General features: G+C 36.5%; 1 protein-coding gene across 1 annotated transcript; it reads right to left on the bottom strand.

Moving 5' to 3' along the window:
• Nucleotides 1-13,813: 13,813 nt before the first annotated feature.
• Nucleotides 13,814-22,956, bottom strand: LOC143579650 (soluble starch synthase 1, chloroplastic/amyloplastic-like). Its single transcript, XM_077062898.1, has 15 exons — nucleotides 22,725-22,956; nucleotides 21,780-22,138; nucleotides 21,127-21,204; nucleotides 20,433-20,557; nucleotides 20,246-20,327; nucleotides 19,518-19,691; nucleotides 19,316-19,397; nucleotides 19,053-19,144; nucleotides 18,164-18,226; nucleotides 17,997-18,086; nucleotides 17,786-17,910; nucleotides 17,067-17,175; nucleotides 16,929-16,984; nucleotides 16,796-16,835; nucleotides 13,814-14,104 (listed from the first exon to the last, which is right to left on the bottom strand). The coding sequence occupies exons 1-15, from the start codon at nucleotides 22,954-22,956 to the stop codon at nucleotides 13,946-13,948; spliced, it is 1,866 nt and encodes a 621-aa protein (XP_076919013.1). The 3' UTR covers nucleotides 13,814-13,945.
• Nucleotides 22,957-65,555: the final 42,599 nt, after the last annotated feature.

Raw genomic sequence — 65,555 nt, 5'->3', positions numbered from 1 at the left:
TACAGATAAACAACCCGTTTATCTTATTGACTTAGTGTAAAAGGTTTAACGTATTCACTTGTGATTGTCTGTTCTGAATGATGTGGTGATCTCGCTTGAAAACCTTTTTGAATGAATGACGCTTAAATTATAATAAATAGGTTTACATAAATACCCGAGTCGTCTCTTGATCCAGCTATAGACCTTTAGTCTGGTTTTGATAGCTTTAAACCTTGATTGATCATTTGTTTGAATAGAATATTTAGACTTGCGGTCGTTCTATTTATTTGCCACTCATGTGCTGAGTTTCTTCTTCATGAAGAAACATCTATGACAGGTTTCTTCTTCAAGAACAAAATGTAAGTTGACTATAACTTTTGTATGTAAAAATCTTATGTTTCTAAATCATGAAGAAACAAAATTTTGACTATACTCATTGCATATAAAACTTTATGTTTCTTAATTGTGAAGAAAATATATTTGATTATATCCTCTTGTATATAAATTTATATATTTCTTAATCATAAAGAAACATTATTTTGAACTATAACCTTTGTCTACAAAACTTTATGTTTCTTAATAATAAAGAAACGTCTATTTTTGTAAACCTTTATATATAAAAAACTTAAATATATTTATAAACTTTCCAAGGTTTAGGCTATACCCTCGACTAGTATTTAAGCCATGAGTTGAAATATCTTAAGCATAACTCTTACCTTAAAAAGGGTATAATGCTTAAGGACGAACGAGCAGTATTTCGACTATACGTAGGGTGTCGGGGTATGAAACGTCGAAACTCTGGAGTGACGTCAGGGCTCCAACTCGGTGGCACGAACTTTGAGAAAGTGAAAGTGGTTTGGTGTTTTGGATGCCAAAATTGAGGAGTCTATGTTCATTATTTATATCCATCCCCGTTCAGACCATCAATCACCTCCATGTGACATGTGTCTTTCTTGTGATGTGTCATTTTATTTGGTGTTGACATGTGTCATTACATGATGACATGTGTCATTTCATAGTGATGAGTCATATACATGTGTCGCTTCCATATATCTTTAGCAAAATGACTAGCTGGTCCCTCAACTTCCTAAATTGACAAAATTGGTTCGGATATTTTCAGGATGCTACATCTTCCCCACATTGGGAATATCGTACTTGAGATTCGTTATCTTGGTTGTGAATATTTCACGTGTATAAATTTGAAGTTCTAGTTGTTAACCCTACATCTTTAAATGAAATAGTTAGTCAATAGTTTTAGAATATTATAAGTAATTGTAAATTGCTAAGTGTAACATCTCGGCTTTAAGCGGAGTACGCCCGGGTGTAACGTACAGATCACTTATAAGCTCGTAACGCTATTAAAGTGACATTAACTATATTTATTTCATTTCATAGCATAGCAAGTACACAAATTGTTCATAAGAGTAAAAGGAACAATAAACACTTCATCAAATCACAAATAAGTTCTTTATTTAAATAACCTAAGGTATACTAATGATCTTCATCCTTAGCACTTCATCGTATCAACCTGCAGCACATTTAAAATAATATATTTTGTCAACAACACATGTTGGTGAGTTTTCATAAGTTTTTGCGTATACATATATATGTAAAAACTCGTGATTCAACGATCGTCATGCAATAAATATTCAAGCGTAAAGTAAATAAAATCAAATAGTGTCGTCCTCCCGTTCATTTAGCCGAAGCCGTTGAAGTCGGGGAAATGAGAACCACCTTACGTAAACAACTGAAGTCGTAACGTTAGACGGCGCGGGTACGTCCCGTCGGACCCTTCCACTATGTGTATGCGTTTGCGTAACTTCCACCAATAAAACAATAAACACGTTGCAAACAAGTTCACGTATAATCCTAAACAATATGAACGAATAATATTAACATGTACGATATAAGTGAATCAGTTTGTAAACAAGCGCATAACTAACGAAAGAAAAACTTGTGACGTGCTACACCCCAAAACATTATAAAGCGTTAAAAATGGGGTTATGAAGAACTCACCTTTGAAATAGATGATAAATGAGAAACGAAAACCGAAAGAAACCGAAAGTGCATTTAAAGAACTTGAAGCGATTGAACCTCTCGAACTATAAATAAAAATAAATACGAAAATTTAAAGACTAACTAATGGGATTATACCGGTTAATTATTTCGTTTTAAAGATGTCGCGTTATATATTTTATTATCTTAAGGCGTGGATTATTCTAATACTATTCTAAGACTTAACGGGAAGTTTAATGGTTTTATATTATTTAATATTATAACTTCAATACTAATATGAGAGTTATGGCAATTTCTAGGCACGGATTTGAAATAGAATTTTACTTTGAATAATTATAACTATGCTATTGAATTAAAGTTAGCGAATTTAAAAGTTAACGGATTAAGATTAACGATCTAAGATTTAACGAAACATAATCTAACGAATTATGGTTTAACGAATGACAATGAATCAAAAGTTTATTGAACTTTAAAGATAATGAATTAGATGCAACGGAATTTATAAACTTAATTTTAACGATTTAACTAATTTTAAAGTTAACAAAGTAATGAAAGATAAATTAGTTTCAATGGTTTAACGAACGTGATAGTTGGGTTTTATTTGAAAATGATAATTTGTATTTATAAAAATTTTATTTGATTAAAAAAATGATTTTTAATTGATTTATTATAATTTTTAATGATTTAATTTGGTTTATAAAGAATAAAAAAAATGGTTTAAAAACAAACAAAAAAATTATGCACTGACCCGGGTCTGCTATGCATAACACTTGTGGCTTAACCAATTGAACCAAACTGATTTACTGTTTATAGAATAGAAAGGAAAATATATATACAACATTACAATGTTCATCTTGTTCCTACTAAGAACCCTAGATTTACAATCCGTTCTATATTCATCAAAATTAAGTTGGGGGTTTTGTTAATCACTGAAAACCTAAGAAAAACCATATAATACTTACTTGGCGAAAATATTTTCAAGTTTTAGGGAGTGTTTTAGGTGGAGTTTTTGATTGAGACAAGTTTAAACAATGATTAGGGACCTATTTATAGTTCTAATTAGAGCGTTAATCGTTTAAAGCTAGTTAATGTAATTTACCATATAATCCGGTTGTTTCCGGGATTCTTTCGCTTGTTACAGGCCATTAGACGAGCTAATATTGTTAATTAGAGGGTTGTCGTTATGGTCAAAGTGTGTTACGAGTCAATTATGGTGTTAAAAAGCATGATTAGTGGTTTAAAGGGGCTGGCCGGAAAACAATTGCGGTTGCCAGATTCCGGTGACCGGAAAAACGGAAAAGAAAGTTTAGGACGACTGGGTGGGTTATATTATAATAATATAATTTAATTTAAAGTTACACTTAAAGTCCTTCAATTATCAAGTTGTTTAAAGAAAGAATTTAAACTATATTTACAAATTTAATCCTTGAACTTTGTGAAATGTATATAAACGAAGTAATAAGTTATAATCCTTGATATTTCTCGTATTATACCCGAATCGTTTAAACATTTAAAACCCTACATTCCGGGTTTCATTAATTGAACAAAAGCAGTATGAAACTAACGAACAATAATCTTTTAATCGTAAGGAATATTATATAATAATAAATGATGATACATCGGAACGAAACTTTAGAATATAATAATATTTATATATATTCTTTATAAAAAATCCGAAAATTCAAAACGGGTTGAGTTTTCGGGTTTGAAAAATAACGAATGTTACACTAAGCATAGTGACTAGTTGTGTTTAACTATTTACTTTACGTTATGTGTTCTAAACATTTTTTGGTGTTAACTAGATTGTATCTTGATTTCAGTATATCGAATCCTTTCAATTTATTCACCCTGATAATTTTTTTGGATACTCATACTGGAGTTATGTTTATTCTATGCTCCATGATCTTGGTAGACTTTAGCGTAAAGGTGCACAAAAAACCCGAACTCGGAACCGGACCCGAAAAATATACCCGGAATCGGTTTTTTTATACCCGGGTTTTTAATACTCGAACCCGTACCCGACCCTACAGGGTATGGATAGGGTATGCATTTTAGTACCAAAACCCGTACCCGAAACCAGGCCCGATTTAAACCCGGTAATACCCGAAACCCGGAACCGATTACATACCCGAAAACGGGTTTTTCCAATACCTGAAACCGGGTTTTTCAAATACCCGAAATTACCTAAAAAATACCCAAAAATACCCCTAAAAATTGTAACTCCTTAAAAAAATCCAATCTATACCGGAAAAAAACACAAAAAACCCAAAAAATATGGTTTTTACAATACCCAAAATAGGTTATTCAAATACCTGGTTTTAGAATACCCAGTTCCATACCCGATCCGTACCCGGTGCATAGGGTATGGTTTTTAGAAACAATACCCGGACCCGAACTCGACCCGGGTATTACCAATACCTGATTATTCAATACCAGGTCTTACCCGAACACGGTTCCATACCCGAACCCAGGTATTTGAAAAACCCGATTTGTGCACCTCTACTTTAGCGGATTCCTCCTGTCCCTTTTCATCAGTTACTTCTTTTGAACTCTCTAAATTCGTATAACTGATTTCTTTGAAAAATACATGCTGTTATGTTTAGTTTAATTCATCCTTTTCTTTATCTTCATTTATCTGAAGTTTCTGGACTATATTAAACGTACAGTCTCTTGTATTCTGAATATTTTTTAGAATTTTGATTTAACTCTCTTTGATGAATATAAGCATTCTTGTGTAAAGACACGATCTGTATGATAATATCTTTCTTTATATACATTAGGTATTTAACTACCCTTTTAGCGTTTACAAAACTTCTCGTTTAAAAACGGTTTGCAAGAGTTAATTAAACTATTAGTTATTGTCTTTGAGTCTTGGACATTCTTTTGACATACTCTTTTCTGCTTCTTTTCTTGATTGTAGATGCTTCTTGTGTGTTTAACATAAATCTCTAGCATTTCCTTTTTTAGCATCGCTTCCACTTGTGTTTCTTGTTATATTTTGCGTTTTTAGACATTTTGTGCTGAAATGTTCTTATTCTCCATGACTGAAACATACAACTATTTTTCTTCTGCAATCATCTTCTGAATGACCGAATTTCTTACAGAATGGATATGTGACCAACGGATTTTTTTTTTTTGGGAATGTTGATTGGTCTTAAACATTTCCCATGATGTCTTCTGCCATCATTTTGGAAGATTGGTCTTGTGAATTTGAATGATCCTTCTTCCTTGTCTTTTTACTTTCTTTGTTTGTTTTTCCTCAGTTTTTTCTTTGTTTCCTTTGCCAATCTTTTCTTATTTCTTGGTTTCTGATAAGACCATTCATGAGATAACCGACCAATTCCATGGCTGAATCAACAGTTTGAGGCAAATAAGACCTCACCATGTCTTTAATCTCCCTTGGTAAACCCCAAATATAGTGGGTTACTTTGTTGGATTCGGGTGTTACCAAATGTGGTACTAATCTACAATACACTTGGAACCTGGTATTGTAGTTCTTGAGATTTATGCCATCCACCTTATGGTTAAAAAACTTGGTTTGAATAAGATTGGTTTCGTGTACTGGGAAACTTTTGTAATACAAATTCTTTGAATGCTTCCCATTTTAGTTGAAACAAGGTGTCTCTACCCTTTGACATAATTAGGCTGTTCCACCACTTTAAGACTTCCCCTTTAAATTTATGAGATGAGTACTGAATCTTTTGAATCTCAGTACATTGCCGTAGAAATATTAATAGATCTATTGGGGTGACGCCCCGTCACTTTCCTGTAACTGTGGGTAAAGTTGTGACGAATATTTTGAATATGGTATGTTTCGTGTTATTGGTTTATATTCAAATACGTGTCATATTTCTTGCAAATCTATGACTAATACTATTGTATTGATAAATAAAATGTAAGATTTATTACAGTGAAAGTTGGTATATAATTTATACCAAAATGAATTGAAAAATATCTATAACGAGAACTCACCAACCATGTGTTGACCTGATTTTAAATGTGTTTTTTAGGTAAAGGAAAGGGTGTGGGAAAAATCGGGTGACTTCATTGTACACTCGAAAATGTTGGACAACGTTTTGTGGTGTTAAATAAACATGTACTTGGTACTTGAAACTATGTCTTTTTTTAAATTATAATAAATGTCCAACAATTTGTGTGATTTGTTGTGTTTTGAATACGTTTCGGCTAAACGGTATCTGTCACCACCCAAACCGAACTAATTAAGTCTTCCGCTGTTAAGTTAAGATTTTTGGGGTGTGACCTTATAGCGAGCATCTAACTCCATGAGTGACTCTAATTCCTTGCTATATGTGCTAAACTTGATTCCCTAAAATGCGGGTGGAAAATACGTCAGCGATATGCTGGTGAATCTTTGACTCTAAAAACGTTTAACAAATCTTTAAAAGACAAGATAGTTTTCTTGAACAAACTCAGCAGGAACGTCTCTAATTCCTAGGATTTGTACCACTTGCCATACACACACAATTCAAGGGTTCTCCGGGAACTGATGCCCATTAGAGAACTGGTTATGAGTGCTTGTTCAGTTATGTTTAGATCTAGACACATGTGTACTCCGTCTGAGTTGCTTTTATTTTCTATCTTGTATGTTAGAGATCACATAATCTCTTATAAACATCTGACTTACTTTTTAAGATAATGTGACATTCGTCAATTTTTGTTATTTATATTCGTTAAATCGACTCGTTTTTTCGTTTCGATGTATTCTTGTTTATCGTTCATCATTAATATAATATTCACGATGATTTAAGGTTATCGATCGTTCGTTTTCTATTCATTATGATCAATTAACGAAACTCCGAGGTTTAAAGTTTTAAAAGTTTAAACAATTTGCAAACTATATGGGTATAATATGAAAAATATCCAAGTTTTATAACTTCTTTTTCATTTTTGACACATTTCAAAGTTCAAGGAGTGATTGGTAAATATATTTTAACTTTTGCTTTTAAAACAGAAATGAAATTTTAGGAGCCATTTGTGTAACTTAGTTTAAAATATATTAATATAATTAAACCCCCCCTCCCCCGGGTCGTTTTTCCGGCAACGCCGCCGCCGACCCAAAGAAATTCCGTCCACCCTTAAAACCTATTAAAATCCGCATTAAAATTTGATTAAAAGCTCGTAACACCTTCAGACCCTAACGACAAACACTAATCATCATCAATAACATGTATTAACAACTAATAATGGGTAATTAAAACCCGGAACTACCGAATTAATACAAAAATTCCAATAATGAACATTTAATCCTATATGCTCCAATTGAACCTATATAAAGAACTCGGGTTCGAACCCGGGTAAGGCCGTTTTTGTTGTATTATTTTTTAAAAATCAATTTTCTTTTATTATACTAATCAAAATATTGTTAAATTATAATAAATTAGATAAAAATAATTTTAAGTTAAATAAAATTTATTATAAATTAAATTTTACCAATTTTCATTTAAAAACTAACTTTGTATATTCGTTTCACGACAACCGTTAATATTATATTATTTTATTTTCCATTTAGTTAATATTTTTAATACGCTAAAGTAATTGTTTTCGGGATACAGATTATACCGATAAAATCCATGCTTCGTAAATAATATAGCTCCCATATTAATGATAAACTATTATATAAATAATATTAAAATAATAATAAAAAGTAAAATTACCGTTAAGGCTTAAAATAATATTATAATATAAAATTCCCATAGAATAAGAAAATATATATTAAAATAATGCATAATCTCTAAAACTAAATTAGTTAACCTATATAATTCCGTAGTTAGTTTTTAATTTTGTATTTTTAATTATAGTTCGTGAGGTTCGATCGCTTCGATTTCTTTAACGCTCTTTCAGCTTTTGTTTCTATTTAATCTTCAATTTCAAATGTGAGTTTCTCACACCCCCTTTTAACACTTTTACACACTTTGGGGTGGCATATATATCATTCCAAAACAATTGCTTAGGTATACGTATATTCAAACTACAATTCACATCATGGACTTGTGTGTTACTTGCTCATATTTTACTTGTCGAGGTACCCTCAATAAGTATGATTATACGCCCCATTTTGCACTCAGGACCATTTTTTAAGAGTGGAAAATGGACTCATTATCCGATTACGTTAGTTGTTACCAACTGGAAAGGACCTTGCTTGCTCGATTATTACACATGTCACATGGAATTGTATGGTTTTATTAGAGCACTGGGGGTGGTCCGTTATACACGGCCATCACCCGTGATGGCATCACAAACACCGCCGCCGGTCCTCCCATCACGCGTGATGGGGGGCCAGCCGTGATGGCCATCACGCATTCAAATCCAATGTTAACGTTAATGTGACCGTTGAGGAGATAAAAAAAACCTTAATTAACCTATATAAATATAATCAAATCCATTTTCAAATCCAAATCAAATCCAACTCAAATCTAACTTAAATCCTCTACTACAAACAACATTCTAACATCACACAAATGGAGGGTTCAAAGAAACGTGGCTCGGGTTCAAAGAAAACCCAATCCCGACCAAAGGTTCGACAAAATCTTGGCGAGCCGGCGAGATTCCGATTACAAGATGAACCCGACGCAACCCAACCATTCCAGCAACAACCTTTTCAACCACAACCTTTTCAACCACAACCGTTCCAAAACCAACCATTTCAATCTCAAACATTTAATTCACCGTTTTCATCGACACCGTATCAAAACCAACCGTTTATTCCACCTTTTTCTAGCCAAATATTTCAAAATAATCCTTTTGAAACGTTTCAATCTCAACCGTCACAAACGTCCGTCGATCCTTTAGAGGATAACAATGTTATACATCAATTTGCACGTGCTTTTCGTGATGAAGACGACGATGTGGATGAAGATGAACCCGCGGAGGAGCCCGCGGAGGAGGATGCCATCGTCCGTAGACCTTGGTCGTCCGTGGAGAAGGTCGCCTTGACCAAGGCTTATTTACACGCCTCCGAAACAAAAAAACACGAAAACCAACAAAAACGAGAGTTGTTATGGAGACGTGTTATTGCACATTTCGAAAAACTTCCCGGTGCAACCGATCGAAACATGGATAAAATGACTTCTAAGTGGGGAGATTTGAATAGAAAAATGTCAAAATTTAATGTTTGCTACATCCAATTGGTAATTATTTTTTTTAAATTTATTATTTAATTTTTTTTTATAATTTATTACTTTATTTTACAATTTTGATATATATATATATATATATTTTTATATAATATATTACTTTATTTTTACAATTTTGATATATATATATATATATATATATATATATATTGAAATGTTTTGTAGAGCCGAGATCCACAAAGCGGAGCGAGCGAGGCGACTATCATAAAGAACGCATTGAGCAATTATATCAAGATTTTCCGATATAAATCTTTTCCCCACTTGGATGCGTGGGAGATTGCGAGACACCACCCGAAGTGGGAACCGGTTCCCGTGGTCGACATGGACGGACCGACGGCTCCAAGGAAAAAAGGATATTCTTCAAAAAGATCAAAAACTTCCGATTCCGGGAACTACACAACGTCTATCGACGGCTTGTCAAGCCACACGCCGAACATGAACTTGAACGATCAACCCCGAGACGATCCCGACGAAGACACACCCACACCACACCCACATGCCTGCATCGCAAGAAAAGTGGGGAATCGTCAAGATTAGGAAAGGAAACGGTGGCCGAGGACTTCAACGAATACAAGTCGGCTAAGTTGGCGGAAATGGTCGAGACGAAGGAGCGAAAGCAACTAGCTCTTGCTTCAAAATTAAAACGTGACGAAGCGTATATCAACTATTTGAATGAAAACCAAAAAAATGCCGATTTAACATTCATCGTACAACCGCACGAACATCTTAACGAACCCTTTAGATTGATCCTACTTCAACGCAAACGCGAGCTATGCGAGAAATGGGGTTGGGAAGCGCCGTAGGTTTTTTTTTGTCGATTTTTTAAATTTATTTATCTTTGTAATATTTATTTAATCTTGTTTTATTTTTTATTTAATTTAACCTTGTTTTAGTATTTATTGTAAAAAAAATAATAATAAAAAAAAATTCCATCACACCACCACCCCCACCAAAATTCCATCACTAGTGATGGAAAGTGGTGGGGTGAGGTGGCATACCGTGATTGGTGGGAGCAAGTGATGGTTTTTAAACCACCCCCACCCCCTTATTATATAAACAAACCTTGTGTGAACTCACAAACTATTTGTTTAGTTGACTTATATTTTATATATATGCTACAGAAACAATCATTAGAGGATGATGCATTGGAGAAAACACTAGTACTTAGGCTATATTAATAAATGGACAAGTTGTTTAGTTTTTCTTATAATAAAATGTATTCCTTTGTTTACAAACTTGTGTACTTGATAGTTAAATTAATTAATGATAATATTGTCACATGTGTTTTGTGAAAACTGTACGTCACACTCAGGCGTTTCCGCTTTAAGCCGGGGTGTTACAAATAAACAACCTGTTTATCTTATTGACTTGCTGTAAAAGGTTTAACGTATTCATTTGTGATTGTCTATCCTGAATGATGTGGTGATCTCGTTTGAAAACCTTTTTGAATGAATGATGCTTAACTTATAATAAAATAGGTTTACATAAATACCCAGATCATCTCTTGATTCGGCTACAGGCCTTTAGTCTGGTTTTAATAGCTTTAAACCTTAATAGATCATTTGTTTGAATAGTATATTTAGACCTGCGGTCTTTCTATTTATTTATCACTCATGTGCTGAGTTTCTTCTTCATGAAGAAACATTTATGACAGGTTTCTTTTTCAAGAAGAAACATAAGTTGACTATAATTTTTGTATGTAAAAAATCTTATGTTTCTAAATTATGAAAAAACAATATTTTCACTATACCCCTTGCATATAAAACTTTATACTTTTTAATCGTGAAGAAATTATATTTTGACTATATTCTCTTGTATATAAATTTCTATATTTCTTAATCATAAAGAAACATTATTTTGAACTATAACCTTTGTATACAAAACTTTATTTTTCCTAATAATAAAGAAACGTCTATTTTTGTAAACCTTTATGTATTAAAAGCTTAAATATATTTATAAACTTTCCAAGGTTTAGGCTTTACCCTCGACTAGGATCTAAGACATGAGTCGAAATATCTTACACATAACTCTTACCTTAAAATGGGTATAACGCTTAAGGACAAACGAGCAGTACTTCGACTATACGTAGGGTGTCGGGGTATGAAACGTCGAAACTCTGGAGTGACGTCAGGGCTCCAACTCGGTGGCACGAACTTCGAGAAAGTGAAAGTGGTTTGGTGTTTTGGATGCCAAAATTGAGGAGCCCATGTTCATATTTATAGCCATTCCCGGTCAGACCATCAATCACCACCATGTGGTATGTGTCTTTCTTGTGACGAGTCATTTTATTTGGTGTTAACATGTGTCATTACATGTTGACATATGTCACTCCATGGTGCCATGTGTCATTTCATGGTGACATGTGTCATCTCAAAGTGATGAGTCATAGGCCATGTGTTACTTCCATATATTTTTAGCTAAATGACTTGCTGGTCCTCAACTTCCTAAATTAACAAAATTGGTATAAATATTTTCAGAATGTTACAAGTCATATATAAATTAATAGAGATCAATTATACGTCTCACTAAGAGGATATTTAGGGAATTTTTAGGATTAAAATAAGAAATTCCAAACCACCCCTTATTACCCTTGCAGCATCTCATTAGTCGAGTAGTGATCAACTTTACAGTATCCCCATAATATTTTTAAGATCATCTCTCACAGATGATGAGTATGAATATTCTATTTGAAACTCAACCACATCCCCTCTCAACCAGAAATCAGTGTTAGCCTAAGAATATTACAATTAGTCTTCTAAACACCTCTTATCTTACATCTCTATGAACTCTCTCAATGGAAGGCATTTTAGAGCTTGGGTCCTTTAGAATCTGATGATAACAAGAAGCTTTTATTCTTACAAGGGGATCAAAGCAAAATGTGGGTCGATCCCACATGTTGTCTGTACTATGCTTTGTGCATGATTCTTGTTCCCCAAGTCATTAGGAATGGTCATTGCACAGTTTAACAGTAATATCGCATTGCAAAGTTTAACAGTAATATCGACTGTGAAGTTGCTAAAATAGTGTTTTGATAAAATTCTCAACGATCAATCCATAGCTTTATCTTGCTATCGACCGTGTAGCTCTTGTTCACCTTTTGTAAGTGACTGACTATTAGTCTCGTTTACTGACATAAGGAGGGGAGCAAAAGATATGATCATATGACCATCTTAATTTACATGACATTCAACTTATATGATCTAGTTTATTTCATCAAAGTATATAATTAGTACTAGTCCATGTATGTTATGCTTCATTTCAGGGTAATTTTATGTTAATAATTTGTACATAGTTTTCTCATTTGATTACCAACTAATCATGTTAGTTAGTCAAGAGATGAGATCTTATGATTCTAATTAGATAATTTTAAATTGGATAACATTCGTTACTAGAGTATTCATGTAACAAAATGTACAAGTGTAAATATGTAAAATACATACAAATAACAAGATGTAAAGGTGTAAATAGGTAACATACATATGGAATATAATTATGCATTTCGACAACCTGAGATGATGGAGACTAGATATCTTTTTTTTTTTTTTACATTTATATTTTTGAATATTATTTATATCTAAAAAAATTTTAAAAAATGGATGAAAAAAGGTGATGAGTATGAGTATCTCTACTCGAGTGGTAAGGAGTAAAGAATGATCCGATACTGAGTGATAAATACATCCAATACTGAGTGATAAATATATAGGATGAAATAGCTACGTACACATTAGATGCTATATTACTCTCTAGATTTCATTTAACTTAATTCATCTCTTGTTGATCTGGCCTTAGGTATACACATTAAATGAGAGGGTTCTTACTTTTTGTGTGAACTAGTAGAAACACTTGGTGACTTACAACTTCTTCTAACTCTCTACGTGAAATGTATAGTTACGGTGCACGACATGGTCACATGAAGAAGTGGGGCAAAGCTAGTATGGTGGGGGATTGGCGGAAACACTGGCATGCGTGCCTTGGCACCGTACAAAAGACGTGAAATGATCACAAATGCGACTTAGGCTGATGTTAAGGTGCAAGGAAGAAAATCCTTCACAAAAAACCAACCAGTTGCAACATCTTGAGAAACCATAAAATTCTAACCATTTGATTTGAAACTACATTGTTTGTAAGTGCTATAAAAATTTTCAACCATGACAAATTTTTATTCAAGGCAAGACGTTTGAGAAGCGATTACACGTGTCATATGTCATGTGATTGTTGGCATCAAATGCCATGTAGTAATTTGGGTATGATCTATGTCAAACGAACACATATGTATGTAGATGGCAATGACGACAGAGGTAGAGGGTGGTGGTGGTGACACAATGACGACGGGTGGTGCTTGCGCAGGCCCATTTGCATCCAATTTAAGTTAGCAAGTTTTATAATACCAACCTAGATTGACCCATTATATAATTTTCATACGCCAATATTTACCATGTGTATAATTTGTGTAGACACAAATTAACTAAAGAATTCTCAAAATGATTTGTATATTTTTTACAGACCAAAATGAACACACTCAAGATGTCAAGTCATAAAAAATTAAGAATATAAATAGATCTTCAATATGTAAGAAAACTCTGCATATTCCTCAAAAAGAATATTAAACTTAAATTTATATCACACACTCAAGATATGTCTACTTACTTGAGTAGCTTGCATTCCAATAGCCTGTGGGTCCCACCCACCCACCCAACCAGCTAGCTCCAAATGGCAGTATAGATCCTTGTAGTTTGACCAACTGCCACTGTTTCTTGAAAGCCCACCCATGTGTGGTTTGGATAGGCTGAAGTCAATTAGGTAACATAAGGAGGATCAATGAAAGCCCATTTGAAAACTTGTTCATACTGAACTGCAGCATTATCCCATGAGTAATCCCTTTCCATTCCTCTTTTCATCAAACCTAACCAAGAACTCTTGTGCTTCCTGTATGTCTTTATAGCAACCCGTAGCGCCTGCAACATCCACCATATTATATTTATTTGCTTCATGTATTATGGATGGTAGATAGTTACCACCAATGTGTGTGTGTCTCTATATATATATATATATATGTGATCAAGATCATTTCAGATTCTCCAAATAATTTAATTTAAGAACTTTAAAAACTCCTAACCACCAATCTTTTTATTATTTATATATCTATTTAAATTTATCTTAGGAAGTTTTGCCATTTGTTAGGGTAAAGGGGGTGCTTGGAGACGTACCCAAAATTCCGTATTGCAACCAACCAATCATCTAAAGACACCTCAATTTTACCTGAATGAACCCAAAAGCACCCAAAATGATTGTGGCAGTATTCCGAAACTACCCAAAGTACCCGAATGCACTTTTTCAACACACAATTATTCATCTTCGGCTTTAATTTCGGGTACGCATACCTAGTTTCCTTAACCGAATGGGTTTGCCAAATGGTTTGCGGCGCTTTTGGAGAAGTACCCATTCACCCTTATGTGTAGTTTTATGATTTCATATATGTAGATTGGTTATTACACATATGTAATCTTGTGTTTACATATGTAATCACAAATCAAAACAATAATATTAAATATATAAAACAAATAAATAATATGATTGCTTGTTAGGACTTAGGAGTTCTTGAAATTCTTAAATTTTTTGAAGTTCTGAAGAGATTCAAACCCTATATATATATATATATATATATATATATATATATATAGGCTAAGTATAAAATGAAAACCCACTTGAGTTGTGAAAACTCTAAAAACTCATTCTCAACCACATGTTTTTAATTAATGTTTAAATCTTGTGGTCCACAATTAAGGTGAATAAAAAATGTAAATATAAATATAACTTTTTCTCTCTCCTGAAAACATATATAAAAATTAGTAAAAAAATGTTAAAAAATAGCAAAACAATTTTTTTTATGTTTCGATGTTTTGTATTAAATGTTACAACATATATTACATATAACAAAAAAGAAAAAAAAAAACGATGTTACATAGGGTTTTCGCGGGTTTTCACAACTCAAGTGGGTTTTCATTTTAACCTTACCCTATATATATATATATATATGGGTGGGATCTAGTGAAAAAAACTTCTCTTAAAGAGAAAACTTGAAAACTCCTAAAAACTCATAAAAAACTAACTTTTTTTTAAATTTTTTTTCGAAGTTTTTTTTCCATTATTCTTATATGTTGTTATTGGTTCCAAAAAAAAAAAGAAAACCCTTGTCGGTAACCTTGTTGGTGTAGTGCGCATGCGTAATAGTGTGCATTGCATACATGCAAAAGTGTTTGTATTGCATAGAATACAACACTATTGCACATATTTGATACACACTATTGTATATATGCAATATAAGACTAATACACTCATCGAATACACATTAGTACGTATGTGTAATACAACATTAACGCACATGTGCACCACATCGACTTTTATTTTATTAATAATTTTTTTCCATATAATACAACACTACTACACAAATATTGAATATATGCAATTAAACACTATTAAACTCAAAAATACATAGTAATACACATGTGTAATACAACGGTATCGCACAGTAATACGTATGTGCATTACAGCGGGTTTTTTTTTTAATTTTTTTCGAGCAAAGGGTAAGAAAATATAAGAATAATGGCAAAAACAGAAATTTGAAAATATTTTTTTTATTTTTAATTAAAAATAATTCTTTAGGAGTTTTTAAGTTTTCTCTCTAAAGATGATTTTTCTCTTGATCCTCTCCCTATATATATATATATATATATATATGTATAAGATATGTTAATTAAAATTGCAAAAAACTATTATCTATAATAATAATCTGAATAAAACAATTTAAGAAGTTATTCGTGGTAAGAAAAATTTCATGCAAATTTCAACTTGTTTCACTCGGTCCCTTTTAGCTAAATCTACTTTAACTTTACCTATTCAACTCTCTTGTGATAAAACACAACCCAAAACGACCCATCCATTGCCACCGCCAGTTAGTCTTGTAAACGAGCCGAACGTGCATGAACCGTTCAGCGAAAGGTTTGTTTGTTGAAATAAACGAACAAACATGAACAACAAATTTTGTTCACTTAAATAAACGAATGGACATGAACACAGGTTTTGTTCATTTATATTCGTGAACATCCGTTTATGTTCGTCTGTTTATGTTCATTGACGTTCGTTCATTTATGTTTGTTCGTTTAAATACATAGGTAGGTATATTTATAAGAATAGAAACATAAAAGAGGCCTCTTTAAACTATAGATATATACTTGGTTATCTTTTATTGAAAAATAATAATCATCGTGATCATCCACTGGAGTTTGTATTAGTGAATGAATATGTTTGGTCAATGCTGTTCATTTGTGTTCGTTTATGTTTGTTTAATTATCCGTTTAAGTTTGTTTGCTTGTGTTTGTTTACGTTCATGAACTGTTAGCTTAAGTTTTAAACGAACGAACATGAACGAACACAAACATGCGCATTTTGTTAATGACCGAACATGAACAAAAGCATTTGATCGATTATATGCTCGTGTTCGGTTAAAGTTAAATGAACAAACACGAGCACGCCCTCGTTTATGTTCATTTGGTTCGTTTATAGGCATATAATCGATCATAAACGAGGGCATATAATCGATCTTAAAAAGACACCTAGAATATTATTTGGAGTTAAATATAACTTACATCTAACATGCTTTCTCTTGTCAAAGGTTTGAACGCCCACCTGTTAAACAAAAACACAAATTAATGTGGCATTATTCAGTTTCATATTAACATGTTTTATACTAATATTTAGCTGTTTTGACTGAATACATACCCGGTACCTTCACCTTTTCCTTCATCTGCAAATGGATTAAAAGTCTTCACAGTGTCCTATATACAATCAACCAATACTCAGTCATGATCTTTAAAAAACAATCTAAGACAGTACTAAATAATTTTAATTTTAACTCACTCCAAGTCCACCGGTTCCATGTACCACTGGTACGGTTCCATATCTCATTGCATACAACTGATTTAAACCACACGGCTCAAATCTTGAGGGCATTAGCAAAATATCACATCTGTACATCGAGTAAAGTTAGCGTATGAGCAACTTTATCCTCATTGTTAACTATAGTTATTAGTGTTATTATTAGGGTCTATTAGTATGTGGCCCACAGGCCCAAGTGAGATTTATCTAGGGTCTCTAGGTTTGTAAGCGAACCACACAAACACGAACGGGGCTTGCTCACGTTCGTATGCTTAACTTTAACTGGATAAGTGATCGAACACGCACAACTAAACGAACAGGGTTTTCTTGTTTGTGTTAATTAAGAAAATGAGCGTGTTTGTGTCCGTTTGTTAAGAGTATGAACGAGCGGTTGATGTACATAAACGAACACAAACAAACGAATGCAACTGAAAACAGATGAACAAACGTAACCGAGCGAACACCAATTATAAGTAAATGTGAACATCAATTTGTTGAGCCTAAAAAAATCGAATTTTATAAAACTTGTGTTCATGTTCGTTCATTTATTAGATAAATGAACTTCCCGCCGAATGCTTCACTGAACTTTCGGTTCTTTAAAGGGTTTCTGGTTTCTTTCTTGTATATATTAATTCCAGTCTCTTTTACACTAACGAATGCTTTTCTTATATTAATTTTTAACATAAACGAGTGTAACGGACCCTGCGGTTATTCGGTGTGATATGGGAACGTTGAATCCGACCCAGCCACGAAATTTATCTTTAAACGTTGCTTCGGTGACTCTCATCCAGTCTTCATATTGTTTTTCTCCCGATCCAAGCATTATCTGTAACAATTAATCTTTAATAACTGGAGGGTTTCATATATGGTTTAATTTTTAACTAGATGTTGCTTGTTAAGCAAGTTACTTACAAATTGAACATCATCTTGTAACAAATCTGGCGTTCCCGATAGAATAATATCGATACCTTTCTGGTAGTCCAATCTCCCAATAAACCCTATCTGTTAAGAATATTAATTTCAGTTATTTATGTTTTATTATCTTCGAATTCAAAATGGGTACATATAATATATCTTACCAATGGAACATCGGGTCGAACGGGTAGACCTAATTCCCTTTGAAGAGCAATCTTGCATTCAATCTGCATATCATATACTTATGAATGGCTAGATTCAGGTTAAACTATTTCTTTACTGGTTCAAACGAGCAAAATTTTTAACGGGTCAAATGGGTCGTCGAAATTTAACCAAAGTGTTCCTAGTGCATATAACCTTCAGCCTTCAAATCATTTTAATAAACAAATTATATTTTAGTTAGATGATATTAATGTATATCATTATTGGCCATTTGACATGCTAATTATTCACCAAAAAATTAAACCTTTCAGACAATAAGTGTTTTGGGTCACCCGGCTACCTCAGCATTTTAGCTCGTTATGATAAAACGAGCTAAGCCGAGCTGATCCCGGTTATCTTAACAAGCTGGCTCGGTTTAGTGTTCTAGGCCAACATGTTTGGTTGGGCTTGGGCGCAGCTCGTTTATCTTAAGGAGCTGAAACCTTCAGCTCGACACATGGCACATCGAATAAACTCGGTTATTCAAGAAAATAATAATTTTATACTTTTACACACAATTTGCATATACTAGCATTCGGGCTTAAGTTTAAACGAAACGAGCCAATGAGCCAGCTAAACGAGCCTAACAAGCGAGCCAACGAGTCGAGCTTACCTTGGCTCGGGCTCGGATGATTTAAAAATGAGCCAATTTTGAGCAGCCACGAGCTGCGAGATTTTTGAAAAACCCTAGACTGGACCTGTTTCAACGGCACCTAAAACTAACCCTTTTAACCTGAACCCGTTTTAACCCATTACTGAAACCGCCCAGAGCATTTTACCACATACTCTATTTCCATGTGGTTATTTCCACAACAGAAAAAAAAAAAAAAAGAAAAGAAGAAAAATTACAACCTTCCCTGAAAGGTCATCCAAAGAGTAATGAGAAGGGATATGCTCATCTAAAGATGGATTCCATTCATTTACATCAATGCCATTTGTAATCCCTGAGTGACATATAGTAAAATGATTGTAACCAAGCAATTTAAACAAGAAAAGGATCAATATTATTGGGCCTCAAAGTTGAACCCTAACTTAAACAAGAAATTTATACACATTTTTTACACCATACATAAAATAACATGTAAATTATTATATACGGACTGCAAATTACATACCGTTTAAAACAGCTTTTCGACTACCGAGAAGCTCGTCTAGACCGTTTCCTCCTTCTGGCGTTGTGATTTCCCAAGAATAGCCCTGATATAATAATCAAACACGTAAAAAGTAGAATTACAGTTACTTTTGTAAGTAGAAAACTTCAAAACTGTGAGAATCACAAAGTTTTATGGAAGAGGGTAGTTTAGTCTTTTTGATTACCTGGCTAACAGTTAGTATCCGGTCAGCAGTGACAATTGCACCCTTTAGAATATTAACAGCTTCACCGGTGTCAAGAGCATGAGTTCTTGCCCATGTAGGAAATATCCACCCCAAAGCTCCATACCACTCCGGGGGCAATCCAAAATTGCTGTAAGTTGAAGCAGGCTCAACACCCTGCAATATTTACAAAGTTAAAACAAGATGCAAATAAAACACTTATAGGTGATTAAAATTCAAGATATATCACATTTATAGATTTTTATGAGTTAATCGTAAATATGCAATCGACAAATTTCTTATTGGTATATTTTTTATGTCTTTCTAATTGTGTGTTTCTGTTTTTTTGTCTTTCTAATTTTTATGCATCTACTAAAAAACTCAATAATCAAAAAGAGTAACAATGAATTCAAAATCAATTGATAATGAGTTGAATATTTAACTAAACCAGATCTAACACCTTAATAGAGGTGTTCGTAAACCACTGAAACTGACCGAACTGCTTAAACCTAAGCAAATCGGCCGGTTCACCTTTATTATTAATTTTTTTTATGTATCATATATTCATGAATCAACTTTATACAGTTACTACAAACCACATTAGTTTTGGAGAAATGGGCAAAAGGGTAATAGACACCAATTATTGACTTTTTTCTTGTTACAACATTCTTTTAATCATAAATAACTTTTTCATGTACCATTATTTATACAATTACACCATAAAATTATACCTGGTGTGCAAGATTGTGTATGACAACAATACTCCTAGCATCCTTATAAACTCCATACGGACGATACTTTGCTGCCAATAGCCTAAACCATAATACACATGTTAGACTGCACGTATTGCAAAATGATCAACAAAACCGGCGAATTATATTATATCATTATACAAAGTTTAGTGAGTTAGTGGCATACACTGGAATGAGACCCGCATGCCAGTCATTGGCAAGGAACAAACAATTTTGACCATATGTAAACCCTCCCAAAGGAAGCACTAAAGGAGCCTCACATGCTGCATGAGAAAGTAAGGTGAACCGAAACTGCTCCAAAACGAAAAGAGCGTTATTATTTATTAAATAAAACTAGGATAGAGCCCGTGTGATACACGGGTGGTTAAAAAAAATATAACAAAAAAGTTAAATTTAATAATATACATAATAACATACCTTATGGATTAATAAGATATACATAATGACAAACAAAATTTTACAATTCATAAATCTCTAAAAACCTCTTTAATACAACATTGGATAGTGATCTATGTGATTAGGAGAAATGTTAAGATCATTATATTTAAACATATTCAAAGGTTAACTTGTAACATACTATTATGATATTTAACGAAATTGTATATATATTCATTCTATAACTTATTTATTGGAATTTCCAAATAGAGCATAATTGTTTGGCTTGATAAAATAGGAAACTACTCACATGGCATCTACGTGCCATCCTATGTGGAGACCCTAGAATGATGCCATGTGGAAAAATCATCTTGCTTTAATAGTATAGTTAGATTAGATTAGATAGATAGTTAGATATATTAGATAACTTAGATTAGATTAGATTAGATATTTAAGTAAATAAACTATTATTTCCTTATTAGTACCTGGTTATCACCAAATGCACCATAGGTGTCACCGTATGGATTTCCAGGTCGGTGGAAAGACGGGTGGTCCACAAACACCTGAAAATACCATATTAAATTTCTATAAGATTGTAAAATGTTACAAAATCAAGGGTCAAAACAGTACATTTTGAAAATCTGACAGTATGACTCGCTAAAATATTCGTCTTTGTCTGAGTTTCATAATAATAAGTTAATAACCAATATATTAAATTGAATTTTAAATGTATCAGTTTTATTGAAAATAATTATTTCTAACAACAAGAATATTAAACTAATTACAATGAAGATGCATGAGTCCAAAGTATTAAATATTTAAATGCTTACAACCTCTCATGAATTGTTTAATCCCAAATTAATATATTATTGTTTTGATTGTACAAATATGTACCATATTATATCCTTTAATTATTAATAAAAATAAAAGAAAATGTAAAAAAATTGTTGGCATGTCAACCAGCCCGACCCATGTTGACCAATAAATTCTTAATCATGTTAAAAAAAATAACAAAAACAAAAAAAAGCCTCAAAATTGACAGTGTTTTGACCATTTTGCGCCCCCCCCCCCCCCAAAATATTGTCTATTCTAGCACAAAATAGGGACTAACATTTAACAACTTAAGTAACCTTCTTACCCAATCAACACCGGCTCTATACTCGTGAAAAAACGCCACCTCATGTACGCCTCCAGAACAAGACACCTTAATTCTACAATCAAGGTCAACCGCACCTGCAAACTTCTTATCCGTGGGTCCACCAGTCAAATATCTAGGTGTAACAACCATTACTCGATGCCCACGCGCTGCAAGTGCAATTGGCAAAGAGCCACAAACGTCTCCTAACCCTCCGGTTTTGGAGTATGGTGACGCTTCAGAAGTACCAAAAACAATGTTGTAGGTCACTTTTGTAGGTCTTTTGTCTGCCAACTCATCATCCACAGTCAGTTCTTTATCATTAGATATGATATCAGGAGAGTTGCTAACTTTGGTGCCACCTGGATTTCAAGCATCAACTCTAAATAATAAATTACACCTAGATAGTTTTGTAAAGGAAGTTCTTGTTTAATACATAATTTGCAATCATGTTTAGCTCGTTTGTAAATGAGCCAAGCCGATCCTGATCCAAGGTCGGCTCGGCTCAAGGCTTCCTCGTTAGCTGATATGTTGGCCCGCTTAAATTTAAAGCCATCTAGCATACTTTAGTTGAAAAAAAAATAAAAAAAACATATCGAAATTCTCTTGATATTGGAAATTATCATTTGGTTTGTTTAAGCCGAAATTTTAATATATATCAATGATCAATTGTAGAGTTTATAAATCCTCATTCTCATTATGCCACAAATACTAATTTTAGTTCAGACACACCAAAAATGTGCAAAAAAATACAAAATTCAGAACCGGCTCGATATAGCTTCAATCTAACTTAAATTACAAAACTTTATTAAAACTGAGATCATCTTAACATCAGATATCCAATCTCCAAACACATTTCCATTTAAACAACATGATCTTAGATTAAACCATTAAAAGAATCTAACTTTACACTCAAAATCGGACCGCTTTACATAATGAAAACCATACCCGATTGAGGAATGAAATGAAAGCCAGAATCATCTTTCTCAGCACCCAATAAGACGCTATCCTTCCTTGCACCTTCAACAGAAGACGACCCATCTTGCGAACTCTTCAATTTCACATTACAAGTCCTCTGCTTACCAAAAGAAAAGGACCCAGAAGCGAATTGCTTATTGGCAGGCGAATTGAAGGGTGATTTGGGGGTGAAAGTGGGGTGTGATTGGAGCAGAGACTCCATTTGTTTGTTTGTTCCAGGAGGATCGTGAGATGATTGAAGGTTCTAATGATGATGATGTGGAAGTGTGTGTGAGAGATAAGTGATGGTTTCTGTTGGTTGAGGATGGATGGCCTACAGAAATCCTAAAAGAGATTTTGCGGTTCAATTTATTGAAGATGTCAATCTCACCTTCATATTGTTTTGATGTAATTGAGATCATTAATGAGCTTTAATTAATGTTTTAAACAGTTACATACACTTGATTTGGTAGTCTCTTTTAATCATCATCCACACGTATAAACTAATTTAAACCTTCATCCCTAATTATTTCTTTAAAAAAAAACTCCACTTTTTATTCCACCCATAAACCAATAAAAACATTCACCTCATCTTACACGTCATTATTTACTTTTACTGTTATTTAATATCTAATAAATTACTTTTCATTATTTTATAATATTATTATTTAAAATTACTTTGAAAATATTTAATATTACCAAAAAAATAATAAAATTAAAATTTAAAAAAATTATATATTTTTCGCACATTAATTTTTTTTTGAAAAGAAAAGACTAAAATATTTAAAAAAAAAACTAAAATATTTTAAGAAAACTATACATTAACTGAAATCGACAAGTTACATGAAACATAAATTAAGCATACATCAAATTATAAAATAAAATAAACATAACATAAAAAATACACACTCATATATTAGACATACATAAATTAAAAACCTACTCATCATCATCATCTGGCATATCCCACTTCTTCCTGATCGCTTCACACTGACGAAGATGCACTTTAAGTGCCTTCTTATCCATACTTGCTGTGGGCATCTTTAGCACGTTCATGTCGTTAATGTATATTATATAGTCAAGTTTTTCATTGAAGGAGTTCATAGCTTCAATCTTCCCACCCACCAAAGTTTGCATTAGTTTAATCTCTTGTTCTTCGGGTTTCTCCTTCGCCTCTTTCGCCTTCGCTTTCATTCTTGCCTTAGCTTTCTTATGGCCGGTTGGACGAGGCGACTCTTCACACTCTGGAAACGAACTAGGACTTTCCATGTTCAATGTAAAATCATCAAGGGAAATAGGAGTGTCATTAGTGTTGGAAGCCGATGTTGTATAGTCCTCTAAAGCTGATGTTTTCGTTCTTTTTGTTATCACTTGTACCCCTTGATACCATTTTGGGTTGTCCTTAGCGATTGGAAACAAATGCTCGAACTTAAACGAGCTCTTCATTACTTGATGGAAATCTTCTTTTGCAAGATTCATGATTTGCTCATCTGACATACCGCTCCCCCACTGTTCATACTCATGGTTGTAAATTTCACAAAACCTTATCAGCCCATGAGCAAACAGGTGATAGTTTGATTTTACTTGGTGCACTGTACGGCTTGACTTACCAGTTTCATGACAGAAATAACCGTTAAAGCTAGCCCAGAAAGCACGTCCCTTTTGGTTTTTTCCAGCAATTGCATCATCAGAAGTGTGAATGTAGCCTTGAAGTAAAATGATTTATTCCCAGTGAGTCCACCTTTGAATGGCAAGTGTTGGCGTAAAAGATGACCCTTCCACTTTTTTCCCTTTTTCTTTGAATATGCCGATGGTGCACATGGTTCTTGGGTTGACGCCCCAGGTGATTGTTTGTCTAGAGACGGTGGATAAGACATGTATTGAGGTGGGTAAGACATTTGTTGAGGCAGATAAGACATTTGTTGAGGCGGATAAGTAAATTGTTGAGGATGATAAACCATTTTTTGAGGAGGAAGAATCATGTATTGTAGAGGATAACCACCTTGAAGTGGTACTAGGTTTGGGTTGTTTGATTGGGCAAATGTTGATTGTTGGTGCTGAGAAAACCCGAGTGCTAGGACATTGGATGACTCGCTCGGGTTTGGGTTAGAGCCACTTAGCAAATTTGAAAATGGGAATTGGTTTTCCATACTTGATTAGTAGTGTGGGGGTAGTAAGAATTATATGAAGGTTGAAAGAGATGAGGAGTTGAAAGTGTTGGTGACGTTGAATGAGATAGAGTAGGGGTATTTAAAGTGGTAACCAACGGTCATATTTGTTATTAACGGTCATATTTGTAACTAACGGTCATATTTTTTTACCAACGGTCATTTTTGTAACAAACAGTCATATTTGTAACCAACGGTAATAATTTTTTTCCCAACAGTCATATCTGTAACCAACGGTCATAATTTTTTTCCTAACGGCCATTTTTGTAACAAACGGTCATATTTATAAACAGCGGTCATATTTTTCTCCAACGGTCATTTTTGTAACCAACGGTCATAATTTTTTTCCCAACGGTTATTTTTGTAACCAACGGTCATAATTTTTTTTCCCAACGGTCAAATTTTTTTTCCCAGCGGTCATTTTTGTAACCAACAGTCATATTTGTTACCAATGGTCATTTTTTTCCCAACGGCCATATTTGTTACCAGCGGTTATTTTTTTTCCCTGAACGGTCTAATTATTAAGTTATGTTTTATGTTGTGTAATTATAAAATTAAAACATTACTTGGATAAAATAAAAAGATTACATGAATAAAACTAAAACATTACATGGATAAAACTAAAAAGAAAAGCTACCCCTAGCTATGCTAGCTGCATATTAGCCTAGATATGTTGTACTAAATCATGTCGGAGGATATGGTGGGCATCCTTATTACGCAAATGTTTGTACCTCTCCATACGTTGTGCAAAAGCTTCAAACGGTTCAGGTATTGGCAGCTGCACATCCACTTCTACCTCATCGGTCTAGTAGGTTACAAATTCCCCCTCATCCTGCACAATCATGTTGTGCAATATAATGCATGCATACATAATATCAAAAATTGTTTTTATGCTCCAAATCCTTGCAGGGCCTTTTATAATATGCCATCGACCTTGGAGGACCCTAAACACCCTCTCCACATCCTTTCTTGCTGACTCATGACATTTTTTGAAAGCTTTCGCTTTGTCAGTGTATGGATACTTGAAGCTTTTCACAAGTGTCGACCATTCCAAATAGATTCCATCTGTAAGATAATATTCTTGATTATATTGTCTACCGTTTACAGTGAAATGACATGGTGGTGCATAACCCTCAACCACGTCGTTGAACAGTGGTGACTGGTTTAAAACGTTGATGTCATTATTCGATCCGGCAATGCCAAAATAGGCATGCCAAATCCAAAGATCGTGTGATGCAACTGCCTTAAGCATTATGGTTGGATATCCGTGGTTACCTCACGTATATTGCCCGTGCCATGCTACAGGACAGTTTTTCCATGCCCAATGCATACAATCAATACTTCCCAACATGCCAGGAAACCCGTGGATGGTTGAATGATTCTCCAATATCCCTTTGATGTCATTCTCGTTAGGTCTTCTAAGATATTCTTTATGATTAAGTTCGATGACACCCTTGCAGAATTTTTTAAGAGACTACATGGCCGTACTCTCGCCAATGCGTACATATTCATCGACTGCATCAGCTCCTACGCCGTATGCCAACTGACATATGGCAGCTGTTCATTTTTGGTAGGGAGAAAGACCCCGTTGTCTAGTGGCATCCGCTCTTTGTGTAAAGTATTCATAATTGCCCTCCAAATCATTTACGATTCTAACAAAAAGTGGACGCCGCATCCGGAACCGACGCCTAAAGGTCAAAGCATCGTACACCAGCTACTCAGCAAAGTAGTCTTTCCAGAGTTGTTCGAACCCTTTCTCATGACCCCTATCTACATTTGCACGTCTCCCCGATCTACTTTTGGAGCTAGAGGCTGCGTTTTCCCAACATGCACGTCTCTGTTTCATCATCTCAAGCAATTCTTCGACGTCATTGGATATAAATTGTTGGACAACTATTTGAACGACCTGATTTTGAATATCAGGATTCAAGTATGGGTTTACAGTGGGTGGGGGTTGTTGGCTTACTTCATCGTTATCACTCGTGTAGTCGGTTTCCTCATCGCTCGCACTCAAGGGTTGTGTTACTTCGTCGCTGGAAGCCTGGAACTCATTTTTTAGATATATTGGGGTGGGAGTATTTAGAAATTTTTGTGTGAAGAGTGTTGTATTGAGTAGAGAAATGTGTTATTTATAGTGTGATAAGGTTAAATAATTTATTTATTTATTTATTTTATGAAAACATAATTCTTATATTATTATTATTATTGTTATTATAATAAAAGAGCCGTTTGTACGTTTAATAATATTTAAAATATTATAATACGTTTAAAATATTTAATAAAAAACAGTATATAAATTAAAAAACATAATACTAAAAAATAAACATATTATTATATTATTTAACATACATAAATGAGTTAACAATTGTTTTTTGCAGGCAAGAACACCAAGACAAAAGGGAAAAGCAGTTAACATAAACCCACCTACCCACCGCCTCCGTCTTCCCCAAATCAACGGTTCCCCCACAGTCAAAAACCCACCTACCCACCACCTCCGTCTTCCGCAAAATCCCCGCCACCCTTATCAGTTTGTCACCACCAATCCTCCACCACCACACCATAGTCTCACAAATCTTGAGAAAATGGTATATTTATTAAAATTGTGGAAGTGGAGCGAGGTTTTGATTGCCGCCGGCTGGGTGACCCCAACAACGCTGGGGCGGTGATTGTCGCCGACACCGCTCGCCCGCCATGTCATCAATTTATTGTATTTTATTTGCCGGTGGGCCCATTTCAAACTCCATCACAAACGTTTGTATTATCAAACAAACATCCATCCCTCCGTTTTCCTCCACCGGTAAAAACAGCCGCTGTTCCGTTTGCTCCGGTCCACGTCAACACAAACCTCTCTTTTTTATCCTGGTGGAGATGCTTTAAGCTAAGGTAACAAACGGTCTGTTTGGTATTTGACGATGGATTAAAGAGAATTAGATAAATGAAATAAACAAGATTACAAGGAAATGAAATAGATTATTATCATTTTTTTTGTTTACTTAATCTGTAGGAATTGAATGAATCGTTACTTTATATTGTTTGAAAGACCAAAAAACCACATGAATGAAATACAAACGACAAAAAAAGAAAAAAAAGAAACCTACATCAAAACAAAGACAAGTTACCAATATAGCAAAATGGCCATAGCAGCAGTAGTGGTGCTAGTGGTGGGTGGCAAATCCAGGAATTTTTTTCAGGTGGTGCACTACTTTTATATGTTTCAATTTCATAGAATCAGGTATAAAAAATTCCAGGTCGGTTCGAGGTTCGGGCCAGTTTGATGGTTTGGGCAAAGTTCATTACAAACTAACAAATTAAAACTAACAAAAACTAACAAACTACCAAACTAAAACTAAAATTTAACAAATAACTTAACAGTTAACAACATCAAAAACAATTAAATATCTAACAAATTAATCTAAACTTATCTTTACGGTAAGAGGAGTCTATGAAGAGTAGCAAGGGTGAGTATGAGGAAAGGAGAGAGACAACAACTTAAGAAAAAAAAAAAAAACCTTGCTACACGGAATCGAACTCGTGACCTTCTGTTTACAAAACCAGCAACTTACCAGCTAGTCCAACGCTTGTAGTGTAAATAGAGTGGTTCCTTCCTAAATTATAAGGTGGTTCCTTTAATATTTTCTATATATCGATACATTATTATTTCGAAACTCGAGTGGTTTTGGGGAACCACCCTCATACACTATAGATCCGCCCCTGGTGGCGACAGTGGTCATGGTGGTCCAGACCCCTGAAGCCAGCTGTGACAGTCGTGCGCAGGATAGTTGTCCTGCAAAATTGTCCTTTCTTGCAGTGTTTTGGCTTTTAACTCCCGACAAGCTTTAAGCACAGCCATGCATGGGGCAGCATGGTTCGTACTTTTTGTTTCTTCCTTGATTTGTCTTTTAGATTTGTCTTCATGGCGCAGGCGTGCCTAGCCTTGCACAATTCGTGTTTTTTGTCCTTGATGCGGAAAAACTAGCTAGTGTCACTCTTAGACTTGTAGCGAAACTAACTTGTTTTCCTGTTAGACTTGTAGTGAAACTATGTCACACCCTCAAAATCCACTAACGGAGTTTTACCGTCAGAGGGTGTGAACTGGCAGGATCGGAATCATTAGTTATAATCAAACCAAAGAAAAACGTTTAAATGAAAGTAAGTGCGGAAGCGTAAAACCTTAATTCAAAAGTTGCGTCACGCAGGACGACTTAAAACCAAATGTAACTGTTAAAATTAAGTTTGCAGAATAAAAGTGTTTTCATTAATGCATGCTCCTAAACCGCGCGCCCGCCTCGGCTACCTGAGAATAACATACTAAAAGTGTCAACACAAGGTTGGTGAGTTCACAAGTAAAATAAGATAAATCGTTTAGCGTTTTGCGTAACCTCGTTACGACGTTTAAATGTTGCGTAACCCCGTTACGACGTTTGAGTGTGTAACCACGTTACAGCGTTTAAGTGTGTAACCACGTTATAGCGTTTAAGTGAGTAACCACGTTACAGCGTTTAAGTGTTTTGCATTACCAGATAGTGTTATGTCAAATTATATATCGATAGGTAGCTAATCTATACAACAAGTATCGCTAAGTGGTTCGCGACCGAAGCTGACTGTTTATCAAGTGCCCGTCACCAGGTCCTCCAGACCATGGTAAGTGTTAGCCAAAATTTACACCCACTCAACCTCCAGTTGAGCTTAGCGTCGGGTGGGGTTTGTCAAACCCAGTAGTACTACCCAAAAGTGACTCGCTATTCCAAATATTAACCGGTCCGATGTGTGGGACTTCAAATGTTACGTTTGCCGCTTAGCCCTTTACAAGTGATATATAATTTATAACAAAATCTTGAATATGCGTTTATCTCAGAAAATATGTTTATCGGAGTATGTTATCTCCCCCAAGTGAAAAACGTTTGAAAACAGTTTAAGAGTGGGGTAAGTGAACTCACTGTTTGCGAAGAATATCCGATCTAGATCACCGAGTGATGCGCGTCGTAGAAAACTCTCTAGCGTTCTAAAATAACAAAGAGATTTTCTAAGTATCGGAATGTTTAACGAGTCTCTAGACTCGGCACATAATACCTATGCACGTAACATGTTTCGTGTTTCGTTTGTGAATCGTGTGTGACTTAAACAAGTAAAATTGTGATACGATACATGAGTGAGCAATTACTTTCGTGTCACGTATTAATAACATACTTATTAGCAATTATTCCCGTAAGGGCATTTTGGTCAACAAACAAAGACTAACTAACCATTATTCCCCATAAGGGCAATTTGGTCAATTCATGGCAATCAACTAGCAACTATTCCCCGCAAGGGTATTTTGGTCAAAATACAACAATTATATAAAAACTATCATATTTCATGCATTCCTATACAACTCAGCAGCTAGTTTCGTTATGACAGAATTTCTACTTGAAAGATTGCACTAGTTCACCGATTATAACGTCTCAATTAATTCACCAAAAATTACCACAGAAGCATACATATCTTAGGTTTCCAGAACATGTTTTATCTTATTTTTATTCCATATAGATTGCTCATAATGATCAAAACACTACAGTAAACTCATATCAGTCAGATTCATGCGCAACAGAATGTTATTTAAATTCCCGTTAAACCAAAGATCCAATAAATGCAAGACCACTTGGGTTTGGTTCCTAACTCAGTGAGTCAACTTCCAGAAGTGGAACCAACCCAATTGGTCTCGTGGTTCATGAGATATAACATTTACAACATAACCTAACAGCAGGTCTAACAGCTCAGCTTTGCATCACGTTCTTGTAAAATCATAAAAGTATACTTCCACTTATCCAAAAATTACGAATTTATACTTCATAGAAACTAGACTCAACCTAGTTTACTGCAGTACCCACAATCTCAATCAATTTTCACGTTTACACTTCGTTACAGTCAGTTAAACATCGTATATACATTCTGTCCAGAATCTGTTCACATCAAAACTCAACATAATCACAACCTATGAACTATCATGCATCCATATAACCCTCTAGACACTATAACTACTATCCATGCATATCAATCACACCATACATACAAGATTAGGGTTTGTGTTTTAATTCAAATCAAGAACAACAATCAATCATGTATCAATATCAATCTAGTTATTAATCTATTATCCAACTAACAAGAATCATATTACTCACACACATGAACAAAATCGGCCAGCTAGGGTTTGTTATTAACCCAACAAACATCAAAATCAATCAACAAGAATGTGAAGGATGATCAAATATACCTTCCTAGCACCTTAATCTTCAATCAAACTTGAAAGATATTGAAGATATGTGTGTGTATAAGTTCCGATCGCAAAAGGGTTAGGGTAAGGGTTTCCGATCGGAATTCTTGAGGGGAAAGGGAATGGGAGTTAGGGTTTAGATTATCATGTATTTATAAAGGAATATGTTACACTTTGGCCCCTCAACTCCTAAGTATTACTTTTTCTAGAACATTCTATCATAACTTGCACATTAAGTTAACATTAAGTATTACTTTTTCTAGAACATTCTATCATAACTTGCACATTAAATTAACATGACAATAATATTATCACATAACACATAATCCTAACACATAATTATCACATAATTAGTGTTTTAGTGTTTTTCGTTTATTCATCAATCGTTTGCGTTTCGGTGCAAATCCCGAAAGACTACTACACATGTAGTAAGTGTTAAGCGTCATTTAAACCCTAGTTTAAATGTAATGAGGTTTGCGTTTAGATTCAATAATCTAAAGTTTGAATTGACGGAGTTGCGTTAACGGAGTTAACCTGAAATTGACGATTGTCACAAACTACCTAGTTTCCATGTCAGACTTGCAAGGAAACTACCTATTTTACCCGTCAGACTTGTTGAGAAACTACCTAGTTTCTCTGTCAGCAGTAGAGAAACTACTTAGTTTCCCTGTTAGAATTGTAAATATAAGTTACCTAGTGTCCTTGTTAGACTAATACAACATTAAGACCTAACGAAAGATAGACGACAGTTCTTGTGACACTAGTCGGAAGACATCATTTTGATGCTAGACTATCGTGATCTAGTCAAAAGTAATAATAATCAGGTATGCTAATCACCTTAAACTAGTTAGGGCAAGCAGGGTGTCGAAATATGAGGAGTATCTGGTTAGTGTAACATGTAATCAACTTCTAACATTATAAAGTAGCAATTAATAGTGCTGATCACACTAGCCATTATTTGATTTTAGAATTAAGCAAACAAGTAATCAAGTTTCAAACAATTAATAAGAACAAATCACACCTTAGGTTCAAGCATGTAACAAACAACAATCTCGTGCCATTTAACAGGTTAATTATCAATAATCAAATCTGGTTAATCAACTAGTTAAACCTTAGGCATCAAAAATCACTAACACAAGACACTGGTTATCAAATGGTCCCTACCAGCGTGACTCAATTAAGGGTAATTGTATGCTTCATCATATTCAAACTAATCAATACAACCCTATGAACATATATCACAACAAATGGCAAACTAATCGTTCTGATTGAAATAAACCTAAACTGACTGAGTGTACAATAATACCAAACATCAATGCTCATAGATCGATAATAAACAATTACAGTTAGTTCGTTCTTAAAACATGAGAAAAACTGTAAAAGTTACAATACGCTACATCTCGGGTATGATTCGAGTGGATTAGCCACTCATGTTGTTGATGGAATCTTCAATCTTGATGGTATTCGGAGTTTATTTGATGAAATAATTGTTATTTTTCTCTCCAAGAATAGCCTCCAGCCTCCAGAGATGCCTCTTTTCTCAAACCCTAACTTTATTCTTATATAGGGTCTATAATTTACGACTCTGGTAGTTTAATTTGGTCAAGCAAATGGTACTCTGGCTCAGCAAATGGTACTCCAACTTTAGAGTATGATACTCTAATTCAGCAAACTATACTTTAAAAACTCATGATCTACACATCTCTTTTGCTTAACCTATGATACTCTGTTTTTAGCAAACAATATGCTAAACCAACTTTTACCCAAATTCTGCAGTTTGATCATACACTATCACACATCATCCCATGCTCGTACAAGTCTAATTTAACCGCATTAACATCCAGTGACCTGTAACACAATACACACATATGAAGTACCATTGTTCGTACAAATAAATAGCTAAAACTATATAATTAACACAATAATATATGAACTTAATACTTGACCATCAGCGAAACTATTTACGATACCAGCGTTATGTAACGAATTTTGGTGTATTAATTTTTTATACATATAGCGTAACGGTGGTTCCCGCTTAGGCAACCTGATACGAGTTCATCAACAGCAACCCAGTGAATTTCAACCTTTAACATTGAATTCTATTTCCACTACGATGAAAGCATCCTTTGATTATAATTGTGTTCATGTGTAAGTCCAACCATTGTGTTCATGAGATTGAAAGGGAAGATAAAAGAGATCAGGAACCGGTGTGGGCCCTATACACTGACGGCACGTTAAAAGATGAGGGGTCAGGGGCCGGCCTGCGGCTGGTCAATCCAGAAGGCAACAAACTCACGTACGCCATTCGACTGGAGTTCAAAGGCACCAATAATCAGGACGAGTATGAAGCCCTTCTAGCTGGTTTGAGGCTAGCTGAAAAGGTGGGGGCCCGTCGCATGTCGACTCCATGCTAGTGGCATCTCAAATCAACGGGGGTTATAAACCCAAAGAGGTGACGATTATTTTATACCTAGAACAGGCTAAGAAACTAGTGGGTAGGTTCACGTCGTGTTGGGTGACACACATAAAGCGAAGCAACAATAAACTTGCAGGCACACTGAGCAAGATGGCTTCACAACATTCAGTCACCTCGGGAAGGAGGTTAGAGTGGAAGTACTAGACTCCTTAGTGCCGCTAAGGCAAGTAAATGTAATCCAAACGAGTACCACCTGGATGACACCGATCAAGGTGTTTCTCTTGGAGTTCATAATATGCCGTTTCAGCTTATCACTGGAAAAGTGTTTACATCGGTGCGCTGAACTCAACCTTAGACAAGTGTTTACATCGGCGGCTCACCCTCAAGCTAACGACTAGGTCAAGCACGCCAACAAGTCGACAGGGTAACAAAGGACATTTATGGGTCGAAAAACTCCCACACGTTCTCTGGGTACATCGAACCCTAACGAAATGCAACAAGGAAACCCTATTCAGTCTCACATACAAGATAGCGGCGGTTATACCAGCGAAAATAGGGACACTGTAACACCCCGACCATAGGCGGATTATACATCGGGGCGGTACGCTGATTGTTTATAGCTGGAAGACACTATTGAAGTGACAATACCATTTAATTTATTTCATTTAATTACAAGCACACATTTTGTCTTAAATTCAAATAAAATACATCGAATAAACTAACATATTTATTTAAATAATATCATAAAGGTTTCATTAATTTTCTTCTAATCTTCAATGATCCTTAACCTGTAGCACGTTTAAAGTAATATATTTTTTGTCAACAATAATGTCGGTGAGAGTTCATAATGTTTATATATGAATATAATATCAAAAATTAAAATTCACATGTCAAGATGTAGCGTCTCAATCATAAAGTAAAAAGAAAACAAAAACATGATATTCTCGTTCGCTTTACACAGGCCAAATCTAATAAGGAATCCCCGTTCACTAAACTACTAGGAGTAATAGAAGAGAACCACCATGCGTTCTAACATAAGTTGTAGAATTAGGCAGCACAGTTACCTCTCGTCGGACCCTCCCACTTTGAATTTGTGTTTGTATTTGCGTTTGTGTACCAATCATCATAAAACAATAAACACCTTGCACATATATCACGTAATTCACAAGCAATATGATATGAAATAAATACATACTAGACACATATGTGAATTTGGTTTACAATCATGAAACATGAAATAACAACGAAAATTTACAACTTGCTACACCCAAAATGTTAAAAGTATGAAAAGGGGTTATGAAAACTCACGTAGTAAGATAAAGTGAGTGAAAGATGAATTAAGCACTTAAGCGAGCTAAGGGCGAGTTCAGTTCGAGGCTGGATCCTAGAAATAATTCTAGGATCAAAGTTTGTAGCTTGTAGTTTGGAAAAGGGAAAATGAGTAAAAGAGATGGGTTTGGTCAAAGTTTGTAGTTTGGAAAACTTGAAAGAAAAATATGCATTTCACTACAATTAGTTATTATGGTATCGTCAAAAAACTTTTATGTTTGTAAATTTTAGTTTTCATCTTAGAAGTGGATTTCAATAATTATTAGTCATATTTATTGTCACACCCCAACCTACGGCAGAACATGCCGGGACGCGACCTAATTTGTATCGTAGCTCAAAGATAACAAAATAACAGTAAATGTCAATATCTAATTTATTTATTCAAACCATCGTACACAAGAGTTTCACAAATCAAAATCATCCATGTCACACCCCAACCTAACGGCGGAATATGACGGGGCGCGACATAATTTGTATTAAAGCTCAAAAGATATTAATATATAAAGTGGCAATAACTAATTAATTTATTCAAATCATCGGACACAAGAGTTTCATAAAAGAAATAATTCAAAACTATTACATCAAACTAAAAACAAATAACTTGATCTTTATTTTAATATAAACCTAAGGTCCAAACTAAGTCTTGCATCTTCAATAATCCAAAATAGTCACCTGCGATATGCGTAAAATTAAATATATGTTGTCAACATCATGTTGAGCAAGTAATCACAATTTGATATATATATAGTAAAAATAGCAATTCCTTGCGATAATGTGCATTACATCAACTAGCATAACATAAAATAAAAGTGTCTTTACAACATGCCACTAGATTCGGACATGTTTACTTGGACGACGTATGAACATACTATAAGGATGAGATACCAACCAACCATAAAAACTGTAAACATATAGTCATATAGCATTTAACAACTAATCGAGCTATAACACAAATGAGAAAATAATGGAATTGAGTTTGATAATGTACTCGAGTAAATAAATATAACTTGGGTTTTGTGTATGCATAAAACCCCCAAAACATAAATAGAAATAGGGGAGTGTGATTACTCACCTTTGTGATTAAGCGAGCTAACACGATAATAAGAATAAAATAAGCGGGATGACTGATCCAATATAAAACAACCTATAAATTTAATATGCGAAAATATCATTAAAATCGAGAAAAATACAACTAGAATCATATTAATATTCATTGCGATTCTCAAATTATGATAAAAACGAGATTTAAGCGAGTTTTATATGTACTGAGTCTGAACAATGGTTCGAGACCGGGTTCGATTCCAGTAGCTTTAAAATATGAAAATGAACAAAAACTTAACCGGAGCGAAAGCCAATTTTGATCAGAATTTAATGTATCACAATTTTAATGTTTAAGAACCCTAAACGTGTCAAACCGCAATTGACTAGCAAAACCCCTCCGATTAGTAAAAATTAATAGAGGGCTTTTGATAGTTAGATAAAAATATACAACTTTTATGCTTACAACTTACTCGGAAAACATGAGTAAGACGATGATCAACCAAAACAGTTGACTTTTTAAGTCAAACCTTAAAGAACTTGTAAATTAACAACCAAAAGCTGCAAAATGAGAGTAATTTGAGATGGGGATAAACATTGAGCAAATGTTAGACGTCCTTAATTCAACTTATTGCCCAAAAACTCATCATATTTGTGTATTAATTGTAATATGGTCAACAATGAAAGAAATAAAAAAATTGACAAAATTAACTCATTTCTTGTTCCTTACTCAAAGGAATCAAGGGAACATGCTTTGGCATGGTGCCAAGTCATATTACAATTGTTCTATATGAAAGAGACATGAAATCGAGTTGCCAAATTAACGAAACTGACATGAAAACGGGTTTGACCCCTAGACTTTATTTAAATGCAATTATGACCTAAAATACTTTGAATTTGTAAATGCCAAAAAAAATACAAATAAAAATAATTTAATCAAATTAACATAAATGAACACGAAATGAATATTAAGAAATTAAACGGTTTGGGTTTTCAGGTTTTGAAAAATAGCAAATGTTACAGCATTACCTACTTTTGAGAATTTCGTCCCGAAATTAAGAAAAAAAACTACAAAAAATGTCGTTAAAAGAAACTTTTAAGAGTTTTTTTTTGTTTTTTTACGTAACTTAGAATTTTTGGGTGACCTAAAAAACACTACAAACGAAAGTATGGCAAGGGCACTTGTATATAGGATGTACCAGCGGCCTATCCACCATGCCCTTATCATACCACATTTGGACCCCTTTGGAACAACATTTTTGCCATGGTTGTATGTCTTTTTTCAGCCGACTCAAGTCCAACCCATTTTGACCCTTTAGAGGTTATAATACATTTTTACTATTACTACAAAAAAGTATATATAATGTTACAAGTTTTTATATATATTTTTTTGTATTTTTTTCAAACGCTTTATATAAAGAAAAGTAAAGAACACGTCAATTATACAAATTTTTATATGTAAATTGGTTATAAATAGTAAAGGCAACCATAGTTCGGATGTAAAGGGAAACTATATTATTCCGAACCCCCAGGTTGAAAAGTTTTGGTTCCGCAAATGCTTAGTTGGACCATTATACTATTATCAATTGGACTATTTAATGTGTTGATTATATTTGCATTATTGTATTTCTTTATATGGACAAGTTGTATATGAGTTGAATGAATTAATTAATCATTGTCACTTAATAGTGTCATAGTGTTCTTGTCCAATCAAACGTCTCGTCCCGGCATGTTCCGTCGCTTTGGTCGAGGTGTGACATTTGATGTATTTATAAAAACGATACCAACTATTAGTCATAGGCTAGGCCCCTAAAGCCGGTGCGACACAGTGAAACCATAAAAAGTTTGGAAAACGGGGTACCGATCGTGTCGGTCCCGCAACCGACTCATTCCGGCAACTACAAGGGCACCCTCAGGGAAAGAAACAAAGGCACGAGACCAAAAGACGTCAGTTTCTCAAACCACTCGGTATCCTCAAACTCGTAAAGCTCATACTTAGGAATGTCTCCACCGGCATTACGTATGGTCATGGGAACCGGAATAACCTCTTAGTTGATAAAAAAGAATTTATGTTTCCACTTCTTAAATCAAGAAGACGAGGATCCTGCAATTGGCACAATCGACAAACGACGCCTGAAAGAGAACCAGCCATCACGAACCACCAGACGATAGAAGACGTTAAACATAGTAGAAGCATGAACGATACCTAAATACCAACAACAGAATTCGAAATGGGTGATGCGGCACACGCCCAGGGGGTGCGGCTGAGAAACATGCACCTGGTTAAATGACAACAGGTCTAGAAAGAACAAGGAAATCGGCAGGCAGAAATGGCAGTGCTCGTCGAAATTTGAATAGAGCACGATCTCACATAAAGAGCTTCCATTCACGGAAGTTTAGGCTCCCACTTAGGGGAAATCCAATATTGATCACATAAAGCTTTTAAGTCAGCAACTTCTAACTTTGAAGAAACCATGACCAAAACTAGCGATTGAACAAAAGAAAGGATGCGAGGGAAGTGCACGGAAGATAGGAAAGTTAGCTGTCAGATGCCAGTCACCTATTTATAGCGGGAATGCTAAAAGGTGTAATAGGGGAGCCATAATTAAAAAGGAGCAACCCTAAAGTCTACACAACATGTGTCACATCATCGAAACAGTCCAAACGTGCAACATTCGTTACTTTTAAAACCCGATTCATTTCAAATTTTCGGTCTTTGTTTATTAATATATATATATATATAATATGCACAAAGATTGACGTTCATCGTTCGCTCGTTTTATGTTACTTTAATTCAATTATTAAAACACCGAGAAATTTAATGTTTAAGCATTTCGTTAAATATTCGGGTCTATTTCGTAAATAACCAAGTTTATAATGTATCGTTATCTTTATATACATTCCCGAAGTTCGAGGTTCTTATCGTAAATTATAATTTCAACATTTGATTAAAAAGAAATCCAAACTAAAAGGTTTAAGTGGTAATTATATTTCAAATCAGATTTTAAAGAAACTTAATAGTTCAGGGTTCATTTTGTAATAATAATAATAATAATAATAATAATAATAATAATAATAATAAAACCCTCAGTCCCCTCTCTTTCTTCCTCGTTTTTCCGGTTCCGGCCACCGCCGGCGTACCTTCTTTTACTGGCGAGATTAAATAACGACCTATAACGCGTTTTGACGTTAAATATTGATTTCAATTCATTTCTCCATTAGATTAAATCATTAACCAACCTTTAAAACGTATTTTAACGATCGAATAATGACCGATTAATTCACCCAACGGCCGGAAAACCATTAAACGCATTAACGATCGATTTAGCTCTCAACGGCTCGATTAATCCTATAAATAGGATCCTAAACTTCTTCTAAACGTGTTATACTCTTCAAAACAATCTAATATCGTCTCTAAAACCCTTACATTGATCCGTCCCAGACCATTTTGCCGCCAACTCCGTTCAAACATCCACCCATCATGTTTCCAGTAATCAATATACGTTTTGTGATTATTTTTAGACGATAATCAAAACCCCTAACTAAATTCTAGCAAACATGGAACCATTATATCTAATTGAATTTCTAGGGTTTGTGGATTAAGATGATGATCTTTTATGTTTAGCTATATATTTTCAGTTTCCATCTTAAACCAAATATCATGCCAGCGAAGTTGGCTGTTCACATGCTTGTGGTCATGAAAACCCGAGTCCGAACTGGGTCATGCCAGTTTTAAAAGAAAAAAAAATTATATTTGTATACATGTGATTTGTTGTTTTCATCCATTTATATACAAATTCGAAACCTTTAACACTTTGAATACAATTAATTCCCATTGTATCCATTTGTATACAAGTTTCAAACGGAGTTAACCAATGCCATTAAAACCTCCCCCACATGAGGGGTATTTTCGTTTATTCAAAGAATAAATAAATCCAAATTTCATATCAGACCAATTCAAAATTTTAAGCCAATTACAAAAATACATTGTTTAGTATTTTTTATTATTATTCCTAAACAACAACATTTAAAACTTATGACCTAATTTTGATTTTTAATGATATTAGGGAAAGAGAATACATTATATGAAAATCAATGTCTTTATGCTACTGTTAGTGAAAGTTAATTGTGATTGCAGGTACCCAATAGTATATTGTTAGTGAAAGTTCAATGTGTAAGCCTGCTCCATTTTTTTAGTTTAGTCTACTAGGTAGTGTATAAAAAAATGATATTATGCATGAAAATCTGACAATATATTTCTGCAATATATATCTTAATCTGCTGCAATATATTTGTCACATTTATGTTGAAGTCAAAAATCTGAACTTAACATTTTGGTAGATGTTTGAATGGGTAATTAGATCGCTAATTCAATAGTTTGACCAAAGGTCAACTGTTGATCATGAACACATGAACCTTAATTATACTACATTTATGTGTTTTCAAATTGTGTTTAGATTATATCAGAATTGTCTTCTTTTTATACAAATAAATTGTGTTCTATTTAAATCTTGTAAACACAGTTTGACTATTGCCAACTATTATAGAAATTCATCTACTGCTATTTTCTTTGTGTTAGCCTAATTACAACATTATATGTAGGCATGTAAACGAACCAATCGAAAACGAGCATGTTCGTAGGTGTGTATTTAACTTTTAGTGAAAACGAACACTTAATCTAACAAAATTTTGAGTTCACGTACGCTCGTTTTAAAATTGAACATGTTCTTGTTCATTTAAAAAAATGAACATATTCATGTTCGTTTATGCTCTTTTAAAAATGAACGGTTTAAAGCATTAATGGCTTTATTGGAATAGACGAAAATGTCCCTCATGTGGGGGAGGTTTTAAAGGTTTTGTTAACTCCGTTTGGAACTTGTATACAAACGGATATAATTGGAGTTAATATGTATTCAAAGTGTTAAAGGTTTCGAATTTGTATATAAATGGATGGAAGCAACAAACCACGGGTATACAAACAGAATTTTTTTCTTTTTGAAATCAATTTTCCTTTTATATTATAACTAAATAAATTATTATAAAATTATTAAAAACTAAATAAAATAAGTTATAAATCATACTTATCATTTTTTAAACCAAATTGTTCATTTTCGTTAAAGTTTCACTAACACTCGATAATACTTATTCGTTTCGTTAACATTTATAAAACGCTAACTACCCTTAAAACCGATGTTTCATAAACGTTAGAATTTCTCCTATTAATAATATATTAGTAATTAAATAATATTAAAATAATAATATAAATCGTTAAAATCTGGGCTTCGTAAACATGATAAAACTCTCACATTTATTTATAAACAATTTGTAGAAATAATATTTAAATAATATTATATTATGATTTCTTTTCGTTAAACCTTTAAAATAAATTTATATTCCCGCTATTGTATTAACTTTATAATTCGTTAAACTATTAAAATTAGTTTATATTCCATTATGGTTAGGTAGCTTTAACTCGTCAAACTTTAATTCGTTGAACTATAGTTCGTTAAACTCTGTAAAGCTTAAAAATAGTATTATAATATGAAAATACCATAAAATGCAAATAAAACATATTAAAATAATTCAATATCCCTTTAACCAAATATTTAACTTTTATAATCCCGTTAGTTAGATTTCGTTTTTTGTTTTAATTATAGTTCTTGAAGTTCGGTTGTTTTGAGTTCTTCAACGCGCTTTCGGTTTATGTTTTAAGTTATCTTCGATTTCGAGGTGAGTTTCTCACACTCCCTTTTTAATGCTTTTATTACTTTTGGGGATAGCATATGTATTCTATTTACTCAATGGTTTATCAAGTCATTTACAAAACTACAATTCACTATATGGACTTGTGTGTTACTTGATTACTTGCACGTGGTAGCCTCAATAAGTATGATTATACGCTCCCCTTTGCACTCACGACCATTTTGTTATGAGTGGAAAAGGGCCACATTATCCGAGTACGTTGGTTGTTACCGACTGGAAAGGACCTTACTTGCGCGATTATCCGAGTACATTGGTTGATACCAACTGGAAAGAACCTTACTTGCTCGTTTATCACTTGTTCATGAATTATACGGTTTTTATGTATTTTTATCAAACTATGGGAACTTGCAACTATTTAGTTAGCTGACATTATTTTATACATATACTACAGATATTGCTAGTAGAAGATGATACAGGAAGAAGACACTACTAGAGTTAGGTTACAATAATAATGGACAAATTGGTTTAGTTGTATTTATTGTCCTTGTATTTCTTGATACAAACTTGTGTACTTGACTTGTAAATTAATTAATGATAATAGTGTCACATGTGTTTTGAACAATCTGTACGTCACACTTGGGCGTTTTCGCTTTAGCCGGAGTGTTACAAAACGACACCTAAAAATAAATGAAGAAAAGACGGGTCACAAATTGTATTGACATCAGGGATAACCAGAATAGTCTAAGTATTATAGGCCTCATCAAGACCCAAACAAGAGCACTGAATTGAGGGACTTGATGAGGTATGATAACAATCCTGCTGCCCAACTTGATGTTGAGACTCGAACCAGGAAAAAAACACGTGGGAAAGGGGCCAAAAGGGTACAAGGGAGAATATCAGTCGGAAGCCAATGAGACAACGATACGCGTGTGTACCGTGCACATTGGATAACCAAAACATCTGCGGATGGGACATAAGGTACAACGTGTGGGGACCACAGCAAATGGCCACCCATGATGTTCACCATGGTTGCAGTAACAAAGCTCGTCTTACTCTGCCCCAATGCATGGACAAATGGCAGATCGTCACCCATTAGATGACCCCGACTATAGTTAGGGCCTCCACACCATGTAGCAAGGTACACCTAAATATACCCAACACATTACACTCTCTTGTTGCTTACACTTATGCATGAAGAGATCTTGATGGAGGCGATGATGATCTTTTGCGCTGAGCTGAATGTCTCTCCCTTCTAACTATCATTGTAGTCTTATTTCTCTATTGTCACCTTTAGATTCCATTCACACACGTTGCCAGAAGGATACTGACTTCAATGACAAACCGTAAGGAAAGCCTCGTTTGAGCCTGGTCAAACCCGTGTTTCGTCAATTTATATATTACATATTTTAAGTGTTCTTATTCATAGTTGTTGTACATAAAAGTTTGACCAAGTATTTAGTTAGATTTACGAATTTCTTAATATAGTTATGTTTCTTAATGATTGATTTTAGTGCTTATTTTATTATTAACTAATTTAAAATGATTATTGACTATTCCAATTTCTGAGTCGTAGAAAACTAAGTTTGAAATGACTTTGTCAATTGCTATTAGAAAAAACATAAATGACTTTGTCAATCATGGGCTTAATCTTTTTAATGCTTGTATAGTTTTGCGATGGAAAAACATAAACAAAATGTTACTAATAAAGATGAAGACTTAAAATATGATAATGCTACTAATAAAGATGTAACAAAATGTTCGAAAAATTAGAGGGCGAGGCAGAGCCGCCTCAACTAATGTGGTGGCCTAAATCGAAACAAGATTTTGTGGCATTTTCATCACAATTGTTAAGAAAAAAAATTATACTTATTACAAGTTTTGAACTCATAACTTATACTCTAGTAACAACCAAGCCTACCATCGCACAAATTAAGTTTACTTTACCTATTATAATATATCTATATATAAAGTTTTTTTTGGACCTAGAGACCTTAATTAAGTGTAGACCTAAAGCTCTAACTTGTTTTGGATGTCCCACGAGCCACTCTTGGGGCAAGGGTAAAACTGTATGGTGTCAATTGCGTCGAATTGACATATTGAAATATGCAACCCGAACCATAGGCATATTATTATTTGTGTCAAATATTTCAACCCTGACCCGCACATACATAATTCGGGTCGACCTGAAAATGACACGTGTGACCCATTTACCAAAAAAATTAAAAGATTTTTATTTAATCAAATGGATATAATTAAAAGCCGGTAAAGAAAATGATTAATATGGTTTTTTTTATTTTAAAAATAATTATTTAAACGTGTTAACATATCAAACCCATTTTTCATACGGGTCATCCGAACCCGACCCGTGTTAGTCAACCCAAAGCCACCTGTTTTTTAAACGGGCCGTGGGAATCAACGTAAAATCTATTTTTTTGTGTCGTGTTCGAGGCATGTCAATAGTTACCGCCTCTATGTAAAAATAATTTGTTCTATTATATATTTATATGTTAACTTGTTTCATGTAATTTCATCGTCATTTTATCTTTACTTAATCTTATTGAAGAAACGTGTATCGACTTACTTGTATTCGATCTACGTTTCTCGGGTATGAGTGTGCTATATCACCGATGGTTTTCCGAGATACGAGTTCTTCCACCTACAAAACGAACAGCACCGTGAGCTTACCCCTCAGAAAGGGACAGAGGGGTCCTCTTTGGGGTAACCCTCTGGTGTGAGAATAAGATATTGCAGGAGAAGATAAGAATGTGAAAATGAGTAAAGGATTCAGAATATATTTCTTGCTCGACCCCAACTGTGGAGCGGGTGTGGTATTTATAGTATTAGGGTTTCCAATGATTGGGCTCAGACCCAATTAGGGCCTTTTTGGCCTCCTCCTATTGCTTCGCGCCACGTGTACTTAGGACACCTGGTGCTTTTTCATTGATTATTCTCTGACCAAGGTATTTTACCTGACCCATGTGCCATCACGTGGTGGCACATGGGTTTTGCTGAGTTGTCCACCCTTCATTGGCAGCTGTCAACATCAGCACATTCTTTATTCTTTAAAAGATACCTTCTGGAAGGTTGTCTGATGAGTACAATCATGGTTGTCCTTATCCTGATTTGGATTAGACTATTGTCTCATTTGTTGTGTTGTCCTTTATGCGCCTATCCCGGGGATGCGCAAGGTCTTCTCTTTATTCTCACGCGCAGATGTGATATGCGTGAGCATGTGATATGCGTAAGCATATGTAATATGCGTGAGCATATGTGATATGCGCTACGCGCAGATGTGATATGCGTGAGCATATGTGATGCGTGAGCATATGTGATATGCGTGAGCATATGTGATATGCGCCACGCACATAGGTTTTGGCTTTGTTTCTTTATGACATCCTGATTTCAAGCCTCTTGTCTATATCTTGTGGGTTGACCCGCCCCGCTCGATGTTAAGGCGGGTGCATACCCCTTCAAGCCCCCCAGTCTAATGTGTGTCTTGTCTCGCGCGAGCGAGGTAAGATAGATATTAGACTTAATAGTTTGCTCTTTTAACAGGGTTTGTCTTTTCTTTTTCATTTCTCATATGTGCGTTGCGCGAAATTCTATCCCTTTGGTTAAAACGAATCGTCAATGCACGTGGTTGGTTGATGCTGACATGCATCAGAGATGGAGACGTTATGTGCCAGACCTTTCGCGTGCTCGAGGTGCTACAGTTGCCTTTCACGTCTCCTCATACAGTGTCAGGAACACGTGTCGCGCTTATGTTGGCCTACGCCTGCGCGTGGGGGCGCGTGAGCGTAGATCTGATTATTACTTGTTTCTCTTTCTCTCCTCTGGGCCTATATAACCAAACCTTTTGAACGGTTTTTTCTTCATCTCCATTGTCATTTTCAGAGCTTTTGCTTCTTCAATTTACATTCCGATTAAGAGCCATTATCTTTGCTTCCAGATTTCCGTGCTTAAAGTAACCATATTGTTCGATTCGCAATTGTATGTCTGATAACCCAGACACCACAATTTCTCAAGGCCCTGTTCCTGACTTCATCGAGGTTCCTGCATAGTGTCATGACAAGATCATCATAGAACTGATAATCCTTCTTTAGCCCAATCTTGAGAGCTTCAACAACGGCTGTCATATCGAGGTTGGGGATGTCCAAAGCTTCCCTGCTATATCTAGTTATGTAATCCCTTAAGGATTCATTATTATGCTGAACTATTCTATACAAATCACCCGTTAGTTTCTCAAAAGATCTACTACAAGAAAACTGATTATTAGATAAGTTAATCAAATGAGCAAATGAAGTAATATTATTAGAATGAATACTCAATAACCATTTGAGAGCCGGTCCCGTTAGTGTTGAGCTGAACCCTTTGCATAGACAAGCTTCTTTGATGTTGATGGGGATACGGTTGATCTCCATCCTTTCCCTGTATTGGGCTACGTGTTCCTCAGGATCCGTAGTGCCATCGTATAGCTTCATGCTAGGAGTTTGGAATTTCATTGGTATCTCCACGTCACATATGGGCCTGGTGAATCTGGATAACCTGTGACTGCCTGTAGGGACTTCCGCTATTGGGCGTATTATCCCAGGGATATTGGAAATCACATCCTTCATTCTTTGCAATTCTTTCTCTATCTTAGGGGATATCCCCTTATCCTGCACAGATTCACGATTAGTGTATAAATTTGCATTAAGTAAATTGTTACCAAGATCGTGGTTAGGCATCTGGTATCCTGAGCCTTGACGACTAGTATCTCTAGTGAAAGTAGCTTCAGGATGAGGTGGCGTTTGCATAGGCATATCATCCCCAACGTGCACATCAGAGGACACTATGGGAGATCCTTGCAAGATGTTGGGTCGGATTTTTGATAAGGAAGATTGGAATCTTTTCAACCTCCTCTGAAAATGGCTAAGTATGGACTTCGAGCATGCCTAGACGAGCGAGCATGGGTTTACTACTTCGAGCAAGGTCTTCAGAACCTTAAATGGTTAATTCGTCTAAGTGTTAAGGCTTTGAGCAAGCTACACTTCAACGAGCAAGAGTGTTCTTCTATCAAGCATGGATTGCCAATCGAGCAAACAGCTTGATCATACAAGTTTTAACTAAGTGTTACGAGCATAGGATGTTCGAGCACATGGGGACAAGCATGAATGCAATAAGAAGATGTCATGTGATCAAAGCAAAGACTTCGAGCACAGTTCAGTTCACGAGCAAGATTTACATCCGAGCATGATAAAGATTGCTGAATAAGAAAAGCTGAAGACATCAAGAAGAATGAGCCTGCTCGATGGACTAGTTCGAGCAAAGCATGGACAAGTCAAGAGGAATGAAGACTGCTGGAAGAGAATATAATCTCCGAAAGAGAATATATTCTAAGTAAAATATGCTAGAAGACAATCGTCGAGCATACCAAGCATAGTGAGCTTGCTCGAGCAAGATTGTTATCTTGCTCGAGGACTCAAAACTTGTATTATTTTGTATTTCATTATGTAATGATTAGGAACTTTTAGAAGGAATGTCAGTGTCTATAAATAGACGTCCAAGGATACCTTTTAGGACACGGATTTCCAGACAAAATACAAGCTGGCACCCACTGAATACGAAAAACATTCCATAGAATATTCTTTTTGTTTTCTCGTACAATCGCCACCGCCGTCACACAAAACCCTAGACATTCCTTTCACTGTTCCATTAATGATGTATTTATTACAGTGAATCTTTGTCTATTGAATGAGCTTTTATTGACTATTATTATTGTTTTGTGTTTGTTATTCACACTCCTTCATTCCCATTCATTGGATGTCCTGATTCCGCTGGGATATTCAACAGGCCTTTTGGGTAAACAGAGTCGGTGTGTTCTTATTAACCTTTGAGGTTTCACTCGACTCACGGTCCTGACAAGTGGTATCAGAGCTTAAGTAAGCTCGGTGAAGGCCACGGGACAGAAGGTTGTGAAGAAGCTTGAAGCTTTACTTCGTCTTCACTACTGCAAACTCCAGATCTACTGATATGGAAGACCAAGAAGTTTCAACAAACAAGATTCCAAGGCTACTCGGACAAGAAAACTTCATAAAATGGAAAGTGTTGTTTGAAGCAGCTGTGAACTACAATGAACCAGAGCTGTGGATGTCTATCATTGAAGGAAACTACGTTCCTTCAACAGCTCCAAACAACAACGCAACTGTTGAACTGAAGATAAAGAAGAGGGATGATAAAGCTCTGTCTATGCTGAAATTAGGGCTTTCTTAGGAAATTCTGACAACCGTAAATCATCACAAGACTGCAAAGGGCGTGTATGATGCAGTGATTGAAATGTTTGAGGGGAATACAGAATTGAGAGACATCAAGAAAGACAGATTGAAACAACATCTTGACAAATTCAAGTTCAAGGAAGGAGAAAGGCTGAAGTCAGTTCTGCAAAGGTTTATGATGATTGTGAATGAAATTAGAGCAATAGACCTTCAGATATCTGATTTTGACCTGAACAAGAAACTTGTATCATCTTTGTCTGGTGAGTGGTACACTACCAGCAAGTTCATCAAAGAGAAGACCAGCTTTCCTAATTTCAAGTTAGATGATGTGATAGCCTTCCTCAAGGCTGCAGAACATGAAATGATTGAAAACCATATGATTCGAGAGGACAAGCCAAGATTTCAAATGAACAATGCTCTGGTGGCACCCATGGGCAACCTCTCAATCAAGAATCAACAGCCTATTGTTGAGGAACCATCAGAAACCAACTCATCTTGCAGTGGTCAATCAAGATTTAATGTTCAGCTGATTGAAGATGATACACCATCTCCAGCAAATGGGCCAACTACTTTCATGATTCACAACTCAACTCAAGGAACAGACTACCAGGCCTTGTTCTCCATGTTCACTGAGTCATACCATGCCTTTGTGGCCAAAAATCTGATAAATACAAGCATTGTGCAAGAAGACCTAGAACAAATAGATGCTGATGATTTAGAAGATATAGACATTAAATGGCAAGCAGCTATGCTAGCAGTGAGGAGCAAGAGATTGTACAACAGGACAGGTAGAACAAGCTTCAATGGTCCAACTGAAAGAATTAGATTTGACAAACCAAAGGCTATCTGTTATAACTGTCAACAACCGGGAGACTTTGCAAGAGAATGTAACATGCCAAGGCAAGCTAGAAATCCATTGAATCAAGATCAATTCTACCAGAACCAGAATCAAAATTTCTAGCAGCAAAGAAATCAGATTACTAACCAGAACCCCTACCAAAATCCAAACATAACTCAACAGCAAACATTTCAACCTCAAAGAAACAACCAATTGCAGGCTCACATAAACCAGAACAGATCAAATCAAAACAATGTGAACCAGCAGAGAGACCAAGGAAATGTGGCTATTACAAGGGTGCCACAGGATGGGGAATTTGATTGGAGTAATCATGCTGCTGAAATTGAGAGAGCAAATGTTACATTTATGGCAACGGTGCATGACCAGGCTGAATCTTCAAATACTCAGTTACAAACTGACATCTCAATTTCTGATCTTCTTATTACTATTGATCAACTTAATCAGGAGATTGAAAAATGGAAAACTGAGTGTGGGAGGAAGGAAGCCTTTTTGAATGTGTATGAAACAAGTGAGGCAACCTATGAAAGTTAAATCAAAGGACTTGAAGATGACTGTATGATGGCATACCAGACCTAATCAAGAATGACCATTGAAATAGAAGGGTTGAAAAAGATGTATGTAGATGAAAAGATGAAAAATGCTTAATTGCTAATTCAAATGGATTTCTTGAAGAACTTTGTCTCTACTGGCAATATTGTGGGATATGTTGATAAAATGACTGAAGAAGAGAAGTACAAAAATGTTCCGCCACCTTTTTGTGACAGCTACCTACTAAAAGTAGACAAGGAGAGTAGAAGTGAATATCTTAAGCAGTTCAAGAATGTTTTTGATGACAAAGAAGAGTTTGTAAAGCAATATTCTGATGTGTATGTAGACCAGAATGGAGAATTTGTAGTAAAGCAGACTGAGGAACTAGAGACTGAGAAGAATGAAAATAAGGAGGGTGAGAAAAAGAAGTGGAGTGAGTACTCAGGTGAAGAAAGTAACTGCAGTTGTGGAAGTTCAAAGTCATCAAAGGGCAAGAAGAAAAGAGGATCAAGCAAAAAGAAAAGTGAAAAGATTCCTCTTCTGCCAAAAATGACTCCAAAGATGAAAAAGCACTATGAAAAGATTAGAAGAGAACATGTGGTGTTTGACATCTGTGCAAGACCACAGACTGAAATCAAGAAAAGAACAGAAGAAAAAGTGAAATCTTCCTATGATCAGTCACATCGTCCAATTTATCCAGTCTTCTCAAACCATGAACTTTTTGAAATTGGAGATGTGGAATATGTTCAAATGAGAAGATCTGTTGGAACTGAAAAAGGAAGCAGTTTGAGAACCAATTCCAAGTCCAAGTCTGTTTTGTCAAAGAAAAATATCATTTGGAGCCTGATCTGAACAAACCAATCAAGATGGACTTCAGCAATTCACTATGTCCTAAAATCTCCCTAGGCTTTGATTTTCCCAAACCCAGTGACAAAATTAAAGACAAGTAATTTCTTGAAGATATGGGGAGCTATGCAAAGATCTGGTGCAAGAAGTGTGATGCATATGGTCATCACACTGACTCTTGTTGGTTTGAAGAGGAAGAATTTGAAGTTCCTGATGTGGTCTGTGGGTTTGATATGAAAGGATACAAGAAAATGTATCACAGATACCCAAATGAAGAAAAAGGCAGTTCAGATGATGAAAAGAAAAGGTCAGTACTTGAAAAGAGACTGAAACAAGTGTTAAAGATCAAAGATGAACCAAGTGTGTCTAGCAAACTTGCAAAGAACAAAAGGTCAAGTAACAAAGGAAAGGAGAAGATTAGACCGGGCGTTCTTAATGGAGATGAGAAATTTCTGATGAAGCAGGGATTTGAACCAAGAGGGTTCCAATGGAAAACTAAGAGGGAGATGATTGAAAAGAAGAACTATGTGATTGAGCAAACTGAAAATTTAATCAAAACACAAGTAGTGAAGAATGGGTCTGTAAGGCCCCGAACCCCGGGAGCCCCAAAGTTGGTAATCATACAAAATATAGATTAAAGTAATTAAACTTGAAAACGGTTTCTTCCATTAAAACAAACATCTCAGAGTGTAAATTCAGCGGAAAACATAACTAGTGAAGTAAGTTCCCTAGAACCCGGGAATTTTGTCCAAAACCAACTTTAAAACATAATTCATGAAACTATTTTAAATCAAGTTGTTCAAAGTACATTCTTCCATCCACGTGCATCCTTCACCGTCCAAGTAGCTTCGTGCACGTCCAAGCGATAAGGCATCCTCTTTCTAACTTGAGACTCACACTAACATGCACACAAAGTCAGCTTGAGCTGAGTGAGTTCAAGTTTTAAGTAAATAATATCAGTAAGAACAAATATGATAGACATACCAAAAGTTTTTAAAGTAAAAAGAGTGCATCCATTAAGTCATCGTTAACGAAGACTAAACATTCTCATACATACATATACAAAAGGTATATATATCAACATCCTTTCAAGTACATCCCTATATATATAACATCCACGTATAACATTAGGGTCGAGCAAACGTACAACCCAAACACGTAACATCAACGCATGCAAACACAAAGTAGGCATACGCAACATCCGTAGTCGAAACGACTACAACTCCGCCAAATAGAGGGCAAACAATAATGTATATATGTATATATATTTTTAACATTCCAAGGCCTACCACATACTAGCAAGCCTATATAAAATCGTTTAAAACATTTCATCAAGTAAGAAAACACTTAGGTGTGCATGCTAGCCCAAAATTTAAAAGAGCAAAAAGGGCATCATGAACTCACCTGAGATTCAACCAAACACCAGCAACGAGCTAGGAAATCTCTAAGTGCACACTCACAAGTAAGGGCCTGTAAATTGTACACAATGTGTTACTAAACTAGACCGTAAGAACACACTTGCCTAACGGGCCGCTCAGGCCCAACAACTTGGCCCGAGGCCCAACCCATACTCTTTTACTTTACCTCAGCCCCTAAAACCTTTCAATTAACCAAATCCACCCTACGATCATGGCAGGGCTAACCATGATGCATAACTCACCCGTCGGTATGCAAATCGAGTCGAATACGCGCGTACTAAATCTTAAAAACCAATTGTCAAACAAATCAGCCCCAAATGGACCAAATACCCATCTTAACCTTTTCATACATCATAATTATGTCACCCGAGCTGATAGGGTCGACGGTTCCTTTTTACAACACAAACTTTAATGTTTAAATGACAATTTGCGCACAACCGACTCGATTAACTATTCACCAACCTAATCAGCCTCGAGTACCAAAAAAATAATTTTCCCACAGCCCTTAAACCCCCCAAGGGCTGTACAAACTGATTTGGTTGGTCATTTAATCGATTAACGCATCAAACTCAACAATTGACGATTCTACAACCGATAAACCCTAGTTTTCGAACTAAAATCGATTGACCGACCTAAACACCTTCAATGAATATGGTTTTTAAGTATGATGTACCACACATACCTAGGAGGATTTTGGTGCAAAAAACTCACTCAAAACAGTCCCGGAAACGCTCAATTGGACAGCCACCCAATTAACCTAAAACAATTCGTTTAACGATCAATACGCGCAATATAAAGGTCAATTAAGGTTAAAAGACATGGGGAATCATAAAACCGACCTTGAATTGAAGATTTTACGGTTGAAACACGGCTGGACAGAAGATTTTCGAGCGGGGGGGAGGGGTCTTGAGTCCGATCGGCTGCGCTGAATAGGGTATTAGGGTTAGGTTTTTTTTTTATATATTATGATATAAAATAAATTACACTCTAGTCCCTCCAGTATGAAATGTGTAGCAACTTGGGTGGAAAGTTATGTGATTTAATGTACCGGGAAGGTGGTCGGGTCAACGAAAGATGCCGGATAACTCCCAAGAAAATATACATACTCTACACGCAGGAAATCTTTAAACCGATAAATTAGCGGGCGTTACAAGTCTACCCCCTTACAATGGGATTCGTCCCCGAATCCCGATGCGACAGGAACAACTGCCGATAGTGCTTCATCATTTCGCCTTCGGAATCCCAAGTAGCCTCGGAACCCCTACGGTGCCTCCACTGCACCTTCACCTGTCTAACCACCTTATTCCTCAAACGCCTTTCCTGACGGTCAAGTATAGCAATAGGTTCCTCAACATAGTTCAGCTTACTATCCAGCTCAATATCATCAAGAGGCACATGGGCCTCCTCATCGGCTAAACATTTCCTCAGATGGGACACGTGGAATGTAGGATGAATCCCCGCGAGCTCCTCGGGCAGCTCCAGTCTATACGCTACCTCACCAACATGGGACAAAATACGGAACGGACCTATGAAACTCGAACTAAGCTTCCCCTTCTTACGAAAACGAGTAATACCCTTCTAAGGAGAAACACAATAAGCCTTCGCCTTTTATCCGCATAAGAATTTTGACGATCCTGAGCGGCCTTCATAAAAGCCTTAATCTTATCCAGATTTTCAGTCGTAGCCTCAACCACCTCCAAACTACTCAACTGTTTCTGACGAATGGAACCCCAACCGACTGGAGTCCTACACCTCCTACCATACAGCATCTCAAACGGTGGCATCCCAATCGTGGCGTGATAACTATTGTTGTACGAGAACTCTACCAACGGTAAGAGATGATCCCAACTACCACCAAAATCGATTACACAGGCCCACAACATATCCTCAAGAGTCTGAATGGTCCTCTCGGATTGACCATCCGTCTGCGGGTGATAGGCAGTACTAATAAGGAGTTTGGTACCCATCTCCTCGTGAAACTTTTTCCAAAACCTGGAGGTAAAACGCGTATCCCTATCCGAAACAATAGATACCAGCACCCCGTGCCTAGAAACGATCTCACGAACAAACACATCGGCCAACTGTTCAGAATTAAAAGTCTCTCGAATCAACAAGAAATGAGCGCTCTTGGTCTGTCTATCCACGATTACCCAAATAGTGTCATAATTACTCCTAGGGGTACGAGGCAGTTTAGTCACAAAATCCGTCGTAAGGTGTTCCCATTTCCATTCAGGTATTTCCAACGGCTGAAGTTTCCAAACGGCTTCTGATGCTCGGCCTTAACTTGTAGACACGTCAAACACTTACTCAAATACTGAGCCACCTCAAACTTCATCGCAGGCCACCAATAATTCTTCTTCAGGTCTTGGTACATCTTGGTCGCGCCCGGATGAATGGAATAGCGCGACTTGTGCGCTTCATCTAAAATTTTACCCCTAAATCCCCCATACCTCAGTACCCATAAACGCCCATCCTTATACTTTACCCCATCGCCGACATCTTCTAACAACTTTTCCTGACCCCAAATACGTTATGACATAATCCATTCCACCTGCAACGCTTCATTCTGGACGTTGGCTATTTGTTTCAAAATGTCGGGTTTGAGAATAAGCTGATAGGATTTCACACGAATAGGTTTTGGTGTCTCCTTCCAGCTTAATGCGTCGGCTACCACGTTAACCTTAACCGGATGGTACATAATCTCCAGATCATAGTCCGTAAACAACTCCAACCATCGACGCTGTCGCATATTTAGTTCCTTTTACTCGAAGAAATACTTTAAACTCTTAGGATCCGTATAGATAACGCAAGGAACCCCGTATATAATGCCTCCACAACTTAAGCGCAAACATAACCGCCCCCAGCTCCAAGTCGTGAGTAGGATAATTCACCTCATGAGTCTTCAACTACCTTGAGGCATAAGCGATGACTCGACCTTGCTGCATCAAAACACACCCAAGCCCTTGATAAGAGGCATCTGAATACACTACCAAATCATCGGTGCCATCAGGTAAAGCTAAAAACGGGGCATGCGTCAACCTGTTCTTCAACTCGAGAAACGCCTCCTCCTGCTCAGTACCCCAAACAAACTTAACGCTCTTCTTAGTCAACTTGGTCAATGATGAAGCAATTTTCAAAAAATCGGGAATAAAGCAACAGTAATAACCCGCCAAGCCCAGAAAGCTACGAATTTCGGATGGAGACTTAGGAGATTCCCATTCGTTCACGGCTTCCACGTTTGCAGGGTCAACCAAAATACCACTCGGGTTAATAAGATGACCCAAGAACTGAACTTCGCGTAACCAGAAGGAACACTTCGAAAATTTTGTATAAAACTTGTTCTTTCGCAGAGCTTCCAAAACTTCCGAGAGATGACCAGCATGATTGGATTCGCTTTTGGAATACACAAGAATGTTATCGATGAATACAATAATAGAGCGATCGAGCATCGGTCTACACACCCGGTTCATAGGATCCATGAACGCAGCCGGTGCGTTGGTCTAACCGAAAGACATCAAGAGGAACTCATAATGTCCATAACGTGTGCGGAAGGCGGTCTTAGGAATATCATCCTCCCGAATTTTTAACTGATGATACCCGGACCTAAGGTCAATCTTCGAGAACCAACTAGCTCCTTGGAGCTGATCAAATAAGTCGTCGATTCTCGGAATAGGGTACCGATTTTTGACAGTGAGCTTGTTCAATTCACGGTAGTCTATGCACATCCGCATGCTACCGTCCTTCTTCTTAACGAACAGGATCGGGGCACCCCACGGTGAGATGCTCGGTAGAATGAAGCCCTTATCGAGCAAGTCTTCCAACTGGGCTATAAGTTCTTTTATTTCATTCGGTGCTAGACGGTAAGGAGCTCGAGCAACGGGTTTTGCGTCCGGCACAAGGTCTATCTGAAACTCGACCTCACGGTCCAGCGGCACGTCTGACAAATCATCAGGAAATACATCCGGGAAATCCCGAACAATAGGAACATCACTGACGGTAGCCACCTCGGTTTTCATATTTATAGCATACGCCAGATACGCCCCGCAACCCTGCTGCATCAATCTCTCCTCTTTAAGCATAGATTTGAAATGTGGCGTCGCACCACTCCGATCACCGAAGACAGTGTTTTGGGTCCCATCCGGGGCCCATAAACGAACAAGTTTCTGACCACAAATGATTTTAGCATCAACACTCGCGAGCCAATCCATCTTGAGCACCACATCGAAACAACTAAGTGGCATCAAATACAACCGCACCGGAAATCTATACCCAGACAACTCGATGGAACAACCCTGAATAGCCCTAGACACAGACAGGGATTTCCCTACGGCGACCTCAACCTCAAACACATCGACTACGCGCTCGGGCGATTTATTCAATGAGGAACAAAAAGCGATAGACACAAAACTTCTACTGGCTCCCGAATCAAATAAAACTGAAGCCTGTAACTCATCAAGTAGAAAAGTACCTGGGACGATATTATACTACTGCTTAGCTACACGATCATCACATGCGATTTCAAAGGAATAAGGAATTATAACGGTGGAATGAAAGCTAAATAAGGAAAAGTACCTGAAACGACATCCGCATCCTCCTTCGCTTCCTTCTTGGAGATGTTGAAGGCCCTCGCCCTGGCCTTCGGCTTCTCATCCATCTTCCCCCTCGAGGAGGTCCCCTAACCGGACCCCCCCCCCCGCCTTACTGGAAGGACAGTCTGATGCCAAGTTACTCGAACCCTTACAGCGAAAACAGGTCAATATCGGGCACTCGAAATGGTGGTGTCCTACCTTATCACAATGAAAAGAGGTGCCAGACCCACTCTTACGTTCCCCCTTATGCGGTTTCCCGCACTTCTTGCAATTACCGAACGTCGCATCCCTCTTAAAATCAGAAGCCTCAGTCTTTACCCTTTTCTCAGACGAATTAAAATTGCTTTCCCCGGGCCGCTTACCGTACGAATTGGAGTTCCATGCCTTCCTAGTCTCGGTCGGCGGTAACTTCTCCCTCTGATCATACAACGTACCTGCTAGAGTAACCACCGAGTGAAAAGAGTTCATGTCGGTAGTCAACACACCCCTACAAATATCCACCGGAAGCCCCTTCATGTACTTCTTAATCCTCTTGGCTTCGGGAGTAACCAAATCGGGACATAAACGAGCCATCTTGTTAAACTTGGTGGTATACTCCCGATGCAACATAGTACCAGCCTCCAAGGTCAAGAATTCCTGTTCTATCTTATCCAATTCATGCGGAGGACAAAACTGATCGAGAACCAATTTCTTCAACTCCTCCCACGTCATCCTCCTAATTGAACGATCACCCATAGCTTGCACCAAGTTATCCCACCAACATAGTGTCTCGGAACGAAACGAGGCAGTAGAATAAGTCACCATGTCATCCCCCTTGCACTTACTAACCCTCAGAACGGCCTCCATCTCTCTCACCCACTGATGTGCTGCCATAGCATCTTTAGTACCATCCAAGAAGGGGGGTTGCACTTCTTAAAGTCACCATACAAGCAACCCCGAGTGGATACACTAATAGTCCGCACCTCATCTTCATCCCTACTCGGCACATACACTTCCTCTTCCTCATCGACCTGCACCTCCTTACTCGTCCTTCCTTTATCCACACTTTACCAACCAGTGACTCCTCCATGGCCCTGACGGCCTTAGCAACGATCTTAGGAATGGCGCTATGGAGCACCTGGTAAACCTCATCCGCGATATCCGCGCGAATAACACGATCCAATGAAGGGTTATCCCCCTCCTCATGAATCGGGGTCTCCTGCTGGGGAGTAGGAATCTCACTCTCGGCTTCGGCACGTGGCTTACAACCACAGCCGCGAACACTAGGACCGCCTCTCTTAGCTGCTCGAGTATTTACCATGACTTATCCCTACAAAGACAGAATTTTAACCTGATTAAGTACAAGTGGCATTTAGAACATGTAAGGTTAGGGTAAACTGCTAATGACGTTAATCAAGTGTTATTAGTCGTTTACTTTACCCGCCCGTCCTAAGCACCCCCTGCCCCTAACCTCGTTAGCCTTCTATCTAACACTTAGACAGTTAATCACATACTAGAAACTTTTAAATATAAAGGAATGACTAATAATTTTAAGTTACTTCTTGGCGTGCAGCTACTCGCGGTGGGCATACTAGTTTCTTTCTTACAGTTCGAGTCCAAGCATTCGGGGATGCTCGGTTCCTCGAACCATGGCTCTGATACCAACTTTTAAGGCCCCGAACACCGGGAGCCCCACAGTTGGTAATCATACAAAATATAGATTAAAGTAATTAAACTTGAAAACGGTTTTTTCCATTAAAACAAACAACTCAGAGTGTAAATTCAGCGAAAAACATAAATAGTGAAGTAAGTTCCCTAAAACATGGGAATTTTGCCCAAAACCAACTTGAAAACATAATTCATGAAACTATTTTAAATCAAGTTGTTCAAAGTACATTCTTCCATCCACGTATGCCATTCACCGTCCAAGTAGCTTCGTGCATGTCCAAGCGATAAGGCATCCTCTTCCTAACCTGAAACTAACACTAACATGCACACAAAGTTAGCTTAAGCTGAGTGAGTTCAAGTTTTAAGTAAATAATATCAGTAAGAACAAATATAGTAGACATACCAAAAGTTTTTAAAGTAAAAAGAGTGCATCCATTAAGTCATCGTTACCGAAGACTAAACATTCTCATACATACAAATACAAAAGATATATATATCAACATCCTTTCAAGTACATCCCTATATATATAACAATATATATAACATCCACGTAAAACATCAGGGTCGAGCAAACGTACAACCCAAACACATAACGTCAACGCATGCAAACACAAAGTAGGCATACGCAACATCCGTAGTCGAAACGATTACAACTCCGCCAAATAGGGGCCAAACAATAATGTATATACGTATATATATGTATATATATTTTTAACATTCCAAGGCCTACCACATACTAGCAAGCCAATATAAAATCGTTTAAAACATTTCATCAAGTAAGAAAACACTTAGGTGTGCATGCTAGCCCAAAATTAAAAGAGTTAAAAGGGCATCATGAACTCACCTGAGATTCAACCAAACACCAGCAACGAGCTAGGAAATCTCTAAGTGCACACTCACAAGTAAGGGCCTGTAAATTGTACACAACGCATTAAGGTGTAAAAGACAAGGGGAATCATAAAATCGACATTGAATTGAAGTTTTTATGGTTGTAAAATGGCTAGACAGAAGATTTTCGAGCAGGGGGGAGGGGGTCTTGAGTCCGATCGGCTGCTCTAAATAGGGTATTAGGGTTAGGTTTTTATTTTTTATATTATGAAATAAAATAAATTACACTCTAGTCCCTCCAGTATGAAGTGTGTAGCAACTTGGGTGGAAAGTTAAGTGATTTAACGTACCGGGAAGGTGGTCGGGTCAACGAAAGATGCCGGATAACTCCTAAGAAAATATACATACTCTACACGCAGAAAATCTTTAAACCGATAAATTAGCGGGCGTTACAGGGTCAGATTCCAACGCAGAAGAAGATTGTGAAATTGTGTAGGAGGACCCACTTTCAGTTTCAACTCCAACTCCTGATGAATCTTTCATTGACACTGAATTACAAACTGATGTAGTTTGTAAATCAGATTCAAACTAATTCTATTGTATGTATGTGTAGGAACAGTCCTTGATTAAAAATGACACATGGTATATGGACAGTGGATGTTCCCGGCACATGACCTGGGATAAAGATGTGTTAATAAACTATGAAAAGAAATATGAAGGGCTTGTTTCCTTTGGGAGTGATGAATATGGAGGAAAGATTGTTGGAAAAGGAGCACTCACAAATGGCAAAGTATCTTTTGAGAATGTGTTGCATGTGGAAGGACTGCAATACAACTTACTCAGCATTTCTCAAGTCTGTGATAAGGATACAAAGTAGCTTTTAATGATGAACACTGCCTGATTTTGAAGCCTGAGTTTGTGATTCCAACTGAAATGATCATGATGATGGCTCTAAGAAATGGCAACCTCTATGAACTCAGAATGAATACTGCAACTTTAAGAGGTGGTTCATGCTTTGGGTCAAAAGAAACTGAAAATGAAACTAAGCTATGGCATAGGAAGATGTGTCATGTGAATTTAAAGAACATGAACAAACTTGTAAAAGGTGAACATGTTGTTGGCCTTCCCATAAGAGAGTTCAAATTGGAAGAAAAATGCACATCTTGTTTGAAAGGGAAACAACATAAATCCTCAAATAAAAGCAAAATGATAAATACTATTAATGAGGTCTTGGAACTGCTACACATGGATCTTTTTGGTCCTGTAAGTGTTCCAAGTATTGGCAAGAAAAGATACTGCTTGGTAATTACTGATAATTATTCAAGGTTGTTGGTGCATAGATGTCAGTAGTTCATATGTCTAATGTCCGTAATATTGTTTGTGTATTTGTTTGTTAAAGTGAAGTTGTTGACAAGTTCGCTTAGGCGAACTTGTTAACTAAGCGAAGTTGTTGACAAGTTCGCCTAGGCGAACTTGTTGAACGAGCGAAGTTATGGACAACTTCGCCTGAGGCGAAGTTGTCGTGTATTTATATAGTATACGGTTTATCGTTTTATAGTGGATGGAGTAGTTCAGTTTACGTGTAATTCAGTGAGTCAAGTGACGTGAGGTCGAGAGTCTGTAAGTATCACGGTTCGAGTTATTAATATAACGTGTGTTTGTTCGTATCGTGTTCGTGTGTTTGTGAGCTTGTATTCTACGTCCGTAACGATCTACACAGGGATTCCGCACCTGTGTATATCGGGATATCTCGTGTGATCCGTCCAGGGAACCTACAATTGGTATCAGAGCATTTGCTCGATTGTGTGGTTCGGGATATTCACGCGGGTGTAGAATTCGTCTCATTTCGGGTATTCACGGGACGAGTTTGTGGTGTTTTTGCTCATTCTAGCCTCCTACCAGTGTGTTTAAGCCGTTAAACCGTCAAAAACGTCGTTAAAATCCGATTTTCAGATCTGCAGAAAGTTTCAGTTCGTCAGGCGAAGTTGCTGTTCATCAGGCGAAGTTGCCGTCAGGATACGTAGGGTTTCAGCGAAGATATAAGGAGAAGCGAAGTTATTCACAACTTCGCCTACCTCCTCAACTTCGCCTAACTCAGCGAAGTTCTCATCAAGTTCGCCTAGCTCAGCGAAGTTTTCTTCAAGTTCGCTTACTTTCTAAGTTCGCTTATCCTAAGCGAAGTTATTCTCAACTTCGCCCAGACACGCGAATTTAAGAAAGATCCAGCGAAGTTATTACTTAAGCGAAGTTATCCTTAACTTCGCCTACAGTACTGTTCAGAGAAAATTTTTTAATTTCGCCTTCTCAGAATTTTTAGGGTTTCTTAGTCTTCAAGAAGAATGTCGTCGATCAACATTTCGGAGCTTGTAAAGATGGAAGTTGAAGCGGGGTCAGCTACAAAGGCCCCAAGGTTGCTGAAGGGAACCGATTTTGTCGCGTGGAAGGATCGGTTCATACAATACGTTAAGTACCAGGATGCGAAAATGTGGGTATGCATCCAAGATGGATATATTCCACCAATCATGGAGTATGAGGGTCGAGACCAAATCAAGAAATACAGTAAAATGGAAGAGGAGGAGAAAAAGATGTATGAAGCCGAGAGCAAGGCTCATGCTGCAATCACAATGGCTCTTCCACAGGAGATCCTCCATACGTTCAGAAAGTATACATCAGCTAGAGAGCTTTGGGAAGCTCTTGAGAGCAGATTTGAAGGAAATGTAGGTATTCGGGCTTCAAAGATAAAGTTGCTCAAAACTCAATTTTCAGTCTTTAAGTACTTAAAGAACGAATCTCTGGATGACATTATCACTCGATATTATCATCTAATGACTGAATTGAGTAACTACTCCATTTCATACCGAGAAGAAGAGATTGTGGAAAAACTTCTCGATGCTCTCCCACCAAAATGGGAGATGTATACTGTGCTAATGAGGGAAGACAAGGACTTCCCTACTTATGATCTTGAAACCACTGTCAACAAGCTCAGAACTTTTGAGCTTAATATGGTAAGAAAAGAAACATCTATGGATCAGGTTCAAGATCCAGGCATGTACGGTGCTAAAGTAAACTCCAATTCAAGTTCAAAGACTGATTCTGCCGCCTACTACTTGAAGGGTGAGTCGGGTGCTAATTCTTCACAGGAGGGGCAAGTGTCAGTAAACTCAAATGGGGATGTTTGCTTTGTTGCGGGTGGATCAAGTGGTACTCAACAGACAGCAAGCAAGATTAGTGGATCTTCAAGTTCCTCAAGCAATAATCACTCTAAGATGCCAATGAGCGTCAAATCTGCTGAAGAGCAGTTTGGCCTCTATGCTTCATTTATTGCTTCATATGAAAACTATATTCAAGGAAAGGTGGTTGATCCAGCGATGCTAGATGAAGACTATGACCAGATCGATGCTGATGATCTGGAGGAAATGGATTTACAATGGCAGATGGCCATGATAGTGAGAAGAGTGAAGAAGTTTATGAGAAAGACGAGGAGAAAGTTTGTTGGTGGCAGGCCAGGGTTCGACAAGTCTAAGGTGAGGTGCTATAACTGTCAACAAAACGGGCACTTTGCCAAAGATTGCAGAAACGAGCGAGTTAAACGTGGTCAGGGCCGGTCTGCACAGTACACTGGGAATAATAAGGAAATCAATGCCATGTTGTCCAGAGAAGCAGGTGAATACAACTGGAACCTGCATTCGAATGAAACTAGTGAACAGGCAAATATGGCTAAGGTTGAGAATGAAGAACGTGAGAAGACTACCGGAGAAGAGAAAGCTACTGGTAAGGAAAAAGCTTTCATGGCAGATAACAATGATCAAGTCTCCGAGGTAAGTTCTAAATCTATTTGTACTAAATGTGAGAATTTGTCTGAGCAACTTGCTACCATAACTGATCAGTATGTTCGTTTAGATGCTGAATTTAAAACTCTTAAAGAAGATCATCACTTTATGAAAGCAAGAGAAAACAGTTAAAAAGTTAAAATAAAAGCGTGTGAAAAAGATGTTAAAACCTTAAAAGCAAAACTTGCTGAAAAAATTGAAGTAATTGATCTAAGTTATAAGGTTTTAGAAGAAAAGACTAAACTGATTGCTGAACGAGAAAAGCAGATTGCTGACCACCAGGTGAAAGTGGTGGAACTGAACCGAAAACTTGAGCAGTTCCGAAATTCCTCAGCTATTCTTGATCATCTTGTTAGTGATCAAGGTACCTCTACAAATAGAGGAGGAATTGGTTATCACGAGGTTCCACCACCTTATAACCACAATTACACTTTTAACCCTAGTGTTCAGAAATCTGTTGATTTTGAAGTTCCTCAGACAGCTCCAATCAAGGTTACGAGTAAAGAACCAAGTGTTAGTAGTGGCGAAACGAGTTCGCCTGTTTCAAGTGTGAAAATTTCTGTTACGAGTCCAGTCTCATCGGATTCGGATAAGTTGTCCGAATCGGGTAAGACAGAAGAAAAGGTAGTGTTACCCACTGGTGGAGAAAAAGATAAAACTTATAAAAAGAGTACTCCACTCAACCCGTACGTCCCACCTTATGTGAGACGAACGGCCGGTAACACAGCCTCGACATCCAAAACAACCTTTGAAAAGAAATTGGAGCATAGGTGTTGTTTTAGGTGTAATAAGTTAGGACATCTTGTTGCTGATTGCCCTCTGACGCCGAAAGTCAGAGGTGTGAGGCCTATTAAAACTGAGCATAAGACTAATGGTAATTTTAATACTACTAAAAATGAAAACCCTTCAAATTTCCGAAATGTAACTAATTCAGGTTTTCATAGAAATAGACCTCAGTTTAACAATGCTAATCACCAAACCGTAAGAGATAATACTGTCAATACACATAGGTTTGGAAGGCCTCACACTCAATTTCCAAGGAGATTTCCTAATAGGACTGACAGGAATTATCCAAATGCTAACTTTGGAAAGCAAAAGTACGGGATGTATAGATCCAAGACCAATTGGTCTTGGGTCCCTAGATTCTAATCCTTTGCTTTATTGTGCAGGAACAATTGAACAGGGCTGCCCACAGTCTTTGGATTGTAGATAGCGGCTGTTCCCGGCACATGACGGGTAACAAATATTTGTTGCACGACTTAAAACCTGTTCAAGGAGCGAGAGTTAGTTTTGCTGGTGAAAGTGGAGGAAGAATTACTGGAAAGGGAACGGTGTCCAATGGGAAAATAACTCTTGAGAATGTGAACTTTGTAGAAGAGTTGAAGCACAATCTGCTGAGTGTGTCGCAGATTTGTGATAAGGAGTATACTGTTCATTTCACGAAGAATGAGGCGATCGTGTTGAAGCCTGGTTTTCAGATACCAGACGAGTGGATAGTGACGAAAGCTCCACGTGATACAAACACTTATGTGATGGATATGAGGTATACTGAAATGGCCACGGGAGAATCATGTTTAATGACGAAAGCAAGCGAATCGGAATCTGAACTGTGGCACAGGAGGATGGGGCACATTCATCTTCGGAAGATGAACCACATTGTCAGGAATGGGCTTGTGATGGGCGTTCCCTTGAAAAGTTTTAACTTTGAAGACAAATGTATTGCATGCAAGAAGGGAAAGCAACACAAGAAATCCCATCTCACAAAGAAGGTCAACTCAATTGCCAGTACTCTAGAACTGCTTCACATGGATCTCTTCGGTCCCGTGAATGTAAAAAGTCTAGGAGGTACTTCTTACTGCTTGGTGATCACTGATGACTACTCGCGATATTCGTGGGTATATTTTCTGAAATCGAAAGATGAGACGGCTCAAATGGTGAAGAATTTGATTACCAAAGTTGAGAACGTCATGAGTAAAACAATTAAGTTCATCAGAAGTGACAATGGAACGGAGTTCAAAAATTTTAAATGGAGATCTTCTGTCTTCAGAAAGGAATTGAACATCAATACAGCGCTCCGTATACTCCGCAACAGAATGGAGTGGCTGAAAGGAAGAACCGAACTTTAATTGAAGGAGCCAGAACTATGCTGGCAGATTCGAAGCTTCCTGTGATGTTCTGGGCTGAAGCAGTTGCTACAGCCTGCTATGTTCTGAATAGAGTGTTAACCGTTAAGAGACTTGGTAAAACGTGTTACGAGCTGATGCATGGAAGGAAGCCCAACTTGAGTGGTCTTGAACCATTCGGGTCCCCTTGTTCGATCTTGAAGACAAACTTTAAATTTGGCGAAGTAGCCGATGAAGGAATCTTAGTCGGTTATGTTGTTGGTACACCCAACAGACGTGTCTTCAATACTTCGACCTGCAAGGTGGAGGTGGTGTGTAACACTGACATCACAAGTTACCAACCGCCAAAACCTAGCAATGGACCTGCTGAGCTTTTCGACTATGTTAAGCTTTTTAAGTCGTTTAACGTACCGGATTTGGAGATTTCTGAAGAAGAAGAAAGAGCTGCGATGAAGATGATACTCGATGAGGAAGAAAATCTATTGCAAAGACAGCTGATTGATAAATGTCAACCTTCCTCATCAAACACTATTGGTACCCCTGCTGCCTCAACTGAAGAAGAATTTATCAATCCTTTTCACTCTCAGCCAGAAACAACCATTGACGAAATCTCTTCTAATTTGGAAGATAATTTGCATGTCAGTTCTGTTCCGACCACGAGAATTCATAAAGATCACCCTTTGGATAATGTGATTGGTGATGTGTCCTCAGGTGTACAAACGAGAAGTAGCTTGAATGAACATACCTGTGTTTATACAAGCATTAAGGAGACAGGAATAATCAATGAATGCCTGTATACCTGCTTTATAAGCCAGATTGAACCGAAGAATTATCAAATGGCTTTAAAGGACAGCTCGTGGGTCGAAGCCATGCAAGAAGAGTTGGCTCAATTCGAGAAGATGGAAGTTTGGACTTTGGTTGAAAAACCAAAGAATGTGCATGCGATAGGCACAAAATGGGTGTTTAAGTGCAAGAGAGATGATAAGGGGATTATTA

Source organism: Bidens hawaiensis, unplaced genomic scaffold (assembly GCF_021521415.1).
Source record: "Bidens hawaiensis isolate Kalapana, Puna unplaced genomic scaffold, B.hawaiensis_p1.1 tig00001463_1, whole genome shotgun sequence".
NCBI classification, from domain to species: domain Eukaryota; kingdom Viridiplantae; phylum Streptophyta; class Magnoliopsida; order Asterales; family Asteraceae; genus Bidens; species Bidens hawaiensis.
The sequence above is the reverse complement of the archived record's forward strand: the minus strand, read 5'-3'. Positions and strand labels throughout refer to the sequence as shown.

Bases quoted from the DNA above. Each gene is read 5' to 3' on its own strand.
- LOC143579650 (XM_077062898.1), bottom strand. From the start codon at position 22,956: ATGGAGTCTCTGCTCCAATCACACCCCACTTTCACCCCCAAATCACCC. The intron at 18,087-18,163 runs GTAAGATATATT...TATTCTTAACAG, and splicing joins TTCGACCCGATGTTCCATTG to ATAGGGTTTATTGGGAGATT. The intron at 16,985-17,066 runs GTGAGTTAAAAT...GATTGTATATAG, and splicing joins ATGGAACCGGTGGACTTGGA to GACACTGTGAAGACTTTTAA.